The sequence below is a fragment of the Watersipora subatra genome, chromosome 2, assembly GCF_963576615.1.
Source record: "Watersipora subatra chromosome 2, tzWatSuba1.1, whole genome shotgun sequence".
Lineage (NCBI taxonomy): Eukaryota > Metazoa > Bryozoa > Gymnolaemata > Cheilostomatida > Watersiporidae > Watersipora > Watersipora subatra.
Window position 1 is genome coordinate 49,202,170 of NC_088709.1, and position 72,089 is coordinate 49,274,258.

Genomic DNA, 72,089 nt, shown 5'->3' on the forward strand with positions numbered 1-72,089 from the left:
AAAGGAAATAGAACAGATCCATCTAATTACCGGCCCATTTCCATTCTTCCTGCTTTATCAAAAATTTTAGAGAAATGTTTGTCTTTGCAAATACGTGATTTTTTAGAAACCAATAACATCTTGTCGCCTAAACAATTTGGTTTTAGAAAAGGTAAAAGCACCACTACAGCAATAAACAGTCTAATGGAATTTTTATATACTAATTTAGATCAAAGTAATATAACTCAGGGCGTATTTTTAGATTTTTCAAAGGCATTCGATACGATTAATCACAAAATTTTAATTGACAAACTTTTTTACTACAATTTTAGTGTAAAGTCTTCCTCTCTTATTCAAAGTTATCTCCAAAATAGATTTCAATTTACCAAAACAGATACTGATTGTTCGCAAATGAGGGCAATTACGATTGGTGTTCCACAAGGATCAATTTTAGGACCCCTCTTATTTTTAATTTTTATAAATGACTTAGTAAATGCTGCACCTGCTTTGGATTGTATTTTATTCGCAGATGACACCAATATATTTTCAACAGATAATTCTAAACTCCAAGAGGAATTAAATATTATTAATGAATGGTGCCTATCAAACAGACTCATTTTAAACAACAGTAAAACATTTCAAGTAGTTTTCAAAAATCCGTCTAAAAACACTCAAAATTATAATCTAAGCCTTTCTTTAAACAATTCTCAACTACAAATCAAAGATTCGACTCAATTTTTAGGTATCACGTTAGACAACAACTTGACTTTTAAAAAACACATCCAAAGTCTCATCAAAAAACTTAATTACATATTACTAATATTACGTTTCATTCGCCCCTACCTAGACAAATCAACCATGATCAATTTGTACTACAGTTTTTTCTATTCTCTTTTAATTTATGGAATCGAGTTTTGGGGCCACGGCAACAAAACTGATTTAAACAAACTTTTGATCTTGCAAAAAAAGGCAATCAGAATAATACTCAATTTTAAACCAAATCAAACAGTTTCTAAAAATTTTAAAATTTTAAAAATAATGCCAATTGAAATTTTATTCCAGTATCGCCTGCTAATGTTTTTAACAAATTCTTTCCCCATGGAAGAGTTGCAAGATTTTATGATAGATCATTGTCAAGATACCCGTTTAAAGAGTAAAAATCAATTAAAGTTGAAAAAGTGTTTGTCTTCTAAGGGACAGAGATCGATATTTTTTAGTGCAATGAAATTATATAATAAATTTTTGAGTGATTGTGCGGGCTCTGCTCCGGGTCAGCTGAAGGCGAAGTTGGTAGAGCGCCTGTGGGCGTCCTGGGACTGTCCTTCCTGACTCTGGTGCTCCGGAGTGTGCGTTTATCGCTGATTCTGTTTCTTTTCCTACTGCTTGCTGGGGCTGCCTTGACTCTAGCCTCTGGCTATCTGGCATGTCCTATTGCTACTCTGTGTATTTTTTTACTCATACTGTCATGTTATTATTACGCAATAAAAATCAAATCAAAATCAAAATCAAATCAAATACAGGCTTTGTACTATTAGCAATCCTTTATTGCTTTTGGTTTTGTTCAACCTCAAAAGTTTCAAAATATAGCAAGTTTCAGTATCAGTATCAGACACGTTGCCCTATATATAAACAAAGCTCTTATTTCTTACCTATCTGGGAGCTGTTCGATCTGGTTGTATGACAAGTCAAGTTCTTCTAATGAAGTCAGTTTGGTCACTACCTCAGGAACTGATCGAAGTGAACACGGCCAATAAGAAGAACCTCTGATCTTCAGAATCTTCAGTCTTTCTAGTTTGTCAAGCCTAGTGTAAAATATGATGATATGAAAAAGATCCATATAATGTCTGCCATGTGACAATTAAACTTTCCAAATGATCTAAAAATATAATTAAGTATTTCAAGTGACCATATTTAGGTTTTTGCTTTGTGATGAGAAAATTATTTTTATGGTAATTAAGATTTGATGCTGTTGTAAGACCAATATAATTTTTCTGTCAAAGGTTATTTGGTCACCGACTCAGAAAGAGATCCTAAAGAGCGGAGAAGAATACAAACGAGAATAATTGAATAATTTGTGTAAAATGTATTCTCTGAATGAGAATCAATTTATAATTTCGACTACGCGTGATTTTTATAAACAATTAGAAATTTTAGTGAACTCTTATTTCTACATAAATATTAAGTTTTAATATTAGTGTTTTAAAGTTTGAAAAGTGGTTCAAACTTATCAACTTGCATGTAAGCGGAAAACTTTCTTCCACATAGTTGGGTTAATAGACAATAATAAAAAATGTTTCCTATCTTAGTCCCTCAGACTAAAAACCAGGAATAAAAGTGTTAATGGCTAAATGGTAATGGTGGTAATTCAGGAAACGAGCCGAAAAGCAATAAAAACGCAAGTGATTGCTATTGTGCATGATAATCAGAACTAGAGAGGCACTTGCTTGGTTGCTGTCTATACAAGAACTGTATTATGTACCTATATCCAAGGCATACAATGTGCCATAAAACTTGATGAGACAATAATGCAACCAAGGTAAATAGGCTGACTAAACATAATGACCAACATAATGGTTTTCTCGGCATGCTAATGAAAACATACAATATGTGGGAACTAAGACACTGCAATCCTTTCCTTCTTTGGAAAATAAACACAGTAAATGTAATAGCATTTAATTTCACTCAACTGGCTAATTTAAACTTTGATATACAGCATTGAAAAACCATTCACCATAAATGTCAAGTAAGCATCAGCTAAATCTAATTGCGGCACACCTAAGCTAAAATATGAAAATATAAATGTATAACTGTGTTTATAAACACTACTACTACATGAGCCTCAGTGTGATACAGGATTGCGAAACCTAAGAGGTGGAGCCCTTGACCTTTGAACCAGTGGTTGAGTTTGAGTGCATTTCCCAGCAAACCCACCCCCATAGGATTCAGACTGGCCAGACTGGGCGCAGTTGTGATCGTTAGATTCTACACATCGCTTCGCAAAAGACACATTTTGTCTCACTACACTACCACTTTCAGCATTCTCACATACAATTTCTGACCCTACCCCTCCTGTGACGTAGAACTTTTCATTACCAAAGTTTGCATCTAGTTTGCTTTGTTTTGGTTGTTTTAGATAGACACTGTCACCTACTGTGATTAGGTTTTCGACTGCCCCATTTTTTCCTTCCACATTAAGCTTAGATGACAACTTTTTCAATGCATCATTATCTGCTGCTTTATCATGTAATGTCCTGTCAATGTCAGCACTAGTAGTCTGCACGGAAGGCAGCTTTGTTTTCATGTCTCTACCAAACAGCAGTGTATACGGTGCAACACCTGTAGACGAGTGGGGTGTTGAGCGGTATGCCATGAGAAACTTTTGCAGCTCAACTGACATGTCAAGGTTGTTCAATTTTGCAATTTTTAAAGTTTTCAGTAGTGTTCTATTGGTCCTTTCTATTTCACCGTTGGCCTGGGGCCACAGAGGTGTTGTAGACACCCACCGAATTCCACAGTCATGCATATACTTCCACAAGACATCTGACACAAACTGTGGGCCATTGTCTGTTCTAAGGCTGTCAGGGAACCCGAACCTTGAAAATACTGTATCTAAGAACTCAATAACTTTGTCCGCAGTAGTGGATCTAAGGAATGCGCACTCAAAGTATTTGCTGTAGTAATCAATAACAGCAATCACTGACCTTCCATCAGGTAATGGGCCTAAGAGGTCACAGCTTAGCTGCTGCCATGGCTTGCTAGGAAACTTGCTCATTGACATAGGTTCTGGAGGATCTGGGGCGGACACTTTTACACAGTCAATGCATTTTCTGCAGAACTTTTCTGCCTCATAATCCATTTTAGGCCACCACAGTTTGGATCTCAGTCTTTGTTTTGACTTCACTATGCCTTGGTGGCCCTCATGAGCTAGTTCAACACACCTAGGTCTAAGGCTTAGCGGCACAACAATCTTGTTATTACGTAGTAGCACACCATCACACACACTCAGCTATTCTTTGATACTCTGATAGGAGAGCGCACAACTCTTAAAATCACTCTGCTCAACAGCTTTAATAACTGACTGTATCTCTAGACAGTCCTTAGTCGCTGAGGCAATTTCACTCCATGTTAGAGCAAATGGTACAGACTCCCTAGCAATTATGTTTATGTATTGTTCGGCTACAACTGAGGCTATGCTTTGCTTCCCTATGTACTCTGCATTGGTTGAGATGCTCAGTCTAGACAGGGGGTCGGCAAGATTACATTTTCCTGGTTTGTGGACTACCTTATACCTAAATGACTGCAGCCTTAGTGCCCACCGCTCAATTCTAGGGGTTGGTTTACTCGATGCACTATTAAAAATAAAGTCAAGGGGCTTATGGTCAGTCACTAGCTCAAACTCAGTGCCTAATAAATACAGCATAAAATGTTCACATGCCGACACCAATGCTAAGGCCTCTTTCTCCGTTTGACTATATTTCCTTTCTACTGCAGAGAGGTTTCTATGACCGTAACTAACTATCCTCTCAGAGGCACCTTGTGTCTGAATAAGGATAGCACCGAGACCATAGGGACTTGCATCTGCTACAACTCGAGTAGCAGCTTGGGGGTCAAAGTGTGCTAATGTTTGTGCTTGTGACATTGCATTTTTGATGAGCTCAAATGCCTTTTGCTGTTCATTGGTCCATTTGAAGGCCTGGTCTTTGTGTGTTATGCGTCGTAGTGGTTCAGAAATTGTAGCAAGATTTGGCAAAAATCTGCCCACAAAATTTACCAAGCCAAGAAAACTCCTACAGTCTGTCACATTATCTGGTCGCCTAAAGTTGACTATAGACTCAACTTTACTAGGGTCTGCAGAGATACCTGCAGCTGAAACAATAAACCCTAGAAATCTAATAGAAGACATTCGAAAAGCACATTTCTTTCCATTCAGTGTCAGTCCTACTTGTTCTAACCTACAAAGCAGGCTGTGCAGTCGTCTATCATGCTCTTCAGCACTAGACCCATATAGAATGATATCATCTGCTAAGTTTTGCACCCCTTCCAAACCTACCAGTGTCTGTCTTATTACATGCTGAAATATCTCAGGGCTAGCATTTGCACCTTGTATTAGACGTTTATATCTAAAAAGACCAAATGGAGTAATGAATGTTGTTATGTCACGTGAGTTAGGGTCAAGCTCAACTTGGTGGAAACCTTGATTGAGATCTAGCTTAGAAAACACTTTCACACCCTCTAACCCAGCAAGCATTTCCTTAACAGTAGGGACAGGGTGTCTTTCACGAAGGATGGCCTTATTTGCCAGACGCATGTCAATGGTTTGCCTGATCTCACCAGAGTCTTTCATCACACATACAAGTGGGCTCACCCAAGAAGTACCCACTCCCTCCACTGGTTCAATGATGTCATTGGCTAACAAATTGTCTAAATTCTGTTTAACCTTTTCTCTATATCCAAAAGGTAACCTACGTACAGGCTGTGCTACAGGAGGCACACTATGGTCTACATGAAACTGTACAGAAACATCCTTTAATTTCCCTACACACTCAAAAACCTTGGGAAATCTATCTACTATATCTTTGTGACAACCACTAACAGCATATACAACATTGTCATTGATAGACAAAATGCCTAAATCTCTAGCAGTTTCATAGCTCAATAAACACATGGTAGCATTGCTAAATACATATAGTTTTGTACTCACTACTCTACCATTAGCAGCACATGCAACATTAGTGTTTATTTCTCCCTTGAGGTCTAGCCTAGTGTTACTTCCATAAGCAAACAGCTCACGGCTAGTAGGAATCAGTGTTGCATCCTTGTGTATCCGATCGTATGTCTTAATGTCTATGATGTTGGCGCAAGCTCCTGAATCGATCAAAAATGTCACAGTCTTTCCGGCTACAGATAGTTGTACTTTTGGCATGCCACTTGAAACTCCAGCTATTTGTTGGCTACACTTTGTCGACGTTGATGCCGCACCAATTGTAAATAGTTGATTCTCCTGAAATTGAGTGTTGCTACATTCGGTTGGAGTTGTCTCCTCACTACCAACTGTACATACTTTCTGTGTTGATGAGCTGTTTGTACAGTATTTCGAGCCTGAGAAATGCCCTCGTCTTTTACAAGTGTTACAAGTTCTACCTCGAGCCTGACAGGATGGGTCACTTCCAATATGGCCTCTGCGGTTGCACCGGAAGCAGATGACATCTTTGTCTTTACCCTGTCGAGGCTGACGATTGGTTGTGTTACCAATCCTGTGTATACCATCAGATAGGATTTCAGTTTTGTCTTTACTCGCTGTGCCACTGCTACCATCAGCATACAACTCTGCCTCTACAGCCATCTTAAGCACTGTGTCTAAGTCAAACTGTTTATCATTAGGTATTCTAACAAGACATGAAGCAATGTGAGAATGGTTGATGCCTCTTCGAAACTGTTCGACAAGGTTTTTGCTGAGATTTGTTTTAAAGTCACACCCTCTCGCTGCTTTTCTTAGCCTTACTACGTATTCATTTACCTTCTCATCTGGCCTCCTCTCCACTTGCCTAAACTTCTGGCGCTCTAATATAGGATTTGTAGAGCCTCCGTAATGATCTTTGAGAAGTTTTGTCAGTTCATCGAAAGCCATCTCACTAGGCATTCTTGGACTGCACAAGTCCCTCAATACACCATACGTGCCTGCAGGTAGACCCGCGACCAACACATGCACTTTGTGTTCATCTTTAGTCTTGCTGACAATGAAATAACTGTTTAGCCTTTCTACATAACCATCCACCTCTCCCTCTGAAAATGCTGGAAGCCCTGCCATAGCCATGGTCAGTAAACAGTCTCTATCGCAGATCAGCGGTATGTAATCCGATGGTTTAATCAAAGAGTTAGTTTAATCCTCGTCGCCAATATTGTGCATGATAATCAGAACTAGAGAGGCACTTGCTTGGTTGCTGTCTATACAAGAACTGTATTATGTACCTATATCCAAGGCATACAATGTGCCATAAAACTTGATGAGACAATAATGCAACCAAGGTAAATAGGCTGACTAAACATAATGACCAACATAATGGTTTTCTCGGCATGCTAATGAAAGTATACAATATGTGGGAACTAAGACACTACAATTGCTTTCTAAATGTGTGTAGAAAAAAACTTGTTACTGTTGAAGTCTGTAATATAAATTTTGCAAAAATGGAACATTTTTAAATTTCAACAGGCCTTGGACATGCTGTGTGCAATCTGTAGATGGTTGAAACAAAGCGAATTGAACTGGCTTTAAAGTTGGATATCGAAATAAAAATGAATAGGTTTACATGAGGCAAAAAGTAAAAAAAACTTTAATTTACTTTCAACCAAGTTTTATTAACTTGAAATTTTACATAAAAATTTTTGTTGTAGTTTAACAATGCTTCCTTTTATTGAAATTGATTTTTGAGTCATATAACAGTGTGTACCTATTTTATTTTGAGATAAAATGTTACATTTTTCTAAATATATTGTGCAGTCTTTGTTTACACAGTGATTTCATACTGAAATAGTGTAGAACAGTCTATTACTGGAATTATTTTAAAAATAGCATTTTAATAATTTTATTGCAGATTTACCAATAAATGCTGTCACCAGAAATCGTTGCTATATTCAAAAACAATTTATTAACCTTTTATCTATCAAGTAGAAAAAGTGAAATAAAGTTTTTAAACATTTTATAGTTCTATTTCAGCAGCACAATATAGTTATAGGTCAGTTAAAAATAGTTAAAGATGACGTGATTGAATTTGTTTAAACAAAAGAAACAAAAACATTTTTTATTTGAATCATCATTAAACTTTGACAATTTTGGTAGTTTTTAAAACTGCCAAATATCTTAGCCAACGTTTAACAGTTTTTGCTAATAAACAGAAGGTTTTGCAGCAATCTGCTGTTTTGCAAAATCAACAAAACTTTGTGACCAAATGATTGCTACATTTACCTTATGTTACTCTATTGCTGTACTAGAATGAGTATTCTAGTACAGCAATTCTAGTTTAGAACATAGTTTCTGGGCTCTCGTCGCTACTGCCACCAATATACAGGCTTTGTACTATTAGCAATCCTTTATTGCTTTTGGCTTTGTTCAACCTCAAAAGTTTCAAAATATAGCAAGTTTCAGTATCAGTATCAGACACGTTGCCCTATATATAAACAAAGCTCTTATTTCTTACCTATCTGGGAGCTGTTCGATCTGGTTGTATGACAAGTCAAGTTCTTCTAATGAAGTCAGTTTGGTCACTACCTCAGGAACTGATCGAAGTGAACACGGCCAATAAGAAGAACCTCTGATCTTCAGAATTTTCAGTCTTTGTAGTTTGTCAAGCCTAGTGTAAAATATGATGATATGAAAAAGATCCATATTATGTCTGCCATGTGACAATTAAACTTTCCAAATGATGTAAAAATATAATTAAGTATTTCAAGTGACCATATGTAGGTTTTTGCTTTTTGATGAGAAAGTTATTTTTATGGTAATTAAGATTTGATGCTGTTGTAAGACCAATATAATTTTTCTGTCAAAGGTTATTTGGTCACCGACTCAGGAAGAGATCGTAAAGAGCGGAGAAGAATACAAACGAGAATAATTGAATATTTTGTATAAAATGTATTCTCTGAATGAGAATCAATTTATAATTTCGACTACACATGACTTTTATAAACAATTAGAAATTTTAGTGAACTCTTATTTCTACATAAGTATTAAGTTTTAATATTAGTGTTTTAAAGTTTGAAAAGTGGTTCAAACTTGTCAACTTGCATGTAAGCGGAAAACTTTCTTCCACATAGTTGGGTTAATAGACAATAATAAAAAATGTTTCCTATCTTAGTCCCTTAGACTAAAAACCAAGAATAAAAGTGTTAATGGCTAAATGGTAATGGTGGTAATTCAGGAAACGAGCCGAAAAGCAATAAAAACGCAAGTGATTGCTTTCTAAATGTGTGTAGAAAAAAACTTGTTACTGTTGAAGTCTGTAATATAAATTCTGCAAAACAGGAATATTTTTAAATTTCAACAGGCCTTGGACATGCTGTGTGCAATCTGTAGATGGTTGAAACAAAGCGAATTGAATTGGCATTAAAGTTGGATATCGAAATAAAAATGAAAAGGTTTACGTGAGGCAAAAAGTAAAAAAAACTTTAATTTACTTTCAACCAAGTTTTATTAACTTGAAATTTTACATAAAATTTTTTGTTGTAGTTTAACAATGCTTCCTTTTATTGAAATTGATTTTTGAGTCATATAACAGTGTGTACCCATTTTATTTTGATATAGAATGTTACATATTTCTAAATATATTGCACAGTCTTTGTTAACACAGTGATTTCATACTGAAATAGTGTAGAACAGTCTATTACTGGAATTATTTTAAAAACAGCATTTTAATAATTTTATTGCAGATTTACCAATAAATGCTGTCACCAGCAATCGTTGCTAAATTCAAATACAATTTATTAACCTTTTATCTATCAAGTAGAAAAAGTGAAAGAAAGTTTTTAAACATTTTATACATGTAGTTCTATTTCAGCAGCACAATATAGTTATAGGTCAGTTAAAAATAGTTAAAGATGACGTGATTGAAATTGTTTAAACAAAAGAAACAAAAACATTTTTTATTTGAATCATCATTAAACTTTGACAATTTTGGTAGTTATTAAAACTGCCAAATATCTTAGCCAACGTTTAACAGTTTTTGCTAATAAACAGAAGGTTTTGCAGCGATCTGCTGCTTTACAAAATCAACAAAACTCTGTGACCAAATGATTACTACATTTACCTTATGTTACTCTATTGCTGTACTAGAATGAGTAATCTAGTACAGCAATCCTAGTTTAGAACGTAGTTTCTGGGCTCTCGTTGCTACTGCCACCAATATACAGGCTTTGTACTATTAGCAATCCTTTATTGCTTTTGGTTTTGTTCAACCTCAAAAGTTTCAAAATATAGCAAGTTTCAGTATCAGTATCAGACACGTTGCCCTATATATAAACAAAGCTCTTATTTCTTACCTATCTGGGAGCTGTTCGATCTGGTTGTATGACAAGTCAAGTTCTTCTAATGAAGTCAGTTTGGTCACTACCTCAGGAACTGATCGAAGTGAACACGGCCAATAAGAAGAACCTCTGATCTTCAGAATCTTCAGTCTTTCTAGTTTGTCAAGCCTAGTGTAAAATATGATGATATGAAAAAGATCCATATAATGTCTGCCATGTGACAATTAAACTTTCCAAATGATCTAAAAATATAATTAAGTATTTCAAGTGACCATATTTAGGTTTTTGCTTTGTGATGAGAAAATTATTTTTATGGTAATTAAGATTTGATGCTGTTGTAAGACCAATATAATTTTTCTGTCAAAGGTTATTTGGTCACCGACTCAGAAAGAGATCCTAAAGAGCGGAGAAGAATACAAACGAGAATAATTGAATAATTTGTGTAAAATGTATTCTCTGAATGAGAATCAATTTATAATTTCGACTACGCGTGATTTTTATAAACAATTAGAAATTTTAGTGAACTCTTATTTCTACATAAATATTAAGTTTTAATATTAGTGTTTTAAAGTTTGAAAAGTGGTTCAAACTTATCAACTTGCATGTAAGCGGAAAACTTTCTTCCACATAGTTGGGTTAATAGACAATAATAAAAAATGTTTCCTATCTTAGTCCCTCAGACTAAAAACCAGGAATAAAAGTGTTAATGGCTAAATGGTAATGGTGGTAATTCAGGAAACGAGCCGAAAAGCAATAAAAACGCAAGTGATTGCTATTGTGCATGATAATCAGAACTAGAGAGGCACTTGCTTGGTTGCTGTCTATACAAGAACTGTATTATGTACCTATATCCAAGGCATACAATGTGCCATAAAACTTGATGAGACAATAATGCAACCAAGGTAAATAGGCTGACTAAACATAATGACCAACATAATGGTTTTCTCGGCATGCTAATGAAAACATACAATATGTGGGAACTAAGACACTGCAATCCTTTCCTTCTTTGGAAAATAAACACAGTAAATGTAATAGCATTTAATTTCACTCAACTGGCTAATTTAAACTTTGATATACAGCATTGAAAAACCATTCACCATAAATGTCAAGTAAGCATCAGCTAAATCTAATTGCGGCACACCTAAGCTAAAATATGAAAATATAAATGTATAACTGTGTTTATAAACACTACTACTACATGAGCCTCAGTGTGATACAGGATTGCGAAACCTAAGAGGTGGAGCCCTTGACCTTTGAACCAGTGGTTGAGTTTGAGTGCATTTCCCAGCAAACCCATCCCCATAGGATTCAGACTGGCCAGACTGGGCGCAGTTGTGATCGTTAGATTCTACACATCGCTTCGCAAAAGACACATTTTGTCTCACTACACTACCACTTTCAGCATTCTCACATACAATTTCTGACCCTACCCCTCCTGTGACGTAGAACTTTTCATTACCAAAGTTTGCATCTAGTTTGCTTTGTTTTGGTTGTTTTAGATAGACACTGTCACCTACTGTGATTAGGTTTTCGACTGCCCCATTTTTTCCTTCCACATTAAGCTTAGATGACAACTTTTTCAATGCATCATTATCTGCTGCTTTATCATGTAATGTCCTGTCAATGTCAGCACTAGTAGTCTGCACGGAAGGCAGCTTTGTTTTCATGTCTCTACCAAACAGCAGTGTATACGGTGCAACACCTGTAGACGAGTGGGGTGTTGAGCGGTATGCCATGAGAAACTTTTGCAGCTCAACTGACATGTCAAGGTTGTTCAATTTTGCAATTTTTAAAGTTTTCAGTAGTGTTCTATTGGTCCTTTCTATTTCACCGTTGGCCTGGGGCCACAGAGGTGTTGTAGACACCCACCAAATTCCACAGTCATGCATATACTTCCACAAGACATCTGACACAAACTGTGGGCCATTGTCTGTTCTAAGGCTGTCAGGGAACCCGAACCTTGAAAATACTGTATCTAAGAACTCAATAACTTTGTCCGCAGTAGTGGATCTAAGGAATGCGCACTCAAAGTATTTGCTGTAGTAATCAATAACAGCAATCACTGACCTTCCATCAGGTAATGGGCCTAAGAGGTCACAGCTTAGCTGCTGCCATGGCTTGCTAGGAAACTTGCTCATTGACATAGGTTCTGGAGGATCTGGGGCGGACACTTTTACACAGTCAATGCATTTTCTGCAGAACTTTTCTGCCTCATAATCCATTTTAGGCCACCACAGTTTGGATCTCAGTCTTTGTTTTGACTTCACTATGCCTTGGTGGCCCTCATGAGCTAGTTCAACACACCTAGGTCTAAGGCTTAGCGGCACAACAATCTTGTTATTACGTAGTAGCACACCATCACACACACTCAGCTATTCTTTGATACTCTGATAGGAGAGCGCACAACTCTTAAAATCACTCTGATCAACAGCTTTAATAACTGACTGTATCTCTAGACAGTCCTTAGTCGCTGAGGCAATTTCACTCCATGTTAGAGCAAATGGTACAGACTCCCTAGCAATTATGTTTATGTATTGTTCGGCTACAACTGAGGCTATGCTTTGCTTCCCTATGTACTCTGCATTGGTTGAGATGCTCAGTCTAGACAGGGGGTCGGCAAGATTACATTTTCCTGGTTTGTGGACTACCTTATACCTAAATGACTGCAGCCTTAGTGCCCACCGCTCAATTCTAGGGGTTGGTTTACTCGATGCACTATTAAAAATAAAGTCAAGGGGCTTATGGTCAGTCACTAGCTCAAACTCAGTGCCTAATAAATACAGCATAAAATGTTCACATGCCGACACCAATGCTAAGGCCTCTTTCTCCGTTTGACTATATTTCCTTTCTACTGCAGAGAGGTTTCTATGACCGTAACTAACTATCCTCTCAGAGGCACCTTGTGTCTGAATAAGGATAGCACCGAGACCATAGGGACTTGCATCTGCTACAACTCGAGTAGCAGCTTGGGGGTCAAAGTGTGCTAATGTTTGTGCTTGTGACATTGCATTTTTGATGAGCTCAAATGCCTTTTGCTGTTCATTGGTCCATTTGAAGGCCTGGTCTTTGTGTGTTATGCGTCGTAGTGGTTCAGAAATTGTAGCAAGATTTGGCAAAAATCTGCCCACAAAATTTACCAAGCCAAGAAAACTCCTACAGTCTGTCACATTATCTGGTCGCCTAAAGTTGACTATAGACTCAACTTTACTAGGGTCTGCAGAGATACCTGCAGCTGAAACAATAAACCCTAGAAATCTAATAGAAGACATTCGAAAAGCACATTTCTTTCCATTCAGTGTCAGTCCTACTTGTTCTAACCTACAAAGCAGGCTGTGCAGTCGTCTATCATGCTCTTCAGCACTAGACCCATATAGAATGATATCATCTGCTAAGTTTTGCACCCCTTCCAAACCTACCAGTGTCTGTCTTATTACATGCTGAAATATCTCAGGGCTAGCATTTGCACCTTGTATTAGACGTTTATATCTAAAAAGACCAAATGGAGTAATGAATGTTGTTATGTCACGTGAGTTAGGGTCAAGCTCAACTTGGTGGAAACCTTGATTGAGATCTAGCTTAGAAAACACTTTCACACCCTCTAACCCAGCAAGCATTTCCTTAACAGTAGGGACAGGGTGTCTTTCACGAAGGATGGCCTTATTTGCCAGACGCATGTCAATGGTTTGCCTGATCTCACCAGAGTCTTTCATCACACATACAAGTGGGCTCACCCAAGAAGTACCCACTCCCTCCACTGGTTCAATGATGTCATTGGCTAACAAATTGTCTAAATTCTGTTTAACCTTTTCTCTATATCCAAAAGGTAACCTACGTACAGGCTGTGCTACAGGAGGCACACTATGGTCTACATGAAACTGTACAGAAACATCCTTTAATTTCCCTACACACTCAAAAACCTTGGGAAATCTATCTACTATATCTTTGTGACAACCACTAACAGCATATACAACATTGTCATTGATAGACAAAATGCCTAAATCTCTAGCAGTTTCATAGCTCAATAAACACATGGTAGCATTGCTAAATACATATAGTTTTGTACTCACTACTCTACCATTAGCAGCACATGCAACATTAGTGTTTATTTCTCCCTTGAGGTCTAGCCTAGTGTTACTTCCATAAGCAAACAGCTCACGGCTAGTAGGAATCAGTGTTGCATCCTTGTGTATCCGATCGTATGTCTTAATGTCTATGATGTTGGCGCAAGCTCCTGAATCGATCAAAAATGTCACAGTCTTTCCGGCTACAGATAGTTGTACTTTTGGCATGCCACTTGAAACTCCAGCTATTTGTTGGCTACACTTTGTCGACGTTGATGCCGCACCAATTGTAAATAGTTGATTCTCCTGAAATTGAGTGTTGCTACATTCGGTTGGAGTTGTCTCCTCACTACCAACTGTACATACTTTCTGTGTTGATGAGCTGTTTGTACAGTATTTCGAGCCTGAGAAATGCCCTCGTCTTTTACAAGTGTTACAAGTTCTACCTCGAGCCTGACAGGATGGGTCACTTCCAATATGGCCTCTGCGGTTGCACCGGAAGCAGATGACATCTTTGTCTTTACCCTGTCGAGGCTGACGATTGGTTGTGTTACCAATCCTGTGTATACCATCAGATAGGATTTCAGTTTTGTCTTTACTCGCTGTGCCACTGCTACCATCAGCATACAACTCTGCCTCTACAGCCATCTTAAGCACTGTGTCTAAGTCAAACTGTTTATCATTAGGTATTCTAACAAGACATGAAGCAATGTGAGAATGGTTGATGCCTCTTCGAAACTGTTCGACAAGGTTTTTGCTGAGATTTGTTTTAAAGTCACACCCTCTCGCTGCTTTTCTTAGCCTTACTACGTATTCATTTACCTTCTCATCTGGCCTCCTCTCCACTTGCCTAAACTTCTGGCGCTCTAATATAGGATTTGTAGAGCCTCCGTAATGATCTTTGAGAAGTTTTGTCAGTTCATCGAAAGCCATCTCACTAGGCATTCTTGGACTGCACAAGTCCCTCAATACACCATACGTGCCTGCAGGTAGACCCGCGACCAACACATGCACTTTGTGTTCATCTTTAGTCTTGCTGACAATGAAATAACTGTTTAGCCTTTCTACATAACCATCCACCTCTCCCTCTGAAAATGCTGGAAGCCCTGCCATAGCCATGGTCAGTAAACAGTCTCTATCGCAGATCAGCGGTATGTAATCCGATGGTTTAATCAAAGAGTTAGTTTAATCCTCGTCGCCAATATTGTGCATGATAATCAGAACTAGAGAGGCACTTGCTTGGTTGCTGTCTATACAAGAACTGTATTATGTACCTATATCCAAGGCATACAATGTGCCATAAAACTTGATGAGACAATAATGCAACCAAGGTAAATAGGCTGACTAAACATAATGACCAACATAATGGTTTTCTCGGCATGCTAATGAAAGTATACAATATGTGGGAACTAAGACACTACAATTGCTTTCTAAATGTGTGTAGAAAAAAACTTGTTACTGTTGAAGTCTGTAATATAAATTTTGCAAAAATGGAACATTTTTAAATTTCAACAGGCCTTGGACATGCTGTGTGCAATCTGTAGATGGTTGAAACAAAGCGAATTGAACTGGCTTTAAAGTTGGATATCGAAATAAAAATGAATAGGTTTACATGAGGCAAAAAGTAAAAAAAACTTTAATTTACTTTCAACCAAGTTTTATTAACTTGAAATTTTACATAAAAATTTTTGTTGTAGTTTAACAATGCTTCCTTTTATTGAAATTGATTTTTGAGTCATATAACAGTGTGTACCTATTTTATTTTGAGATAAAATGTTACATTTTTCTAAATATATTGTGCAGTCTTTGTTTACACAGTGATTTCATACTGAAATAGTGTAGAACAGTCTATTACTGGAATTATTTTAAAAATAGCATTTTAATAATTTTATTGCAGATTTACCAATAAATGCTGTCACCAGAAATCGTTGCTATATTCAAAAACAATTTATTAACCTTTTATCTATCAAGTAGAAAAAGTGAAATAAAGTTTTTAAACATTTTATAGTTCTATTTCAGCAGCACAATATAGTTATAGGTCAGTTAAAAATAGTTAAAGATGACGTGATTGAATTTGTTTAAACAAAAGAAACAAAAACATTTTTTATTTGAATCATCATTAAACTTTGACAATTTTGGTAGTTTTTAAAACTGCCAAATATCTTAGCCAACGTTTAACAGTTTTTGCTAATAAACAGAAGGTTTTGCAGCAATCTGCTGTTTTGCAAAATCAACAAAACTTTGTGACCAAATGATTGCTACATTTACCTTATGTTACTCTATTGCTGTACTAGAATGAGTATTCTAGTACAGCAATTCTAGTTTAGAACATAGTTTCTGGGCTCTCGTCGCTACTGCCACCAATATACAGGCTTTGTACTATTAGCAATCCTTTATTGCTTTTGGCTTTGTTCAACCTCAAAAGTTTCAAAATATAGCAAGTTTCAGTATCAGTATCAGACACGTTGCCCTATATATAAACAAAGCTCTTATTTCTTACCTATCTGGGAGCTGTTCGATCTGGTTGTATGACAAGTCAAGTTCTTCTAATGAAGTCAGTTTGGTCACTACCTCAGGAACTGATCGAAGTGAACACGGCCAATAAGAAGAACCTCTGATCTTCAGAATTTTCAGTCTTTGTAGTTTGTCAAGCCTAGTGTAAAATATGATGATATGAAAAAGATCCATATTATGTCTGCCATGTGACAATTAAACTTTCCAAATGATGTAAAAATATAATTAAGTATTTCAAGTGACCATATTTAGGTTTTTGCTTTTTGATGAGAAAGTTATTTTTATGGTAATTAAGATTTGATGCTGTTGTAAGACCAATATAATTTTTCTGTCAAAGGTTATTTGGTCACCGACTCAGGAAGAGATCGTAAAGAACGGAGAAGAATACAAACGAGAATAATTGAATAATTTGTGTAAAATGTATTCTCTGAATGAGAATCAATTTATAATTTCGACTACGCGTGATTTTTATAAACAATTAGAAATTTTAGTGAACTCCTATTTCTGCATCAACATTAAGTTTTAATATTAGTGTTTTAAAGTTTGAAAAGTGGTTCAAACTTATCAACTTGCATGTAAGCGGAAAACTTTCTTCCACATAGTTGGGTTAATAGACAATAATAAAAATGTTTCATATCTTCATTCCTTAGACTAAAAACCAAGATTAAAAGTGTTAATGGCTAAATGGTAATGGTGGACCTTTAGGGAACGAGCCGAAAAGCAATAAAAACGCAAGCGATTACTTTCCATATGTTTGTAGAAAAAAAACTTGTTACTGTTGAAGTCTGTAACATAAAATTTGCAAAACAGGAATATTTTTAAATTTCAACAGGCCTTGGACACGCTGTGTGCAATCTGTAGATGGTTGACACAAAGCGAAGTGAACTGGTTTTAAAGTTGGATATCGAAATAAAAATGAATAGTTTTACGTGAGGCAAAAAGTAAAAAAAACTTTAATTTACTTTCAACCAAATTTTATTAACTTCAAATTTCACATAAATTCTTTGGTTGTAGTATAACAATGCTTCCTTTTATTGAAATTGATTTTTGAATCATATAACAGTGTGTACCCATTTTATTTTGATATAAAATGTTACATATTTCTAAATATATTGCGCAGTCTTTGTTAACACAGTGATTTCATACTGAAATAGTGTAGAACAATCTATTACTGGAATTATTTTAAAAACAGCATTTTAATCATTTTATTGCAGATTTACCAATAAATGCTGTCACCAGCAATCGTTGCTAAAATCAAATACAATTTATAAACCTTTTTATCTATCAAGTAGAAAAAGTGAAAGAAAGTTCTTAAACATTTTATACATGTAGTTCTATTTCAGCAGCACTATATAGTTATAGGTCAGTTAAAAATAGTTAAAGATGACGTGATTGAATTTGTTTAAACAAAAGAAACAAAAACATTTTTTATTTGAATCATCATTAAACTTTGACAATTTTGGTAGTTTTTAAAACTGCCAAATATCTTAGCCAACGTTTAACAGTTTTTGCTAATAAACAGAAGGTTTTGCAGCAATCTGCTGTTTTGCAAAATCAACAAAACTTTGTGACCAAATGATTGCTACATTTACCTTATGTTACTCTATTGCTGTACTAGAATGAGTATTCTAGTACAGCAATTCTAGTTTAGAACATAGTTTCTGGGCTCTCATTGCTACTGCCACCAATATACAGGCTTTGTACTATTAGCAATCGTTTATTGCTTTTGGCTTTGTTCAACCTCAAAAGTTTCAAAATATAGCAAGTTTCAGTATCAGTATCAGACACGTTGCCCTATATATAAACAAAGCTCTTATTTCTTACCTATCTGGGAGCTGTTCGATCTGGTTGTATGACAAGTCAAGTTCTTCTAATGAAGTCAGTTTGGTCACTACCTCAGGAACTGATCGAAGTGAACACGGCCAATAAGAAGAACCTCTGATCTTCAGAATTTTCAGTCTTTGTAGTTTGTCAAGCCTAGTGTAAAATATGATGATATGAAAAAGATCCATATTATGTCTGCCATGTGACAATTAAACTTTCCAAATGATGTAAAAATATAATTAAGTATTTCAAGTGACCATATTTAGGTTTTTGCTTTTTGATGAGAAAGTTATTTTTATGGTAATTAAGATTTGATGCTGTTGTAAGACCAATATAATTTTTCTGTCAAAGGTTATTTGGTCACCGACTCATGAAGAGATCCTAAAGAGCGGAGAAGAATACAAACGAGAATAATTGAATAATTTGTGTAAAATGTATTCTCTGAATGAGAATCAATTCATAATTTCGACTACGCGTGATTTTTATAAACAATTAGAAATTTTAGTGAACTCCTATTTCTGCATCAACATTAAGTTTTAATATTAGTGTTTTAAAGTTTGAAAAGTGGTTCAAACTTATCAACTTGCATGTAAGCGGAAAACTTTCTTCCACATAGTTGGGTTAATAGACAATAATAAAAATGTTTCATATCTTCATTCCTTAGACTAAAAACCAAGATTAAAAGTGTTAATGGCTAAATGGTAATGGTGGACCTTTAGGGAACGAGCCGAAAAGCAATAAAAATGCAAGCGATTACTTTCCATATGTTTGTAGAAAAAAAACTTGTTACTGTTGAAGTCTGTAACATAAAATTTGCAAAACAGGAATATTTTTAAATTTCAACAGGCCTTGGACACGCTGTGTGCAATCTGTAGATGGTTGACACAAAGCGAAGTGAACTGGTTTTAAAGTTGGATATCGAAATAAAAATGAATAGTTTTACGTGAGGCAAAAAGTAAAAAAAACTTTAATTTACTTTCAACCAAATTTTATTAACTTCAAATTTCACATAAATTCTTTGGTTGTAGTATAACAATGCTTCCTTTTATTGAAATTGATTTTTGAATCATATAACAGTGTGTACCCATTTTATTTTGATATAAAATGTTACATATTTCTAAATATATTGCGCAGTCTTTGTTAACACAGTGATTTCATACTGAAATAGTGTAGAACAATCTATTACTGGAATTATTTTAAAAACAGCATTTTAATAATTTTATTGCAGATTTACCAATAAATGCTGTCACCAGCAATCGTTGCTAAAATCAAATACAATTTATAAACCTTTTTATCTATCAAGTAGAAAAAGTGAAAGAAAGTTCTTAAACATTTTATACATGTAGTTCTATTTCAGCAGCACTATATAGTTATAGGTCAGTTAAAAATAGTTAAAGATGACGTGATTGAATTTGTTTAAACAAAAGAAACAAAAACATTTTTTATTTGAATCATCATTAAACTTTGACAATTTTGGTAGTTTTTAAAACTGCCAAATATCTTAGCCAACGTTTAACAGTTTTTGCTAATAAACAGAAGGTTTTGCAGCAATCTGCTGTTTTGCAAAATCAACAAAACTTTGTGACCAAATGATTGCTACATTTACCTTATGTTACTCTATTGCTGTACTAGAATGAGTATTCTAGTACAGCAATTCTAGTTTAGAACATAGTTTCTGGGCTCTCATTGCTACTGCCACCAATATACAGGCTTTGTACTATTAGCAATCCTTTATTGCTTTTGGCTTTGTTCAACCTCAAAAGTTTCAAAATATAGCAAGTTTCAGTATCAGTATCAGACACGTTGCCCTATATATAAACAAAGCTCTTATTTCTTACCTATCTGGGAGCTGTTCGATCTGGTTGTATGACAAGTCAAGTTCTTCTAATGAAGTCAGTTTGGTCACTACCTCAGGAACTGATCGAAGTGAACACGGCCAATAAGAAGAACCTCTGATCTTCAGAATTTTCAGTCTTTGTAGTTTGTCAAGCCTAGTGTAAAATATGATGATATGAAAAAGATCCATATTATGTCTGCCATGTGACAATTAAACTTTCCAAATGATGTAAAAATATAATTAAGTATTTCAAGTGACCATATTTAGGTTTTTGCTTTTTGATGAGAAAGTTATTTTTATGGTAATTAAGATTTGATGCTGTTGTAAGACCAATATAATTTTTCTGTCAAAGGTTATTTGGTCACCGACTCATGAAGAGATCCTAAAGAGCGGAGAAGAATACAAACGAGAATAATTGAATAATTTGTGTAAAATGTATTCTCTGAATGAGAATCAATTTATAATTTCGACTACGCGTGATTTTTAAAAACAATTAGAAATTTTAGTGAACTCCTATTTCTGCATCAACATTAAGTTTTAATATTAGTGTTTTAAAGTTTGAAAAGTGGTTCAAACTTATCAACTTGCATGTAAGCGGAAAACTTTCTTCCACATAGTTGGGTTAATAGACAATAATAAAAATGTTTCATATCTTCATCCCTTAGACTAAAAACCAAGATTAAAAGTGTTAATGGCTAAATGGTAATGGTGGACCTTTAGGGAACGAGCCGAAAAGCAATAAAAACGCAAGCGATTACTTTCCATATGTTTGTAGAAAAAAAACTTGTTACTGTTGAAGTCTGTAACATAAATTTTGAAAAACAGGAATTATTTTAAATTTGAACAGGCCTTGAACATGCTGTGTGCAATCTGTAGATGGTTGACACAAAGCGAAGTGAATTGGCATTAAAGTTGGATATCGAAATAAAAATGAATAGTTTTACGTGAGGCAAAAAGTAAAACAAACTTTAAATTACTTTCAACCAAGTTTTATTAACTTGAAATTTTACATAAAATTTTTTGTTGTAGTTTAACAATGCTTCCTTTTATTGAAATTTATTTTTGAATCATATAACAGTGTGTACCCATTTTATTTTGATATAAAATGTTACATATTTCTAAATATATTGCACAGTCTTTGTTAACACAGTGATTTCATACTGAAATAGTGTAGAACAGTCTATTACTGGAATTATTTTAAAAACAGCATTTTAATAATTTTATTGCAGATTTACCAATAAATGCTGTCACCAGCAATCGTTGCTAAATTCAAAAACAATTTATTAACCTTTTATCTATCAAGTAGAAAAAGTGAAAGAAAGTTTTTAAACATTTTATACATGTAGTTCTATTTCAGCAGCACTATATAGTTATAGGTCAGTTAAAAATAGTTAAAGATGACGTGATTGAATTTGTTTAAACAAAAGAAACAAAAACATTTTTTATTTGAATCATCATTAAACTTTGACAATTTTGGTAGTTATTAAAACTGCCAAATATCTTAGCCAACGTTTAACAGTTTTTGCTAATAAACAGAAGGTTTTGCAGCGATCTGCTGCTTTGCAAAATCAACAAAACTCTGTGACCAAATGATTGCTACATTTACCTTATGTTACTCTATTGCTGTACTAGAATGAGTAATCTAGTACAGTAATCCTAGTTTAGAACATAGTTTCTGGGCTCTCGTCGCTACTGCCACCAATATACAGGCTTTGTACTATTAGCAATCCTTTATTGCTTTTGGCTTTGTTCAACCTCAAAAGTTTCAAAATATAGCAAGTTTCAGTATCAGTATCAGACACGTTGCCCTATATATAAACAAAGCTCTTATTTCTTACCTATCTGGGAGCTGTTCGATCTGGTTGTATGACAAGTCAAGTTCTTCTAATGAAGTCAGTTTGGTCACTACCTCAGGAACTGATCGAAGTGAACACGGCCAATAAGAAGAACCTCTGATCTTCAGAATTTTCAGTCTTTGTAGTTTGTCAAGCCTAGTGTAAAATATGATGATATGAAAAAGATCCATATTATGTCTGCCATGTGACAATTAAACTTTCCAAATGATGTAAAGATATAATTAAGTATTTCAAGTGACCATATTTAGGTTTTTGCTCTTTTGATGAGAAAGTTATTTTTATGGTAATTAAGATTTGATGCTGTTGTAAGACCAATATAATTTTTCTGTCAAAGGTTATTTGGTCACCGACTCAGGAAGAGATCGTAAAGAGCGGAGAAGAATACAAACGAGAATAATTGAATAATTTGTATAAAATGTATTCTCTGAATGAGAATCAATTCATAATTTCGACTACGCGTGATTTTTAAAAACAATTAGAAATTTTAGTGAACTCCTATTTCTGCATCAACATTAAGTTTTAATATTAGTGTTTTAAAGTTTGAAAAGTGGTTCAAACTTATCAACTTGCATGTAAGCGGAAAACTTTCTTCCACATAGTTGGGTTAATAGACAATAATAAAAAAAGTTTCATATCTTCATCCCTTAGACTAAAAACCAAGAATAAAAGTGTTAATGGCTAAATGGTAATGGTGGACCTTCAGGGAACGAGCCGAAAAGCAATAAAACCGCAAGTGATTGCTTTCCAAATGTTTGTAGAAAAAAAACTTGTTACTGTTGAAGTCTGTAACATAAATTTTGAAAAACAGGAATTATTTTAAATTTGAACAGGCCTTGGACATGCTGTGTGCAATCTGTAGATGGTTGACACAAAGCGAAGTGAATTGGCATTAAAGTTGGATATCGAAATAAAAATGAATAGTTTTACGTGAGGCAAAAAGTAAAACAAACTTTAAATTACTTTCAACCAAGTTTTATTAACTTGAAATTTTACATAACATTTTTTGTTGTAGTTTAACAATGCTTCCTTTTATTGAAATTGATTTTTGAATCATATAACAGTGTGTACCCATTTTATTTTGATATAAAATGTTACATATTTCTAAATATATTGCACAGTCTTTGTTAACACAGTGATTTCATACTGAAATAGTGTAGAACAGTCTATTACTGGAATTATTTTAAAAACAGCATTTTAATAATTTTATTGCAGATTTACCAATAAATGCTGTCACCAGCAATCGTTGCTAAATTCAAAAACAATTTATTAACCTTTTATCTATCAAGTAGAAAAAGTGAAAGAAAGTTTTTAAACATTTTATACATGTAGTTCTATTTCAGCAGCACAATATAGTTATAGGTCAGTTAAAAATAGTTAAAGATGACGTGATTGAATTTGTTTAAACAAAAGAAACAAAAACAATTTTTATTTGAATCATCATTAAACTTTGACAATTTTGGTAGTTTTTAAAACTGCCAAATATCTTAGCCAACGTTTAACAGTTTTTGCTAATAAACAGAAGGTTTTGCAGCGATCTGCTGCTTTGCAAAATCAACAAAATTCTGTGACCAAATGATTACTACATTTACCTTATGTTACTCTATTGCTGTACTAGAATGAGTAATCTAGTACAGCAATCCTAGTTAAGAACGTAGTTTCTGGGCCCTCGTCGCTACTGCCACCAATATACAGGCTTTGTACTATTAGCAATCCTTTATTGCTTTTGGCTTTGTTCAACCTCAAAAGTTTCAAAATATAGCAAGTTTCAGTATCAGTATCAGACACGTTGCCCTATATATAAACAAAGCTCTTATTTCTTACCTATCTGGGAGCTGTTCGATCTGGTTGTATGACAAGTCAAGTTCTTCTAATGAAGTCAGTTTGGTCACTACCTCAGAAACTGATCGAAGTGAACACGGCCAATAAGAAGAACCTCTGATCTTCAGAATCTTCAGTCTTTGTAGTTTGTCAAGCCTAGTGTAAAATATGATGATATGAAAAAGATCCAGATTATGTCTGCCATGTGACAATTAAACTTTCCAAATGATGTAAAGATATAATTAAGTATTTCAAGTGACCATATTTAGGTTTTTGCTCTTTTGATGAGAAAGTTATTTTTATGGTAATTAAGATTTGATGCTGTTGTAAGACCAATATAATTTTTCTGTCAAAGGTTATTTGGTCACCGACTCAGGAAGAGATCGTAAAGAGCGGAGAAGAATACAAACGAGAATAATTGAATAATTTGTATAAAATGTATTCTCTGAATGAGAATCAATTTATAATTTCATCTACGCGTGATTTTTATAAACAATTAGAAATTTTAGTGAACTCTTATTTCTACATAAATATTAAGTTTTAATATTAGTGTTTTAAAGTTTGAAAAGTGGTTCAAACTTATCAACTTGCATGTAAGCGGAAAACTTTCTTCCACATAGTTGGGTTAATAGACAATAATAAAAAAAGTTTCATATCTTCATCCCTTAGACTAAAAACCAAGAATAAAAGTGTTAATGGCTAAATGGTAATGGTGGACCTTCAGGGAACGAGCCGAAAAGCAATAAAACCGCAAGTGATTGCTTTCCAAATGTTTGTAGAAGAAAAACTTGTTACTGTTGAAGTCTGTAACATAAAATTTGCAAAACAGGAATATTTTTAAATTTCAACAGGCCTTGGACACGCTGTGTGCAATCTGTAGATGGTTGACACAAAGCGAAGTGAACTGGTTTTAAAGTTGGATATCGAAATAAAAATGAATAGTTTTACGTGAGGCAAAAAGTAAAAAAAACTTTAATTTACTTTCAACCAAATTTTATTAACTTCAAATTTCACAAAAATTCTTTGGTTGTAGTATAACAATGCTTCCTTTTATTGAAATTGATTTTTGAATCATATAACAGTGTGTACCCATTTTATTTTGATATAAAATGTTACATATTTCTAAATATATTGCGCAGTCTTTGTTAACACAGTGATTTCATACTGATATAGTGTAGAACAATCTATTACTGGAATTATTTTAAAAACAGCATTTTAATAATTTTATTGCAGATTTACCAATAAATGCTGTCACCAGCAATCGTTGCTAAAATCAAATACAATTTATAAACCTTTTTATCTATCAAGTAGAAAAAGTGAAAGAAAGTTTTTAAACATTTTGTAGTTCTATTTCAGCAGCACTATATAGTTATAGGTCAGTTAAAAATAGTTAAAGATGACGTGATTGAATTTGTTTAAACAAAAGAAACAAAAACATTTTTTATTTGAATCATCATTAAACTTTGACAATTTTGGTAGTTTTTAAAACTGCCAAATATCTTAGCCAACGTTTAACAGTTTTTGCTAATAAACAGAAGGTTTTGCAGCAATCTGCTGTTTTGCAAAATCAACAAAACTTTGTGACCAAATGATTGCTACATTTACCTTATGTTACTCTATTGCTGTACTAGAATGAGTATTCTAGTACAGCAATTCTTGTTTAGAACATAGTTTCTGGGCTCTCATTGCTACTGCCACCAATATACAGGCTTTGTACTATTAGCAATCCTTTATTGCTTTTGGCTTTGTTCAACCTCAAAAGTTTCAAAATATAGCAAGTTTCAGTATCAGTATCAGACACGTTGCCCTATATATAAACAAAGCTCTTATTTCTTACCTATCTGGGAGCTGTTCGATCTGGTTGTATGACAAGTCAAGTTCTTCTAATGAAGTCAGTTTGGTCACTACCTCAGAAACTGATCGAAGTGAACACGGCCAATAAGAAGAACCTCTGATCTTCAGAATCTTCAGTCTTTGTAGTTTGTCAAGCCTAGTGTAAAATATGATGATATGAAAAAGATCCAGATTATGTCTGCCATGTGACAATTAAACTTTCCAAATGATGTAAAGATATAATTAAGTATTTCAAGTGACCATATTTAGGTTTTTGCTCTTTTGATGAGAAAGTTATTTTTATGGTAATAAAGATTTGATGCTGTTGTAAGACCAATATAATTTTTCTGTCAAAGGTTATTTGGTCACCGACTCAGGAAGAGATCGTAAAGAGCGGAGAAGAATACAAACGAGAATAATTTAATAATTTGTATAAAATGTATTCTCTGAATGAGAATCAATTTATAATTTCATCTACGCGTGATTTTTATAAACAATTAGAAATTTTAGTGAACTCTTATTTCTACATAAATATTAAGTTTTAATATTAGTGTTTTAAAGTTTGAAAAGTGGTTCAAACTTATCAACTTGCATGTAAGCGGAAAACTTTCTTCCACATAGTTGGGTTAATAGACAATAATAAAAAAAGTTTCATATCTTCATCCCTTAGACTAAAAACCAAGAATAAAAGTGTTAATGGCTAAATGGTAATGGTGGACCTTCAGGGAACGAGCCGAAAAGCAATAAAACCGCAAGTGATTGCTTTCCAAATGTTTGTAGAAGAAAAACTTGTTGCTGTTGAAGTCTGTAACATAAAATTTGCAAAACAGGAATATTTTTAAATTTCAACAGGCCTTGGACACGCTGTGTGCAATCTGTAGATGGTTGACACAAAGCGAAGTGAACTGGTTTTAAAGTTGGATATCGAAATAAAAATGAATAGTTTTACGTGAGGCAAAAAGTAAAAAAAACTTTAATTTACTTTCAACCAAATTTTATTAACTTCAAATTTCACAAAAATTCTTTGGTTGTAGTATAACATTGCTTCCTTTTATTGAAATTGATTTTTGAATCATATAACAGTGTGTACCCATTTTATTTTGATATAAAATGTTACATATTTCTAAATATATTGCGCAGTCTTTGTTAACACAGTGATTTCATACTGAAATAGTGTAGAACAATCTATTACTGGAATTATTTTAAAAACAGCATTTTAATAATTTTATTGCAGATTTACCAATAAATGCTGTCACCAGCAATCGTTGCTAAAATCAAATACAATTTATAAACCTTTTTATCTATAAAGTAGAAAAAGTGAAAGAAAGTTTTTAAACATTTTATACATGTAGTTCTATTTCAGCAGCACTATATAGTTATAGGTCAGTTAAAAATAGTTAAAGATGACGTGATTGAATTTGTTTAAACAAAAGAAACAAAAACATTTTTTATTTGAATCATCATTAAACTTTGACAATTTTGGTAGTTTTTAAAACTGCCAAATATCTTAGCCAACGTTTAACAGTTTTTGCTAATAAACAGAAGGTTTTGCAGCAATCTGCTGTTTTGCAAAATCAACAAAACTTTGTGACCAAATGATTGCTACATTTACCTTATGTTACTCTATTGCTGTACTAGAATGAGTATTCTAGTACAGCAATTCTTGTTTAGAACATAGTTTCTGGGCTCTCATTGCTACTGCCACCAATATACAGGCTTTGTACTATTAGCAATCCTTTATTGCTTTTGGCTTTGTTCAACCTCAAAAGTTTCAAAATATAGCAAGTTTCAGTATCAGTATCAGACACGTTGCCCTATATATAAACAAAGCTCTTATTTCTTACCTATCTGGGAGCTGATCGATCTGGTTGTATGACAAGTCAAGTTCTTCTAATGAAGTCAGTTTGGTCACTACCTCAGGAACTGATCGAAGTGAACACGGCCAATAAGAAGAACCTCTGATCTTCAGAATTTTCAGTCTTTGTAGTTTGTCAAGCCTAGTGTAAAATATGATGATATGAAAAAGATCCATATTATGTCTGCCATGTGACAATTAAACTTTCCAAATGATGTAAAAATATAATTAAGTATTTCAAGTGACCATATTTAGGTTTTTGTTTTTTGATGAGAAAGTTATTTTTATGGTAATTAAGATTTGATGCTGTTGTAAGACCAATATAATTTTTCTGTCAAAGGTTATTTGGTCACCGACTCATGAAGAGATCCTAAAGAGCGGAGAAGAATACAAACGAGAATAATTGAATAATTTGTGTAAAATGTATTCTCTGAATGAGAATCAATTTATAATTTCGACTACGCGTGATTTTTAAAAACAATTAGAAATTTTAGTGAACTCCTATTTCTGCATCAACATTAAGTTTTAATATTAGTGTTTTAAAGTTTGAAAAGTGGTTCAAACTTATCAACTTGCATGTAAGCGGAAAACTTTCTTCCACATAGTTGGGTTAATAGACAATAATAAAAATGTTTCATATCTTCATCCCTTAGACTAAAAACCAAGATTAAAAGTGTTAATGGCTAAATGGTAATGGTGGACCTTTAGGGAACGAGCCGAAAAGCATTAAAAACGCAAGCGATTACTTTCCATATGTTTGTAGAAAAAAAACTTGTTACTGTTGAAGTCTGTAACATAAAATTTGAAAAACAGGAATTATTTTAAATTTGAACAGGCGTTGGACATGCTGTGTGCAATCTGTAGATGGTTGACACAAAGCGAAGTGAATTGGCATTAAAGTTGGATATCGAAATAAAAATGAATAGCTTTACGTGAGGCAAAAAGTAAAAAAAACTTTAATTTACTTTCTACTAAGTTTTATTAACTTCAAATTTCACATAAAATCTTTTGTTGTAGTTTAACAATGCTTCCTTTTATTGAAATTGATTTTTGAATCATATAACAGTGTGTACCCATTTTATTTTGATATAAAATGTTACATTTTTCTAAATATATTGCACAGTCTTTGTTTACACAGTGATGTCATACTGAAATAGTGTAGAACTGTTTATTACTGGAATTATTTTAAAAACATTATTTTAATAATTTTATTGCAGATTTACCAATAAATGCTGTCACCAGCAATCGTTGCTAAGTTCAAATACAATTTATTAACCTTTTTATCTATCAAGAAGAAAAAGTGAAAGAAAGTTTTTAAACATTTTATAGTTCTAATTCAGCAGCACAAGATAGTTATAGGTCAGTTAAAAATAGTTAAATATGAAATGATTAAAGTTATTTACACGAAAGAAACAAAAAAATTTATTATTTGAATCATCGTTAAACTTTGAAAATCTTGTTAGTTTTTAAAACTGCCAAATATCTTAGCCAACGTTTAACAGTTTTTGCTAATAAACAGAAGGTTTTGCAGCAATCTGCTGTTTTGCAAAATCAACAAAACTTTGTGACCAAAAGATTGCTACATTTACCTTATGTTACTCTATTGCTGTACTAGAATGAGTATTCTAGTACAGCAATTCTAGTTTAGAACATAGTTTCTGGGCTCTCATTGCTTTTGCCACCAATATAGAGGCTTTGTACTATTAGCAATCCTTTATTGCATTTGGCTTTGTTCAACCTCAAAAGTTTCAAAATATAGCAAGTTTCAGTATCAGTATCAGACACGTTGCCCTATATATAAACAAAGCTCTTATTTCTTACCTATCTGGGAGCTGTTCGATCTGGTTGTATGACAAGTCAAGTTCTTCTAATGAAGTCAGTTTGGTCACTACCTCAGGAACTGATCGAAGTGAACACGGCCAATAAGAAGAACCTCTGATCTTCAGAATCTTCAGTCTTTGTAGTTTGTCAAGCCTAGTGTAGAATATGATGATATGAAAAAGATCCATATTATGTTTGCCATGTGACAATTAAACTTTCCAAATGATGTAAAAATATAATTAATTATTCCAAGTGACCATATTTAGGTTTTTGCTTTTTGATGAGAAAGTTATTTTTATGGTAATCAAGAATTTATGTTGTTGTAAGACCAATATAATTTTTCTGTCAAAGGTTATTTGGTCACCGACTCAGGAAGAGATCGTAAAGAGCGGAGAAGAATACAAATGAGAATAATTGAATAATTTGTGTAAAATGTATTCTCTGAAAGAGAATCAATTTATAAGTTCGAATACGCGTTATTTTTATAAACAATTAGAAATTTTAGTGAACTCTTATTTCTACATAAATATTAAGTTTTAATATTAGTGTTTTAAAGTTTGAAAAGTGGTTCAAACTTATCAACTTGCATGTAAGCGGAAAACTTTCTTCCACATAGTTGGGTTATTAGACAATAATAAAAAATGTTTCCTATCTTAGTCCCTTAGACTAAAAACCAAGAATAAAAGTGTTATTGGCTAAATGGTAATGGTGGAAATTCAGGAAACGAGCCGAAAAGCAATAAAAACGCAAGTGATTGCTTTCCAAATGTTTGTAGAAAAAAAACTTGTTACTGTTGAAGTCTGTAATATAATTTTTGCAAAACAGGAATATTTTAAAATTTCAACAGGCCTTGGACATGCTGTGTGCAATCTGTAGATGGTTGAAACAAAGCGAATTGAACTGGCTTTAAAATTGAATATCGAAATAAAGATGAATAGGTTTACATGAGGCAAAAAGTAAAAAAAACTTCAACTTACTTTCAACCAAGTTTTATTAACTTGAAAGTTTACATAAAATCTTTTGTTGTAGTTTAACAATGCTTCCTTTTATTGAAATTGATTTTTGAATCATATAACAGTGTGTACCCATTTTATTTTGATATAAAATGTTACATTTTTCTAAATATATTGCACAGTCTTTGTTTACACAGTGATTTCATACTGAAATAGTGTAGAACAGTCTATTACTGGAATTATTTTAAAAACAGCATTTTAATAATTTTATTGCAGATTTACCAATAAATGCTGTCACCAGCAATCGTTGCTAAATTCAAATACAATTCATTAACCTTTTTATCTATCAAGTAGAAAAAGTGAAAGAAAGTTTTTAAACATTTTATACATGTAGTTCTATTTCAGCAGCACAATATAGTTATAGGTCAGATAAAAATGGTTAAAAGATGACGTGATTGAATTTATTCAAACAAAAGAAACAAAAACATTTTTTATTTGACTCATCATTAAACTTTGACAATTGTGTTAGTTTTTAAAACTGCCAAATATCTTATCCAACGTTTACCACTTTTTGCAAATAAACCGAAGGTTTTGTGGAAACTTGCTGCTTTCCAAAATCAAAAAAACCTTTTGACAAAATCAGTGTTACAATTACCATATGTTTCTCTATTTCTGTACTAGAATGGGTATCCTAGTTCAAAATATAATTTTTGTGTTACAAATACAGCTTGCACAGCTTTCAGTTTTGTTAAATTTAATTGGATGTTAATTGCTCAGAACTGCAGCTAAATAAGTTTTAAATAATGTGAGATCTTTCATCTTTATTATTCATTGACTAAACGAAGTGCTTGTGGTTACCCCTTCTAAGATCCAGGCTTCATACTATTAAAAATCTTTTTTTGATATTAGCTCTATTTAACTTCAAAAGTTTTAAAATGTAGCAAGTATCAGTATCAGTTGTATTGCCCTTTAGATGTGAAGCTCTTATTTCTTACCCATCTGGGAGCTGATTGATCTGGTTGGATGACAAGTCTAGTTCTTCTAATGAAGTCAGTTTGGTCACTACTTCAGGAACTAATTGAAGAGGACCACGTTCCAAAGTAGAATCGGTGATCTTCAGGAGCCTGAGTTTTTGTAGTTTGTCAAACCTCAAATATGATGACACGAAATAGATTCATATCATGTCTGGTATGTGACAATTAAACTTTGCTAATGATGTAAACAATGTGATAAAGTATTTCAAAAGGCAATAATAAATAAATAATTTGTTATTATTATCGCCATTGTCATTACCTCAACAATAAGACAAACATTTCGATTCAAATAATATTATACCTTACATTAGGAATGTAAATGTTTCATGTAGAAATGTTTAAACTTTTTGATCTGGTTTTAGTTTAAATTACAAATGATGCTGTCATCAATGTTTACTGTCAAAAACTTGTCGAAAAAAATATTTAGACTTTTGCTCTTGTGATGAGAAAGTTATTGTTATGGTTATTAAAATTTGATACTGCTGTAAGATAAATAAAATTCTTCCATCAAAGGTTATTTGGTCCCTGCCTCAGGAACAGATTTTAGAAAGCATAATGTTGGTTGAGAAACTTCCTATGATCTTCAAAACCTTTAACTTTTAGATTTGGTCCAACTTAAAATATATTGATATAATTTAGAAATAAATGAAACATTTTTGAAAATAATAATAATTTTTACTATAAGCGTAACCGTATATATTCAAATGTATAAAGCTAAAGTTGACAGCAAAGAAAAAGGATTACATCGGGTGGGACTCAAACTCACAACCTTCACCATGATAGACCGGCACACAAACAACTGAACAAATTGACGACTCACTGGCATATCAGAATAATTGCATGTATCTTGTATAGCACTGTCCGAGTAATAAATTAATAGTTTTGAAAACTACTAACAAAGGTTAAATCTCTTTTGTACGTCCAACAAGTTGATATTTGCTTTTATGATCTAAGACTAAATATTACTTATTTTCCTCATAGAAGTGAAATAAAAAATACTCTTCAAAAGAATATGGCAGTAATTCGGTACTTTGAAGTTTGAAAATAATAGGTCAATCATATTTTTAGAGACAATTTCCAACAGGTTATAAGATTTTTAGTAATTTGTAATAGTAATAGTGATTTTATAATTCGTCTAAAATGCGTCTTTATACAAATTTTAGATAGAATGGCTGTTTGGCTTATGACCACATCTAAATGCATTTTAAAGTAAATATGATTATGGGTTAATGTTTATCTTGACATAAAGAATACATTTTGACATGAGACAATTGTAAAAATTCTCAATTTGTATCTATTCTCATGTGTACAAAAAGCTTTCTCTCACTTAGTCTGGTCATCGAATACTATTATATAATGCGCTGCATTTTCAATTTTAAAATTTAAAATGATGTATACCAACTATAACAAAAATTTTATATGTTTTGATGCATAACACTTATAAATAGCTGATAGGAAGTAAAATGAGTTGACTTTATATGTATGAAACAAACTTACAATGTTCATGTAAACAAAGCAACATTTTGTTTTTTATGACAGTTAATTATTTCACAATGCATTTTAGAAAATGTATTAGAATTCTGCACTGCAGTTTAGAATTCCATAGAAAGTCTTTGATTTGCAAACGGCACAAAATACAATCTGTTAAAGTTGTTTTTTACTCAAATGTGAGATTGATTAGTATTTCAAGTGAAAACTAATGCAAATTTTACCAACATTCAACTTTAAAAGAAAGTATTTATTATATTTTAGCATATACTATTCATTTAAATTGCATTTGATTGTTTAACCATACAACACTTTATATCTTATAACACTTATGTTCCTTTAATTTGGTCTGTTAGGAGTTTTTGTAACAGTTTGCATAGTACTTGAAGAATCCAACGTGAAAACCATCTTTGTCAATTTTGAAAATTTGGAGTTATGTGTCCTACTATATACATCAACACATAGTTTAACGTAAAATTAATTTTACAGTAGAAAAAGCAGTGTAGTCATAGAAAACTGCATTTTAAATTGTTGGATACAATGAAAAACTCAGTGTTGCCCGCAAAGGAAAATGAAATAACAGGTGTTTTCAACAATTAACCAATCAAAGCACAGTAAATGATACGGCTTGGTAGTACTACACAATTGCTGTTATGGTTTAAAATTTGGATGAATATCCAATTGTAACAGATAAACATGGAAAGAGAAAATTTAATGGTTAGTTGAGAGAAAATCTCAAAAAGCAGCACGAGGCAAACTATCAGACAAGAAGAACTATCAGTGTAACTTTGACCAAGTTATGTTCAGTTGAATGTTTTTTACATTTAGATAAGCACTTTAACATGGTTACTAGATATGATTATTAGCTGTATTGTAATGGCAAACTTGTCTTTAGCATTAGGTCTTATGGTACTAGAATCCATATACAAAAGACTTTTTATAATGTTTCTGAAGCTTAAAAAACTTTGTTTGTCAAACTATATGTATGTATAAACTACACTATCAACTGTATGTTAATTTCAAATAAACATAGTTTTAGGGGTTTAATTGCTTAAATATTAAATGTTTATGTTTGGACTCTCTATCACTTTAAGATACTGTACAACCTGTACCGGTACACCCCTATCCAATTGAACACCCCTTCATTTGACCGCCCATTTTGACATTATTTTATCTTTTCGAGCCCATAATATGAACTGATCAACAAAAAAGTGTCCACAAAATCAAAATAATATTGAATCGTTTATATCAATAACAATTAATTATCTTGTTGTCCAATTTCAAAGCTGTCAATTTTTTGTTAAAAATTTGAAAGCGACACCGTAGCAATTATCAATACCGGTCTCAGGCTAGTAGTAGCTCTCTGTATAACTTACTTTTTACTCCGAAGTAGCCTACATATATAAAAAGCGGTTTAAATTTACGATGGTGGATGAACTTTCAAAGCAACGCTATAGAAATAATTACTGTCTCAGGCTAGTAGTGGTTCTTTGTTTAACGTGGTCCAAATACTTTGAAGGACCTGCATATAAAAACTGGTTTGCAATGTTTAGACCAAAGGTTATGTTAGCGAGCAAAATTTTAGCACTGTGTTACTGTTAAATGCAACTACTTGTAGATGTTCACTCCATCAAAAGCAACAATCAGAACGCGGCTATCCGAGCAAACGATGGAAATATTTTTGTTTTAAAAACCTTAATTTTTGTTTCTGCATGTAATATAAGTTGGTTTGTTTATGTCACTTATTCTTGAATATATATTTGTATCAATTAATAAAGTATTTTTGTATAACTTATAAACCTGTAGAATCATAGCAAGTTATTTAATATCATCCTTGCGGCTATCTTAACACGGCTTACAATAGAACGATGCTCAAATCTGCTTCTTTTGCACATAAAAAGCTAGTTTTGGCAGCAAACTGTAGCAAAAAAATCAGTGGGTGTAATGAGCTTTTATTTAAAAATATTAAATTTAGATGTAAAATATAAATGTGTCTTGAAATTTAGAATGCAAAAAAATTGAAAGTTGCAACAAATTGCAAAGGACACAGGCTATAATATCATTGCAGGTCGGATGCAAGCAATGGATATCAACTAATACAGATATTTCTCGATATCTCGAATCACATTTATTAAGATATATTTGACCAATGGGAGGTTAGTTAGCAGATTTATTGAATTCAAAAAGTTTAATATCGCTCAACAAAAAAAAGAGGGCAATATATAGGCGACATTCGCTTCTCTCGTATACATATAATAGGGCTAAATATATTTTCCGAAAATTCAAAGTATATTTTATATCAAATTCCGTGTATTCAGGTTGGTACACAGAAGTTGATTATTGATGCTGTTAAAAGTTTAAGCCTCCTTAAACTTTCAACAGTATCAGTAGTCAAATTTTATGTACCAACCTGAGTACACAGCGTATAATATCATGTAAAGGAGAAAATATTTTCATTATAAATGCTATCAAAGCAGTTTATCATTTGCATAAATCAAAGCAGATAAATCAAATATTGTATTTTTATGTTTTGCATTTATACAATTATACAATTTATACAAGTATTTTAAGTTATTAAGTTTTTAATAAAACTCACCATAAGCTCAGTCAAAAAAGACTCAGACCAATGATATTGATTTTGCCCCAATCATTCAAAAACTTTAGATTAGTTAGTTATTTGATAAGCGTATAGTAATTAACCCTTTCGGCGTTAAGTTCACATTTTTGCAAATCTACAACAGCTCAGAATTGATGAAACTTACAGACTGGTGAATGAGCATAATGTAATAGCAGAAAACCGAGATCAGGGCCGGCTGCCCAGTCAACTTTACGATCGACCCCATAACCAGACTGAGTCTCATTACAGTTGTAGATGAGCCTGCCGGGTACACCCAGATATTTAACAGAGGATCGGTCAGCTGTGACCGCATAAAAGGGCGGAGCCTGCCGCACCAGCTAGTTATATTAGGAGCCTGATAAGACGAACAAGGCAGATATAATAAGGCAGATATAACAGCAGTCTCCATGCATGTTGTTATTTGTATATGCACACAATAACTTCATGTACTTGTACACATAGCGCAAATATATAAATTCATATTGTTGATACACTCCCTGTATTTAATCTTGAGGAGACAACCGGCAGTTTCTTTTACAACAGTATGATTACAACATATTTGCAAGCCTGGTATATTCAAAATAAAAATATATTTAGATGGCCAAAGAAACAGTTTTAGACAGTTAGAATGCGTATTTAATTAATAGTGGTATAAAAAAATGGATAACAGCAAAATTGCACCAGTTATATTTCGATGTTGCAAACGCTTTTTCAAAATTCAACAACATTTTTAAAACTTAGTAAATGCTTTCTTAACCAGAGTTCCAACACAGTATCAATCTTTAAATATTTATGAAATATTAAAAGAAAATGCCATTCTGCTTGGTAATTGTTTCCTCACAAATGGAAAAAAGAGTTGTTTTACAAAATCGATAATCCGAAACCATGTGTTTCTATAAGAAGACAAGTTTGGTACAGTGATTATGTCTAACAGTGTTACAGTCTCTTTTAGTTTAAATTCAAAACTTTCTTTATCAGAGCATTCTGTCTTTAATTTTACAAAGTTTCTGCTGTAGATAATCATTATTTGATTTATACAAGTTTATTTGGTAAATTATTTTATGTTCAATAAATATTACGTTATATATAATATAAATATGCATCAATTTAGTCTAGCTGGTCCAAACTGTTTTCAAGTTATCTAAACACTTCTAGCAGCAAAATAAAATGGCTAGCATTTATGAAATACAAACTAGAGCTCTAACAGTTGTATTTCTACTTAAAAACAGGCTTTGTTGTATTCGGTATCATCTTTTTTGTTATGAGGGCACCTAAGACAAATACTAATAATTTTGTTCTGTTGTTGAAAAGCTTTTAACGATGAATTGCTGATTTTGGCTAAATAAACCGTGTTGTGGAAGAGCAAGAGCCTAAACAATATGCAAAGTTTTTGAGCAAAAAAATGCTAAATGATAAGTATAAGATTTCTTCTTTAGCCAATCATCAGCACGAAAGTTTTATATAGGTCATAATGTATGTTATCAATCGTAAAACGGGTTGTCTGTGATCTCAAAGTTAGGGATTTTACTCTATTATTAGATCACATCGACATTGATATTTACTAAATTAAGTAACATCGTTAATTTACTGACTTCCTTCACCAACACGTTTTATTGACGAACAACATAATTGTAACAATGCTTCCAGTTCCTGTAAAAGTGACTCAGATTTTTCTGAGCAACAGGTGGTTAAAGTTTGGGACAGACAGCTTATGGTTAGAGCTGACAGGCATCAGCAGCGTTATGCTGCAGAGGACGATAATATAATGGAGGTAAATTTATCTTTTACTTTGAGTCCCCTATAGATATACCGTTGTGTTTACATTCACATTATATTTCCCTGTTTGAGACTATAATGTAACTTCCTGTGCACGCATGCAAAATACGGATGCACAGTGAGTTCTTGACGGCTTCTTTTTAATTTATAGCATCCAGCAATACAAAAGCTTAGTGTAGATTGATGAACAAGTGTTAAATATACTAAAGCTAATAATTTTAGTTCTGATGACTACATTTACTAATTAATAAAATTATAGCTTTTTGCTACCACCAATCATCATTTCATGTTTTTATCGTTTTACCTAGCTATAATATTTGCTTCAAGTTTTTTTTGGTAGTTTTAGCTAGTGAATTACATTTACGATTAGAATTTATATTCACTTCTCAATTGTAAAATGTGAGGAAAATCGATGGATCAATGCTCATCTTTAACTCTCAAAAACAAAGCTTCCAGTGGTTGGCTTGGCCTACTTATGCTTTTGTTGAACATTTATCCATTTTAAAAATTTACACTCACAGTTTATCTAACTCCCAATTTGAAAGCTTTCAGTAGATACGCGTTAGAACGACATATATATAATAAATAACATATATTTACTATATTTGTTCTATTGATGACAGGATGTTTATGTGGTGCCACCAGCAATGGGCCACAGCAATGTAGCTGTTAGTTTGGAAGCTGCCATAAATGGGAAAAAGAGACATGAACGTGTGCTGCAAAAACCATGATATGTTTTGTCTGAGTTTGCTGCAGTAGATTAATTTGTCCTAATATATAAGCTGAAACTATGTGAGTGAGCATGACTTGGGTGGATGTTTTGAATAAAAGCTTTATGTCAATATAACGAGTTTTCCGCTTGCGAAAATTATATAATAAAATAATATTGTTGAAGATAATGCAGAACATGATTAGCAGAACATTGAATACATCATAGCCACGTTGCCACCTGTGCTCTAATCTTGCCTGGTAGATGGATTTATGAAGTGCAATCAGAGCTGTATTGACAGGTACTTTTACATAGCTCGACTCAATTCCTAGAGACCAAATAAAAAGAGCCCAAAAGATTTTATGCTCCACAGTGCTAAGAAAAAACAGGGGAGTTGACAAACTGCCAACCAGGTAAAAGAATGGCTTTATTAACTCCATAATCGGTGGGTTATTGATTTCTAATAAACTGATGCTTTGCATTCACTATTTTGGTCAACTTATTAAACCATTTGTTTAGTACTTGAATCAACTACATATAATCAAATGTGATCAGTGAATTTTTTCCTACAAATTGATAATAAAAAGTTATTAGCATTGTATATCTGAAAGCTAAACAGCTACTGATTTACTACATAAGTGAGACAGTAGAGTAAAAGGATTATTACACAAGAATTACATAACATATAAGTAAGTCAATATGAACAGAGAGTCTGACAGCGTCTATATACAAATATGAGCAAATGACTGCGGTAAATGTCCACAACTAGTAAATGTTCAACGATAATGACTTGATAACGTTGACTGGACATGAATTTTTAAGGATCAGTTGTTTTAATTACCAGCATAGTTTTACTTAGTAACTAGTTTCCAGTGTGGGTAGCCACATAACTGCTCCGATACAAAGACCTTATTCTACTTAGATTGCTTGACCCAATTACCGCAGACCGGTAGAATTGGTAGTGGGTCCTCAGATGTTTACACAGCTTTAAGAGGAAGATAATAGGACACGTTTTTAATTTCTTTCATTCGAGGCATTTGATAAATTTACAAAAATGTATCCATAGCTGGATTTAAAATTTTATTTCAGCCAACATGAGCAAATACAAAATAAAATATATGCTAATAGAGCCGAGTAGGACTAAACTTTTATCGCAATAGCTGATGTGAATACGAGAGATAGAGACAGATCGTATCAGTAGTTGCATCATTTTGGGTAAACCTGGGCATGTCTTTTTGTCCTGAGCATTTTTACCATGTTCTATTTTTGGTCCATTTTAATCTTCAAATATTTTGACAATGATATTGTCTTACACAACAAACAAGCTGATAGAAAAAAAGAATTATTTCATTTAAAATCAACTAAAATTAGACACAATCACGTCTCTAAGCAAGCACAACCTGACAAGCACCTTGTATAAGCAGAAAACTTTACACTTGCCTACATTCCTGCTACACTGTTTAGGAGCAATCAAAGTTTTGTCAGGAGAGTAAGATATGAAAAAAAGGCGCCAGGTGTAATGCCTTACTTTCAAAAAAGGATCGACTAGATATTTATTGCAACAATGGAGAATATCAGCTATACAATCCCTCTCTGACATCACTTGACTTGTTTTAACTCATCTTACTCAAGGTGGCAATAATGATTCTGAAAGTTATTGTTGAGTTGGCAAAAGTATAACTGATGTCTTTAAATGAAATCATTGTTTGAGGCTAAAACCCTTTAACCACCTAGATTGAACTCAAATTTTAATGTTAAAGCCAAGTTTACCAATTGATTAGATCTTTTTTTCTAATACAAGGTGAGCAATGACAGTTCCATCAAACCTATTTGATGAGTGACCAGCCGGCATAGGTAAAATGTAGGCATGATATTGTTGAAGGATTGTGATTAAACATAATCCATGAGCTTTAGGATCAGTGTTCAAAATAGGGGGATACGCAGGGATACGGCATATCCCTAAGAAGAAATTATGGGGGTACTCTCTGGAAAGCGTATCCCCTAACATTAGTTTGCTCATATACTCTTAAAATGCGATAAAATGCTACCTAAAATGCTAATCAACTATGCTACCTTGTGAAAAGCATGAATTTCTTCAACTTTTCTTCAAGCAACACAATCAACAGGCGTCCTTGTCACCTGTCCAAAGACATCATCAAATAGCTTGAGATTATTTCATGAGCAGGCATTTTTTTGGTATTTTGCTAATCGAAGTAAACTTTCTTAGAAAACTTATCTAATTTAAGTTCTAAAGCAAATTGTTTCTTCATTATCATTCTTATTTGATTAATGATGAATCATCATCGACCAATTGATAGTTACTTTAAAGGTGAGTGAGAGTATGTGATGATTGATTTACCTTACCAACATTAGAAATGATTGGATCATACCTTTTGCACTAGAAACTTATAAATTCCTTACTTATCATGTCCTGAACTAGAAATGATAGCTGATCACAGCCATGCCACTAAAAATGATGGAATTATGGCAAAGAAATGGTAGGATCATTTACCTTCATTGCGATGCCAACTTGAACCTCTCAGTTTATTTAAAGGTGTACCCCAAATAGCTTTCAAGTGGAAGGGGTAGCATTTTCACATCAGGTGCACGGGCTATTATGAAACGTCAATTAATCACAAAGCTTTTTCCAGAATATCTGATGAGGAGTGTATGTGTATCACACAGCTCCAAATATTTAATATCATGCAAAGCAATGCTTGTAAATTAATGTATTATTTATAACTGACCGACTCATCACCTAAACTATGCTAATGCTACATGTATAACTGACCAACTCATTACCTAAACTATGCTAATACTACATGTATAACTGACCGACTCATTACCTAAACTATGCTAATACTACATGTATAACTGACCAACTCATTACCTAAACTATGCTAATACTACATGTATAACTAAGTCTAAGCTTTATCTTAGATTATTGAAAATGATAAAAGTCTGAGGCCATTAAATTTAAATTTTAGCTATTTGGGGCACACCTTTAATGGGTGATATTATTGAGATTTAAGATGATCTCGGTTTGCTAGGTTTCCTTTTGTGTATGTTAAAAGATGAGACTGTATGTGATAGCTTAAAAATTAAACCATTCTCATTTTTCTTGAGTAGTTGATTTTCTAGGGAAAACTTGAAATTTTTCTTCTTATTTTTTTGTTGCACTGATTGTTTCTTCCAAACTCATTTCATTTCCATTTTAATGAATATATTGTTGTACAGGAAGTAATTCAATAAACATTGTCCTCATCTATGAGTCAGTTAATGTCCAATGAATTACTTTTTGTACAACAATGCAACATTTTTGCTCTCACTGAAATGCTGTGGAAATTAGGTACATGTATAAGACAGACTATCTTACACAAAATTTTCGCGGGGGAATTTCCCCGCACCCCCTCTACCGAGATGGCGCTTCGGTGCCCCTCTCGGACTCTTCCCGCGCCGCTACGTGGCTTAGGAAGACTGCTGGCCCCAGAGTCATCTCGCCTACTTGTCACCATAGAGTACCCCCATGACAACCCTTACACTTCAAACACCGTTTAGGATGTTCTCTGCCAGCACAACAAATATATGTGAAACTGTAGGCTCAGCTGAAAAACTTTTCAAGTAGTATGTTACTTTGTTGAGTACCTGCCAGGTTTCCCACTTTTTTCAGCTGTGGTAAAGGTTTAAAAAACATGTGGTTAAAAAATTTGTCATAACTGCTTCAGGATCAAAAACTGGAGTTGACAGACACAACTTTTATTCATAATGAGGAGCAACTGCTTGAAGTCACAAACAACACTCTCCTAATGTCTGGATACTTTAGTGTAGTGTCTGGAGGCCTGCTAAGCAGCATCAGAGATGTACTCAAAATAGTATTTGACTGTGAACAGCCATATTGCAACCAATGAGCCGCTGCTGTTTAAAGAGCAAAGAACAAGAAATTACTTAGTTTTTAAGAACATTGAAGATTTCAGGGCATGCGACTATTACTGGCCAACTATTACTGACATTACAGCTACCTTACCTCCTGTTGGTCACACAAAAAATAAGAGCCTTTTGATTTATTCAAACCTGAGAATCATGTGTGCAGTATCGGTAAGAAAAGTGTATTAAAAAGAAAATTTTTATTCCGTAGGAGTGCATAATGCCATACAAGCTAGCATTTGAGGCTGTGAATCTTCCACTAAAGGAGACTGTTCAAAACAATTGACTTGGAGTGGGGTCTTTCTCTAACTTTCTGGAGATTTTTGCCAAACATTGCTAGTTTTGAAAAGAAGCACACCCTTTTATAACACCGACGCCTGCATAAATCATCATTTTGTGGTCATCTGTTGTGCAGCTGCTTTTGGTAAGAAAAATGCGCACCGCTACACATGGTGATAAAACTATTCAAATTTTTTATGCTGAACTGCTTTGTATTGGTGAAAGGTGTCATTTGAACACCGCAGAAATTCTAAGCATTCAACTGTGAAAAGATTTTAATAAGGTTGATTAAAACTTACAATGAAAGAGAGGCAAACATTGCCGAGCCCGAAATGAATAATAAATTACTAAAACAAGTTTAAATAATATTTTAAGTTTATTAAAATATTAAAATTTAGCTTTAATTTGGTGTTTAGTGAGCTAAATTCAAGTCAAATTCAAAGTTTACTTAAGGTTTTATGTTTTAGTCTAGGGTAGCGGACGTGTCGCTGACCTGTCTCTCTCCCACCACTGTTAGCCCCTAAGTGAGTCTTAAATGGAAGAACTAATTACAGTACTGTACATAATAATGTTACCATTTATTGGAGATCATAGCCACTAAATAAGTATTTATTACATTGTAATTGTAGGTACTGAATGATAAAAATTAAAAACACTGTTTTCCACCATAATATCCTGTTTTATCCTGTATATATGTGTAAATATTCATTTATAAACTGTAAAACCTCTAGCTAAATGCCATGGCACTCTATTTTTCAACTTTTCCTCCATAGTGGCGGTCAATGGGAGGCGGCGCTCAAATAGAGGCTGGCGGTGTTTTTTTCAAATGGCTCATCAGATTTGTTGGAAGATAAATTCATCTCTGTTACGGGCAAAGCGAATGCGGCCTAAAGTTTGCTCTCTTTTTTGGTGGAGCAATATTAAACCTTTTGGATGCATTAAATCTGCTAACTTACCTCCAACTTGTCAAATATCTCTTATTAGATGTGCATTGAGAAACCAAGAAATCTCTTCACCAGTTGATATATATTGCTTGCATTTATCTGATATCTTTATTCACTTCACAGAAAACACAGAGCATATACATATACAGGGTGGAGGTAAAATGAACAACCACAAGGCACCCGAGTGTATTTTTAAAATTTAGTAATCAGCAATGCAGCACTACCGGCTTATTTGTAGCCCATGAAAGTTAGTGGAGTGAGCTTCACTTTGGAGATCTTATGTCTAGTAAAAGAAAAGTAACCCTAGAAGATCATGACTTGCATGTGCATTGCTAACAAACACAGCCTTTCGGGTTTCATTGCATAAGGCTTTGAAGTTTATTTCTGCACTCCATGAGCTTAAGAGATATTATATTAATACTGCAATATTTTAAAACCCATCAAACTCTACTATCACTATCAAACTTATATGTGAAACTACGATGCTGTATAGACAAGAGATCTCTATTATTATAGACATGAGCTGATCTAAAACAAAAGTAAAACATATATTTATACTTTTACAATAAATTTGCAGAGCTAGCAGTAAAAAATATGTAGACAGTAAAGTGTTGGCACTGTGTGTAAAAGTTGGTCAAATTGAGACCTCAATAGTCTTATTTTGTTTATACTATTATACTTTAATATTCTTTATTAATTTTACATATTAACTTTTATATTAATGAAATTGTGAAGTAACTATCAAATGGCAGCAGAATGTGACTATACACTTTATACAGTGTTCATAATGGACTGCAATAAAACTTTGCTCAGAGTTTTCATGAGTAAATCTAGTTGAAGTTAAACTCATCCCTCTTACTTGTCTGGGAGCTGACTGATATCATCGAGTGACAAGTCTAGTTCTTCTAATGAAGGCAATTTGGTCACTTCCTCAAGTACAGATTGCAGATTACCAGAAGTACCATAAAATTTACCCATCTTCAGAACCCTCAGCTGCTTTAGTTTGTCCACCCTAAAATATGATGATATGCAAATTATGAAAAAGGTCATATTACGTCTTACTACGCATGTTACAGTTAAATTATAAATAATGATTAGAAAGAGATTATGTCATTCAAATGACAATAAAAATATATATCGGTGTTCTTCATTGTTAGTGGCATTACATCAGTAACTGAAACAAATATTTTAATTCAAAGAGTTAATAAAATACCTTGAAGTGGCAATGTTGAAAATAACTTTTCAACTGTCTGGTTTTATTATATTAATTATTTATTAATATAATATAATAATTATTAATAATTTTTGAAATAAATAAATGAATAAAATAAATAATTTCAATAATTATTTATTCTTTCATAAATGTATATGGGCAAAAATAAAAATGAAAATATTTCAGGTTTTTATTTTGTGATTAGACAGTTGGAAAGCTATAAACATGCAATTTCTGTTATTTGTGTTTTATACATAAAAATACTTCAGCCCTGCAAAAAAATTTAATGGCTCTAATAACCATTAGCAAAGCAACATTTTTGTCGATGATGTAATTTTTAATATCACTTTTAATATTATCATGGAAATCAAAAAACAACCATTTCTGAATAAGATACATATGTTACACTTTTACTTCATTTATATCTGAGAAAAGTGTTTTGTGCAGTTTGAATAAATTAAGAGAAAAAATTAAACAACTGTAAAGGTTTTCAAACTTTGCCAAACAACTGTAACTCTCAAACTTCATATCATGAGGAAAAATGGTTTGTGCAGGTCAAATAAATTAAGAAACAAAATAAAACAGCTATAAAAGTGTTTAAATGTAAATGTGAAGTGTTTCACAAATAATAGCTAAGTTAAGTATTTTTGCTACGATTACAATGAAAGATTATTTAGTAATGATACAATTAATACAGACTGAGAGAACAAAATAAAATTTCTGAATATATCGAATTAATAATAACAATACGTGCATAGAAGTGTGTGTGTGGGTGCATGTGTGCGTGTTTGTGCGCGTGTGCGTGTGCGCGTGTGTGTGTGAGTGTGTGTGCGTGCGTGTGTGCGTGTGTGCGTGCGTGTGTGCATGTGTGTGTGAGTGTGCGTGGGCGTGTGTGTAAAAAAGGTTACTGTTCTAGAAGAAGCTATTCATCAAAACTTTAAATACGACAATACTGGTACCTCTCGATACTGGTAAAAATGTAAGAATGAGATATCATACTGTCTTTGTCTGACCAATCGGAGAGGGAATGTAGAGACTATTCCTAATCGATATAAGACCGTTTTCCATGTGAAAAGTATTAGCCTTGACCGCGAGTTAGCAATTGAACTTTGAGAAAAACTGAAAATAGAAGTTCACGAAAACACAAAAAAGCATTGTTTCATAGAGTTAATATAGTTTCAATTAATACGTCATTTAAAGTGTGAAATTGGTAAAAGGGTGTATAGAGTAAGAGCCGCAAACCATAAGAGCCGTCGCAGACTTGTGGTTAGACAATTGGATTACAAACCTGCGGATGCAATCTTCGAGAGTTCTAATCCAGCAGGATGCAAAATTTTAATTCTCAAATTTTTAATAGCTATATAGCCGGACATACCGAAGAGCGAAAGAAAACAGATGACAGACTTATATTGTAGTATTGTTAGGAGTATTTTACTTTGTGATACTTATACACTGTCAGTCCTGTGTACAGTAGGATATCATCATGTCTAATCATTATGTACACTATTATACACTGTCAGTCCTGTGTACAGTAAGATATCATCATGTCTAATCATCATGTACACTATTATACACTGTCAGTCCTGTGTACAGTGGGATATCATCATGTCTAATCATTATGTACACTATTATATACTGTCAGTCCTGTGAACAGTAGGAGATCATCATGTCTAATCATTATGTACTCTATTATATACTGTCAGTCCTGTGTACAGTAGGATATCATCATGTATAATCATTATGTACACTATTATACTCAGATGTGGAAATGTGAGTGAGTGAGCATATGGTAGCGCAGCTGGCTAGGAATTCAAATATCCAGGTTCAACACATGTGTAGTGATGTGGTTGTTGTATCACTCTGGGTGACACTATCGCTCAATATTTGATGATAGTGTGGGTTCAGACAGTTGGACAGACAGATGAGCATGGCTCTTATTATAGTAAATATTAATCAGCAAGTCTTTACCACACAATTATATGTCCAAGATTTGATGGTAGTGCAGATTCAGACTGACGGATGAACAGATGAGCATGGCTCTTATTATAGTAAATATTAATCAGCAAGTCTCTACTACACAATTATATGTCCAAGATTTGATGGTAGTGCAGATTCAGACTGACAGATGAACAGATGAGCATGGCTCTTATTATAGTAAATATTAATCAGCAAGTCTCTATAACACAATTATATGTCCAAGATTTGATGGTAGTGCAGATTCAGACAGACTGATGAACAGATGAGCATGGCTCTTATTATAGTAAATATTAATCAGCAAGTCTCTACCACACAATTATATATCCAATATTTGATGGTAGTGCAGATTCAGACTGATGGATGAACAGATGAACATGGCTCTTATTATAGTAAATATTAATCAGCAAGTCTCTACCACACAATTATATGTCCAAGATTTGATGGTAGTGCAGATTCAGACAGACTGATGAACAGATGAGCATGGCTCTTATTATAGTAAATATTAATCAGCAAGTCTCTACCACACAATTATATATCCAAGATTTGATGGTAGTGCAGATTCAGACTGATGGATGAACAGATGAACATGGCTCTTATTATAGTAAATATTATTCAGCAAGTCTCTACTACACAATTATATGTCCAAGATTTGATGGTAGTGCAGATTCAGACAGACTGATGAACAGATGAGCATGGCTCTTATTATAGTAAATATTAATCAGCAAGTCTCTACCACACAATTATATATCCAAGATTTGATGGTAGTGCAGATTCAGACTGACGGATGAACAGATGAACATGGCTCTTATTATAGTAAATATTATTCAGCAAGTCTCTACAACACAATTATATGTCCAAGATTTGATGGTAGTGCAGATTCAGACAGACTGATGAACAGATGAGCATGGCTCTTATTATAGTAAATATTAATCAGCAAGTCTCTACCACACAATTATATATCCAAGATTTGATGGTAGTGCAGATTCAGACTGACGGATGAACAGATGAACATGGCTCTTATTATAGTAAATATTATTCAGCAAGTCTCTACTACACAATTATATGTTCAAGATTTGATGGTAGTGCAGATTCAGACTGACTGATGAACAGATGAGCATGGCTCTTATTATAGTAAATATTAATCAGCAAGTCTCTACCAGACAATTATATGTCCAAGATTTGATGGTAGTACAGATTCAGACTGATGAACAGATGATCATGGCTCTTATTATAGTAAATATTAATCAGCAAGTCTCTACTACACAATTATATGTCCAAGATTTGATGATAGTGCAGATTCAGACTGACGGATGAACAGATGAGCATGGCTCTTATTATAGTAAATATTAATCAGCAAGTCTCTACTACACAATTATATGTCCAAAATTTGATGGTAGTGCAGATTCAGACTGATGGATGAATAGATGAACATGGCTCTTATTATAGTAAATATTATTCAGCAAGTCTCTACTACACAATTATATGTCCAAGATTTGATGGTAGTGCAGATTCAGACTGACGGATGAACAGATGAGCATGGCTCTTATTATAGTAAATATTATTCAGCAAGTCTCTACTACACAATTATATGTCCAAGATTTGATGGTAGTGCAGATTCAGACTGATGGATGAACAGATGAACATGGCTCTTATTATAGTAAATATTAATCAGCAAGTCTCTACCACACAACTATATGTCCAAGATTTGATAGTAGTGCAGATTCAGACTGACGGATGAACAGATGAGCATGGCTCTTATTATAGTAAATATTAATCAGCAAGTCTCTACCACACAATTATATGTCCAATATTTGATGGTAGTGCAGATTCAGACTGACGGATGAACAGATGATCATGGCTCTTATTATAGTAAATATTAATCAGCAAGCCTCTACTACACAATTATATGTCCAAGATTTGATGGTAGTGCAGATTCAGACTGACGGATGAACAGATGAACATGGCTCTTATTATAGTAAATATTAATCAGCAAGTCTCTACCAGACAATTATATATCCAATATTTGATGGTAGTGCAGATTCAGACTGACGGATGAACAGATGATCATGGCTCTTATTATAGTAAATATTAATCAGCAAGCCTCTACTACACAATTATATGTCCAAGATTTGATGGTAGTGCAGATTCAGACTGACGGATGAACAGATGAACATGGCTCTTATTATAGTAAATATTAATCAGCAAGTCTCTACCAGACAATTATATATCCAATATTTGATGGTAGTGCAGATTCAGACTGACGGATGAACAGATGATCATGGCTCTTATTATAGTAAATATTAATCAGCAAGCCTCTACTACACAATTATATGTCCAAGATTTGATGATAGTGCAGATTCAGACTGACTGATGAACAGATGAACATGGCTCTTATTATAGTAAATATTAATCAGCAAGTCTCTACTACACAATTATATGTCCAAGATTTGATGGTAGTGCAGATTCTGACTGACGGATGAACAGATGAACATGGCTCTTATTATAGTAAATATTAATCAGCAAGTCTCTACTACACAATTATATGTCCAAGATTTGATGGTAGTGCAGATTCTGACTGACGGATGAACAGATGAACATGGCTCTTATTATAGTAAATATTAATCAGCAAGTCTCTACCACACAATTATATGTCCAAGATTTGATGGTAGTGCAGATTCAGACTGACTGATGAACAGTTGAACATGGCTCTTATTATAGTAAATATTAATCAGCAAGTCTCTACCACACAATTATATGTCCAAGATTTGATGGTAGTGCAGATTCAGACTGACTGATGAACAGATGAGCATGGCTCTTATTATAGTAAATATTAATCAGCAAGTCTCTACTACACAATTATATGTCCAAGATTTGATGGTAGTGCAGATTCAGACTGACGGATGAACAGATGAACATGGCTCTTATTATAGTAAATATTAATCAGCAAGTCTCTACCAGACAATTATATATCCAATATTTGATGGTAGTGCAGATTCAGACTGACGGATGAACAGATGATCATGGCTCTTATTATAGTAAATATTAATCAGCAAGCCTCTACTACACAATTATATGTCCAAGATTTGATGATAGTGCAGATTCAGACTGACTGATGAACAGATGAACATGGCTCTTATTATAGTAAATATTAATCAGCAAGTCTCTACTACACAATTATATGTCCAAGATTTGATGGTAGTGCAGATTCTGACTGACGGATGAACAGATGAACATGGCTCTTATTATAGTAAATATTAATCAGCAAGTCTCTACTACACAATTATATGTCCAAGATTTGATGGTAGTGCAGATTCAGACTGACAGATGAACAGATGAACATGGCCCTTATTATACTAAATATTAATCAGCAAGTCTCTACCACACAATTATATGTCCAAGATTTGATGGTAGTGCAGATTCAGACAGACGGATGAACAGATGAACATGGCTCTTATTATAGTAAATATTAATCAGCAAGCCTCTACTACACAATTATATGTCCAAGATTTGATGGTAGTGCAGATTCAGACAGACTGATGAACAGATGATCATGGCTCTTATTATAGTAAATATTAATCAGCAAGTCTTTACCTCACAATTATATGTCCAAGATTTGATGGTAGTGCAGATTCAGACTGACGGATAGACAGATGAACATGGCTCTTATTATAGTAAATATTAATCAGCAAGTCTCTACTACACAATTATATGTCCAAGATTTGATGATAGTGCAGATTCAGACTGACAGATGAACAGATGATCATGGCTCTTATTATAGTAAATATTAATCAGCAAGTCTCTACTACACAATTATATGTCCAAGATTTGATGGTAGTGCAGATTCAGACTGACGGATGAACAGATGATCATGGCTCTTATTACAGTAAATATTAATCAGCAAGTCTCTACCACACAATTATATGTCCAATATTTGATGGTAGTGCAGATTCAGACAGACGGATGAACAGATGAACATGGCTCTTATTATAGTAAATATTATTCAGCAAGACTTTACCTCACAATTATATGTCCAAGATTTGATGGTAGTGCAGATTCAGACAGACGGATGAACAGATGAGCATGGCTCTTATTACAGTAAATATTAATCAGCAAGTCTCAACCACACAATTATATGTCCAATATATGATGGTAGTGCAGATTCAGACAGACGGATGAACAGATGAACATGGCTCTTATTATAGTAAATATTATTCAGCAAGTCTCTACTACACAATTATATGTTCAAGGTTTGATGGTAGTGCAGATTCAGACTGACGGATGAACAGATGAACATGGCTCTTATTATAGTAAATATTAATCAGCAAGTCTCTACTACACAATTATATGTCCAAGATTTGATGGTAGTGCAGATTCAGACTGACGGATAGACAGATGAACATGGCTCTTATTATAGTAAATATTAATCAGCAAGTCTCTACTACACAATTATATGTCCAAGATTTGATGGTAGTGCAGATTCAGACAGACTGATGAACAGATGAACATGGCTCTTATTATAGTAAATATTAATCAGCAAGTCTCTACTACACAATTATATGTCCAATATTTGATGGTAGTGCAGATTCAGACAGACGGATGAACAGATGAACATGGCTCTTATTATAGTAAATATTAATCAGCAAGTCTCTACTACACAATTATATTTCCAAGATTTGATGGTAGTGCAGATTCAGACTGACGGATGAACAGATGAACATGGCTCTTATTATAGTAAATATTAATCAGCAAGTCTCTACCACACAATTATATGTCCAAGATTTGATGGTAGTGCAGATTCAGACAGACTGATGAACAGATGATCATGGCTCTTATTATAGTAAACATTAATCAGCAAGTCTCTACTACACAATTATATGTCCAAGATTTGATGGTAGTGCAGATTCAGACAGACGGATGAACAGATGAACATGGCTCTTATTATAGTAAATATTAATCAGCAAGTCTCTACCACACAATTATATGTCCAAGATTTGATGGTAGTGCAGATTCAGACTGGCGGATGAACAGATGATCATGGCTCTTATTATAGTAAATATTAATCAGCAAGTCTCTACTACACAATTATATGTCCAAGATTTGATGGTAGTGCAGATTCAGACTGACGGATAGACAGATGAGCATGGCTCTTATTATAGTAAATATTAATCAGCAAGTCTCTACTACACAATTATATGTCCAAGATTTGATGATAGTGCAGATTCAGACTGACAGATGAACAGATGAACATGGCTCTTATTATAGTAAATATTAATCAGCAAGTCTCTACCACACAATTATATGTCCAAGATTTGATGGTAGTGCAGATTCAGACTGACGGATGAACAGATGAACATGGCTCTTATTATAGTAAATATTAATCAGCAAGTCTCTACCACACAATTATATGTCCAATATTTGATGGTAGTGCAGATTCAGACTGACAGATGAACAGATGATCATGGCTCTTATTACAGTAAATATTAATCAGCAAGTCTCTACCACACAATTATATGTCCAATATTTGATGGTAGTGCAGATTCAGACAGACGGATGAACAGATGAACATGGCTCTTATTATAGTAAATATTATTCAGCAAGACTTTACCTCACAATTATATGTCCAAGATTTGATGGTAGTGCAGATTCAGACTGATGGATGAACAGATGAGCATGGCTCTTAATATAGTAAATATTAATCAGCAAGTGTCTACCACACAATTATATGTCCAAGATTTGATGGTAGTGCAGATTCAGACTGACGGATGAACAGATGAACATGGCTCTTATTATAGTAAATATTAATCAGCAAGTCTCTACTACACAATTATATGTTCAAGATTTGATGGTAGTGCAGATTTAGACTGACGGATGAACAGATGAGCATGGCTCTTATTATAGTAAATATTAATCAGCAAGTCTCTACTACACAATTATATTTCCAAGATTTGATGGTAGTGCAGATTCAGACAGACTGATGAACAGATGAACATGGCTCTTATTATAGTAAATATTAATCAGCAAGTCTCTACTACACAATTATATGTCCAAGATTTGATGGTAGTGCAGATTCAGACTGATGGATGAACAGATGAGCATGGCTCTTATTATAGTAAATATTAATCAGCAAGTCTCTACTACACATTTATATGTCCAAGATTTGATGGTAGTGCAGATTCAGACTGATGGATGAACAGATGAGCATGGCTCTCATTATAGTAAATATTAATCAGCAAGTCTCTACCACACAATTATATGTCCAAGATTTGATGGTAGTGCAGATTCAGACTGACGGATGAACAGATGATCATGGCTCTTATTATAGTAAATATTAATCAGCAAGTCTCTACCACACAATTATATGTCCAAGATTTGATGGTAGTGCAGATTCAGACAGACTGATGAACAGATGATCATGGCTCTTATTATAGTAAATATTAATCAGCAAGTCTCTACTACACAATTATATGTCCAAGATTTGATGGTAGTGCAGATTCAGACTGACAGATGAACAGATGAACATGGCCCTTATTATAGTAAATATTAATCAGCAAGTCTCTACCACACAATTATATGTCCAAGATTTGATGGTAGTGCAGGTTCAGACAGACGGATGAACAGATGAGCATGGCTCTTATTATAGTAAATATTAATCAGCAAGCCTCTACTACACAATTATATGTCCAAGATTTGATGGTGGTGCAGATTCAGACTGACAGATGAACAGATGAACATGGCCCTTATTATACTAAATATTAATCAGCAAGTCTCTACCACACAATTATATGTCCAAGATTTGATGGTAGTGCAGATTCAGACAGACGGATGAACAGATGAGCATGGCTCTTATTATAGTAAATATTAATCAGCAAGTCTCTACTACACAATTATATGTCCAAGATTTGATGATAGTGCAGATTCAGACTGACAGATGAACAGATGATCATGGCTCTTATTATAGTAAATATTAATCAGCAAGTCTCTACCACACAATTATATGTCCAAGATTTGATGGTAGTGCAGATTCAGACAGACTGATGAACAGATGAACATGGCTCTTATTATAGTAAATATTAATCAGCAAGTCTCTACCACACAATTATATGTCCAAGATTTGATGATAGTGCAGATTCAGACAGACTGATGAACAGATGAACATGGCTCTTATTACAGTAAATATTAATCAGCAAGTCTCTACCACACAATTATATGTCCAAGATTTGATGGTAGTGCAGATTCAGACAGACGGATGAACAGATGAACATGGCTCTTATTATAGTAAATACTAATCAGCAAGCCTCTACTACACAATTATATGTCCAAGATTTGATGGTAGTGCAGATTCAGACTGACTGATGAACAGATGAGCATGGCTCTTATTATAGTAAATATTAATCAGCAAGTCTCTACCAGACAATTATATATCCAAGATTTGATGGTAGTGCAGATTCAGACAGACGGATGAACAGATGAGCATGGCTCTTATTATAGTAAATATTAATCAGCAAGCCTCTACTACACAATTATATGTCCAAGATTTGATGATAGTGCAGATTCAGACTGACTGATGAACAGATGAACATGGCTCTTATTATAGTAAATATTAATCAGCAAGTCTCTACTACACAATTATATGTCCAAGATTTGATGGTAGTGCAGATTCAGACTGACGGATGAACAGATGAACATGGCTCTTATTATAGTAAATATTAATCAGCAAGTCTCTACTACACAATTATATGTTCAAGATTTGATGGTAGTGCAGATTCAGACTGACGGATGAACAGATGAACATGGCTCTTATTATAGTAAATATTAATCAGCAAGTCTCTACCAGACAATTATATATCCAATATTTGATGGTAGTGCAGATTCAGACTGACGGATGAACAGATGATCATGGCTCTTATTATAGTAAATATTAATCAGCAAGCCTCTACTACACAATTATATGTCCAAGATTTGATGGTAGTGCAGATTCAGACTGACGGATGAACAGATGAACATGGCTCTTATTATAGTAAATATTAATCAGCAAGTCTCTACCACACAATTATATATCCAATATTTGATGGTAGTGCAGATTCAGACTGACGGATGAACAGATGATCATGGCTCTTATTATAGTAAATATTAATCAGCAAGCCTCTACTACACAATTATATGTCCAAGATTTGATGATAGTGCAGATTCAGACTGACTGATGAACAGATGAACATGGCTCTTATTATAGTAAATATTAATCAGCAAGTCTCTACTACACAATTATATGTCCAAGATTTGATGGTAGTGCAGATTCAGACTGACGGATGAACAGATGAACATGGCTCTTATTATAGTAAATATTAATCAGCAAGTCTCTACTACACAATTATATGTCCAAGATTTGATGGTAGTGCAGATTCAGACTGACGGATGAACAGATGAGCATGGCTCTTATTATAGTAAATATTAATCAGCAAGTCTCTACTACACAATTATATGTCCAAGATTTGATGATAGTGCAGATTCAGACTGACGGATGAACAGATGATCATGGCTCTTATTATAGTAAATATTAATCAGCAAGTCTCTACCACACAATTATATGTCCAAGATTTGATGGTAGTGCAGATTCAGACAGACGGATGAACAGATGAACATGGCTCTTATTATAGTAAATATTAATCAGCAAGTCTCTACTACACAATTATATGTCCAAGATTTGATGGTAGTGCAGATTCAGACAGACGGATGAACAGATGAACATGGCTCTTATTATAGTAAATATTAATCAGCAAGTCTCTACTACACAATTATATGTCCAAGATTTGATGATAGTGCAGATTCAGACTGACGGATGAACAGATGATCATGGCTCTTATTATAGTAAATATTAATCAGCAAGTCTCTACTACACAATTATATGTTCAAGATTTGATGATAGTGCAGATTCAGACTGACGGATGAACAGATGATCATGGCTCTTATTATAGTAAATATTAATCAGCAAGTCTCTACTACACAATTATATGTCCAAGATTTGATGGTAGTGCAGATTCAGACTGACGGATGAACAGATGAACATGGCTCTTATTATAGTAAATATTAATCAGCAAGTCTCTACTACACAATTATATGTCCAAGATTTGATGGTAGTGCAGATTCAGACTGACGGATGAACAGATGAACATGGCTCTTATTATAGTAAATATTAATCAGCAAGTCTCTACTACACAATTATATGTCCAAGATTTGATGGTAGTGCAGATTCAGACTGACAGATGAACAGATGATCATGGCTCTTATTATAGTAAATATTAATCAGCAAGTCTCTACTACACAATTATATGTCCAAGATTTGATGGTAGTGCAGATTCAGACTGACGGATGAACAGATGAACATGGCTCTTATTATAGTAAATATTAATCAGCAAGTCTCTACTACACAATTATATGTTCAAGATTTGATGGTAGTGCAGATTCAGACAGACTGATGAACAGTTGAACATGGCTCTTATTATAGTAAATATTAATCAGCAAGTCTCTACTACACAATTATATGTCCAAGATTTGATGGTAGTGCAGATTCAGACTGACGGATGAACAGATGAACATGGCTCTTATTATAGTAAATATTAATCAGCAAGTCTCTACTACACAATTATATGTCCAATATTTGATGGTAGTGCAGATTCAGACTGACGGATGAACAGATGAGCATGGCTCTTATTATAGTAAATATTAATCAGCAAGTCTCTACTACACAATTATATGTCCAAGATTTGATGGTAGTGCAGATTCAGACTGACGGATGAACAGATGATCATGGCTCTTATTATAGTAAATATTAATCAGCAAGTCTCTACCAGACAATTATATATCCAATATTTGATGGTAGTGCAGATTCAGACTGACGGATGAACAGATGATCATGGCTCTTATTATAGTAAATATTAATCAGCAAGTCTCTACCACACAATTATATGTCCAAGATTTGATGGTAGTGCAGATTCAGACTGACGGATGAACAGATGAACATGGCTCTTATTATAGTAAATATTAATCAGCAAGTCTCTACTACACAATTATATGTCCAAGATTTGATGGTAGTGCAGATTCAGACTGACGGATGAACAGATGAACATGGCTCTTATTATAGTAAATATTAATCAGCAAGTCTCTACTACACAATTATATGTCCAATATTTGATGGTAGTGCAGATTCAGACTGACGGATGAACAGATGAGCATGGCTCTTATTATAGTAAATATTAATCAGCAAGTCTCTACTACACAATTATATATCCAATATTTGATGGTAGTGCAGATTCAGACTGACGGATGAACAGATGAGCATGGCTCTTATTATAGTAAATATTAATCAGCAAGTCTCTACTACACAATTATATGTCCAATATATGATGGTAGTGCAGATTCAGACTGACGGATGAACAGATGAACATGGCTCTTATTATAGTAAATATTAATCAGCAAGTCTCTACTACACAATTATATGTCCAAGATTTGATGGTAGTGCAGATTCAGACTGACGGATGAACAGATGAACATGGCTCTTATTATAGTAAATATTAATCAGCAAGTCTCTACTACACAATTATATGTCCAATATTTGATGGTAGTGCAGATTCAGACTGACGGATGAACAGATGAACATGGCTCTTATTATAGTAAATATTAATCAGCAAGTCTCTACTACACAATTATATGTCCAAGATTTGATGGTAGTGCAGATTCAGACTGACGGATGAACAGATGATCATGGCTCTTATTATAGTAAATATTAATCAGCAAGTCTCTACCAGACAATTATATATCCAATATTTGATGGTAGTGCAGATTCAGACTGACGGATGAACAGATGAGCATGGCTCTTATTATAGTAAATATTAATCAGCAAGTCTCTACCAGACAATTATATATCCAATATTTGATGGTAGTGCAGATTCAGACTGACGGATGAACAGATGAGCATGGCTCTTATTATAGTAAATATTAATCAGCAAGTCTCTACCACACAATTATATGTCCAAGATTTGATGGTAGTGCAGATTCAGACTGACGGATGAACAGATGAACATGGCTCTTATTATAGTAAATATTAATCAGCAAGTCTCTACTACACAATTATATGTCCAAGATTTGATGGTAGTGCAGATTCAGACTGACGGATGAACAGATGAACATGGCTCTTATTATAGTAAATATTAATCAGCAAGTCTCTACTACACAATTATATGTCCAATATTTGATGGTAGTGCAGATTCAGACTGACGGATGAACAGATGAACATGGCTCTTATTATAGTAAATATTAATCAGCAAGTCTCTACTACACAATTATATATCCAAGATTTGATGGTAGTGCAGATTCAGACTGACGGATGAACAGATGAACATGGCTCTTATTATAGTAAATATTAATCAGCAAGTCTCTACCACACAATTATATGTCCAAGATTTGATGGTAGTGCAGATTCAGACTGACAGATGAACAGATGAGCATGGCTCTTATTACAGTAAATATTAATCAGCAAGTCTCTACTACACAATTATATGTCCAAGATTTGATGGTAGTGCAGATTCAGACAGACGGATGAACAGATGATCATGGCTCTTATTATAGTAAATATTAATCAGCAAGTCTCTACTACACAATTATATGTCCAAGATTTGATGATAGTGCAGATTCAGACTGACGGATGAACAGATGAACATGGCTCTTATTATAGTAAATATTAATCAGCAAGTCTCTACTACACATTTATATGTCCAATATATGATGGTAGTGCAGATTCAGACAGACGGATGAACAGATGATCATGGCTCTTATTATAGTAAATATTAATCAGCAAGTCTCTACTACACAATTATATGTCCAAGATTTGATGATAGTGCAGATTCAGACTGACGGATGAACAGATGAACATGGCTCTTATTATAGTAAATATTAATCAGCAAGTCTCTACCACACACTTATATGTCCAATATATGATGGTAGTGCAGATTCAGACTGACGGATGAACAGATGATCATGGCTCTTATTATAGTAAATATTAATCAGCAAGTCTCTACCACACAATTATATGTCCAAGATTTGATGGTGGTGCAGATTCAGACTGACGGATGAACAGATGAACATGGCTCTTATTATAGTAAATATTAATCAGCAAGTCTCTACTACACAATTATATGTCCAATATATGATGGTAGTGCAGATTCAGACTGACAGATGAACAGATGAACATGGCTCTTATTATAGTAAATATTAATCAGCAAGTCTCTACCACACAATTATATGTTCAAGATTTGATGATAGTGCAGATTCAGACTGACGGATGAACAGATGATCATGGCTCTTATTATAGTAAATATTAATCAGCAAGTCTCTACTACACAATTATATGTCCAAGATTTGATGATAGTGCAGATTCAGACTGACAGATGAACAGATGAACATGGCTCTTATTATAGTAAATATTAATCAGCAAGTCTCTACCAGACAATTATATATCCAATATTTGATGGTAGTGCAGATTCAGACTGACGGATGAACAGATGAGCATGGCTCTTATTATAGTAAATATTAATCAGCAAGTCTCTACCACACAATTATATGTCCAAGATTTGATGGTGGTGCAGATTCAGACTGACGGATGAACAGATGAACATGGCTCTTATTATAGTAAATATTAATCAGCAAGTCTCTACTACACAATTATATGTCCAAGATTTGATGGTAGTGCAGATTCAGACAGACTGATGAACAGATGAACATGGCTCTTATTATAGTAAATATTAATCAGCAAGTCTCTACCAGACAATTATATATCCAATATTTGATGGTAGTGCAGATTCAGACAGACGGATGAACAGATGAACATGGCTCTTATTATAGTAAATATTAATCAGCAAGTCTCTACCACACAATTATATGTTCAAGATTTGATGATAGTGCAGATTCAGACTGACGGATGAACAGATGAACATGGCTCTTATTATAGTAAATATTAATCAGCAAGTCTCTACCACACAATTATATGTCCAAGATTTGATGGTAGTGCAGATTCAGACTGACGGATGAACAGATGATCATGGCTCTTATTATAGTAAATATTAATCAGCAAGTCTCTACTACACAATTATATGTTCAAGATTTGATGGTAGTGCAGATTCACACTGACGGATGAACAGATGAACATGGCTCTTATTATAGTAAATATTAATCAGCAAGTCTCTACTACACAATTATATGTCCAAGATTTGATGGTAGTGCAGATTCAGACTGACGGATGAACAGATGAACATGGCTCTTATTATAGTAAATATTAATCAGCAAGTCTCTACTACACAATTATATGTCCAAGATTTGATGGTAGTGCAGATTCTGACTGACGGATGAACAGATGAACATGGCTCTTATTATAGTAAATATTAATCAGCAAGTCTCTACCACACAATTATATGTCCAAGATTTGATGGTAGTGCAGATTCAGACTGACTGATGAACAGTTGAACATGGCTCTTATTATAGTAAATATTAATCAGCAAGTCTCTACCACACAATTATATGTCCAAGATTTGATGGTAGTGCAGATTCAGACTGACTGATGAACAGATGAGCATGGCTCTTATTATAGTAAATATTAATCAGCAAGTCTCTACTACACAATTATATGTCCAAGATTTGATGGTAGTGCAGATTCAGACTGACGGATGAACAGATGAACATGGCTCTTATTATAGTAAATATTAATCAGCAAGTCTCTACCAGACAATTATATATCCAATATTTGATGGTAGTGCAGATTCAGACTGACGGATGAACAGATGATCATGGCTCTTATTATAGTAAATATTAATCAGCAAGCCTCTACTACACAATTATATGTCCAAGATTTGATGATAGTGCAGATTCAGACTGACTGATGAACAGATGAACATGGCTCTTATTATAGTAAATATTAATCAGCAAGTCTCTACTTCACAATTATATGTCCAAGATTTGATGGTAGTGCAGATTCTGACTGACGGATGAACAGATGAACATGGCTCTTATTATAGTAAATATTAATCAGCAAGTCTCTACTACACAATTATATGTCCAAGATTTGATGGTAGTGCAGATTCAGACTGACCGATGAACAGATGAACATGGCCCTTATTATACTAAATACTAATCAGCAAGTCTCTACCACACAATTATATGTCCAAGATTTGATGGTAGTGCAGATTCAGACAGACGGATGAACAGATGAGCATGGCTCTTATTATAGTAAATATTAATCAGCAAGCCTCTACTACACAATTATATGTCCAAGATTTGATGGTAGTGCAGATTCAGACAGACTGATGAACAGATGAACATGGCTCTTATTATAGTAAATATTAATCAGCAAGTCTTTACCTCACAATTATATGTCCAAGATTTGATGGTAGTGCAGATTCAGACTGACGGATAGACAGATGAACATGGCTCTTATTATAGTAAATATTAATCAGCAAGTCTCTACTACACAATTATATGTCCAAGATTTGATGATAGTGCAGATTCAGACTGACAGATGAACAGATGATCATGGCTCTTATTATAGTAAATATTAATCAGCAAGTCTCTACTACACAATTATATGTCCAAGATTTGATGGTAGTGCAGATTCAGACTGACGGATGAACAGATGATCATGGCTCTTATTACAGTAAATATTAATCAGCAAGTCTCTACCACACAATTATATGTCCAATATTTGATGGTAGTGCAGATTCAGACAGACGGATGAACAGATGAACATGGCTCTTATTATAGTAAATATTATTCAGCAAGACTTTACCTCACAATTATATGTCCAAGATTTGATGGTAGTGCAGATTCAGACAGACGGATGAACAGATGAGCATGGCTCTTATTACAGTAAATATTAATCAGCAAGTCTCTACCACACAATTATATGTCCAATATATGATGGTAGTGCAGATTCAGACAGACGGATGAACAGATGAACATGGCTCTTATTATAGTAAATATTATTCAGCAAGTCTCTACTACACAATTATATGTTCAAGATTTGATGGTAGTGCAGATTCAGACTGACGGATGAACAGATGAACATGGCTCTTATTATAGTAAATATTAATCAGCAAGTCTCTACTACACAATTATATGTCCAAGATTTGATGGTAGTGCAGATTCAGACTGACGGATAGACAGATGAACATGGCTCTTATTATAGTAAATATTAATCAGCAAGTCTCTACTACACAATTATATGTCCAAGATTTGATGGTAGTGCAGATTCAGACAGACTGATGAACAGATGAACATGGCTCTTATTATAGTAAATATTAATCAGCAAGTCTCTACTACACAATTATATGTCCAATATTTGATGGTAGTGCAGATTCAGACAGACGGATGAACAGATGAACATGGCTCTTATTATAGTAAATATTAATCAGCAAGTCTCTACTACACAATTATATTTCCAAGATTTGATGGTAGTGCAGATTCAGACTGACGGATGAACAGATGAACATGGCTCTTATTATAGTAAATATTAATCAGCAAGTCTCTACTACACAATTATATGTCCAAGATTTGATGATAGTGCAGATTCAGACTGACGGATGAACAGATGAACATGGCTCTTATTATAGTAAATATTAATCAGCAAGTCTCTACCACACAATTATATGTCCAAGATTTGATGGTAGTGCAGATTCAGACTGACGGATGAACAGATGATCATGGCTCTTATTATAGTAAATATTAATCAGCAAGTCTCTACTACACAATTATATGTTCAAGATTTGATGGTAGTGCAGATTCAGACTGACGGATGAACAGATGAACATGGCTCTTATTATAGTAAATATTAATCAGCAAGTCTCTACTACACAATTATATGTCCAAGATTTGATGGTAGTGCAGATTCAGACTGACGGATGAACAGATGAACATGGCTCTTATTATAGTAAATATTAATCAGCAAGTCTCTACTACACAATTATATGTCCAAGATTTGATGGTAGTGCAGATTCAGACTGACGGATGAACAGATGAACATGGCTCTTATTATAGTAAATATTAATCAGCAAGTCTCTACCACACAATTATATGTCCAAGATTTGATGGTAGTGCAGATTCAGACTGACGGATGAACAGATGAGCATGGCTCTTATTATAGTAAATATTAATCAGCAAGTCTCTACTACACAATTATATGTCCAATATTTGATGGTAGTGCAGATTCAGACTGACGGATGAACAGATGATCATGGCTCTTATTATAGTAAATATTAATCAGCAAGCCTCTACTACACAATTATATGTCCAAGATTTGATGATAGTGCAGATTCAGACTGACTGATGAACAGATGAACATGGCTCTTATTATAGTAAATATTAATCAGCAAGTCTCTACTACACAATTATATGTCCAAGATTTGATGGTAGTGCAGATTCTGACTGACGGATGAACAGATGAACATGGCTCTTATTATAGTAAATATTAATCAGCAAGTCTCTACTACACAATTATATGTCCAAGATTTGATGGTAGTGCAGATTCTGACTGACGGATGAACAGATGAACATGGCTCTTATTATAGTAAATATTAATCAGCAAGTCTCTACCACACAATTATATGTCCAAGATTTGATGGTAGTGCAGATTCAGACTGACTGATGAACAGTTGAACATGGCTCTTATTATAGTAAATATTAATCAGCAAGTCTCTACCACACAATTATATGTCCAAGATTTGATGGTAGTGCAGATTCAGACTGACTGATGAACAGATGAGCATGGCTCTTATTATAGTAAATATTAATCAGCAAGTCTCTACTACACAATTATATGTCCAAGATTTGATGGTAGTGCAGATTCAGACTGACGGATGAACAGATGAACATGGCTCTTATTATAGTAAATATTAATCAGCAAGTCTCTACCAGACAATTATATATCCAATATTTGATGGTAGTGCAGATTCAGACTGACGGATGAACAGATGATCATGGCTCTTATTATAGTAAATATTAATCAGCAAGCCTCTACTACACAATTATATGTCCAAGATTTGATGATAGTGCAGATTCAGACTGACTGATGAACAGATGAACATGGCTCTTATTATAGTAAATATTAATCAGCAAGTCTCTACTTCACAATTATATGTCCAAGATTTGATGGTAGTGCAGATTCTGACTGACGGATGAACAGATGAACATGGCTCTTATTATAGTAAATATTAATCAGCAAGTCTCTACTACACAATTATATGTCCAAGATTTGATGGTAGTGCAGATTCAGACTGACCGATGAACAGATGAACATGGCCCTTATTATACTAAATACTAATCAGCAAGTCTCTACCACACAATTATATGTCCAAGATTTGATGGTAGTGCAGATTCAGACAGACGGATGAACAGATGAGCATGGCTCTTATTATAGTAAATATTAATCAGCAAGCCTCTACTACACAATTATATGTCCAAGATTTGATGGTAGTGCAGATTCAGACAGACTGATGAACAGATGAACATGGCTCTTATTATAGTAAATATTAATCAGCAAGTCTTTACCTCACAATTATATGTCCAAGATTTGATGGTAGTGCAGATTCAGACTGACGGATAGACAGATGAACATGGCTCTTATTATAGTAAATATTAATCAGCAAGTCTCTACTACACAATTATATGTCCAAGATTTGATGATAGTGCAGATTCAGACTGACAGATGAACAGATGATCATGGCTCTTATTATAGTAAATATTAATCAGCAAGTCTCTACTACACAATTATATGTCCAAGATTTGATGGTAGTGCAGATTCAGACTGACGGATGAACAGATGATCATGGCTCTTATTACAGTAAATATTAATCAGCAAGTCTCTACCACACAATTATATGTCCAATATTTGATGGTAGTGCAGATTCAGACAGACGGATGAACAGATGAACATGGCTCTTATTATAGTAAATATTATTCAGCAAGACTTTACCTCACAATTATATGTCCAAGATTTGATGGTAGTGCAGATTCAGACAGACGGATGAACAGATGAGCATGGCTCTTATTACAGTAAATATTAATCAGCAAGTCTCTACCACACAATTATATGTCCAATATATGATGGTAGTGCAGATTCAGACAGACGGATGAACAGATGAACATGGCTCTTATTATAGTAAATATTATTCAGCAAGTCTCTACTACACAATTATATGTTCAAGATTTGATGGTAGTGCAGATTCAGACTGACGGATGAACAGATGAACATGGCTCTTATTATAGTAAATATTAATCAGCAAGTCTCTACTACACAATTATATGTCCAAGATTTGATGGTAGTGCAGATTCAGACTGACGGATAGACAGATGAACATGGCTCTTATTATAGTAAATATTAATCAGCAAGTCTCTACTACACAATTATATGTCCAAGATTTGATGGTAGTGCAGATTCAGACAGACTGATGAACAGATGAACATGGCTCTTATTATAGTAAATATTAATCAGCAAGTCTCTACTACACAATTATATGTCCAATATTTGATGGTAGTGCAGATTCAGACAGACGGATGAACAGATGAACATGGCTCTTATTATAGTAAATATTAATCAGCAAGTCTCTACTACACAATTATATTTCCAAGATTTGATGGTAGTGCAGATTCAGACTGACGGATGAACAGATGAACATGGCTCTTATTATAGTAAATATTAATCAGCAAGTCTCTACTACACAATTATATGTCCAAGATTTGATGGTAGTGCAGATTCAGACTGACGGATGAACAGATGAGCATGGCTCTTATTATAGTAAATATCAATCAGCGAGTCTCTACTACACAATTATATGTCCAAGATTTGATGGTAGTGCAGATTCAGACTGACAGATGAACAGATGAACATGGCCCTTATTATAGTAAATATTAATCAGCAAGTCTCTACCACACAATTATATGTCCAAGATTTAATGGTAGTGCAGATTCAGACAGACGGATGAACAGATGAGCATGGCTCTTATTATAGTAAATATTAATCAGCAAGCCTCTACTACACAATTATATGTCCAAGATTTGATGGTGGTGCAGATTCAGACTGACAGATGAACAGATGAACATGGCCCTTATTATACTAAATATTAATCAGCAAGTCTCTACCACACAATTATATGTCCAAGATTTGATGGTAGTGCAGATTCAGACAGACGGATGAACAGATGAGCATGGCTCTTATTATAGTAAATATTAATCAGCAAGTCTCTACTACACAATTATATGTCCAAGATTTGATGGTAGTGCAGATTCAGACTGACGGATGAACAGATGAACATGGCTCTTATTATAGTAAATATTAATCAGCAAGTCTCTACCAGACAATTATATATCCAATATTTGATGGTAGTGCAGATTCAGACTGACGGATGAACAGATGATCATGGCTCTTATTATAGTAAATATTAATCAGCAAGCCTCTACTACACAATTATATGTCCAAGATTTGATGATAGTGCAGATTCAGACTGACTGATGAACAGATGAACATGGCTCTTATTATAGTAAATATTAATCAGCAAGTCTCTACTTCACAATTATATGTCCAAGATTTGATGGTAGTGCAGATTCTGACTGACGGATGAACAGATGAACATGGCTCTTATTATAGTAAATATTAATCAGCAAGTCTCTACTACACAATTATATGTCCAAGATTTGATGGTAGTGCAGATTCAGACTGACCGATGAACAGATGAACATGGCCCTTATTATACTAAATACTAATCAGCAAGTCTCTACCACACAATTATATGTCCAAGATTTGATGGTAGTGCAGATTCAGACAGACGGATGAACAGATGAGCATGGCTCTTATTATAGTAAATATTAATCAGCAAGCCTCTACTACACAATTATATGTCCAAGATTTGATGGTAGTGCAGATTCAGACAGACTGATGAACAGATGAACATGGCTCTTATTATAGTAAATATTAATCAGCAAGTCTTTACCTCACAATTATATGTCCAAGATTTGATGGTAGTGCAGATTCAGACTGACGGATAGACAGATGAACATGGCTCTTATTATAGTAAATATTAATCAGCAAGTCTCTACTACACAATTATATGTCCAAGATTTGATGATAGTGCAGATTCAGACTGACAGATGAACAGATGATCATGGCTCTTATTATAGTAAATATTAATCAGCAAGTCTCTACTACACAATTATATGTCCAAGATTTGATGGTAGTGCAGATTCAGACTGACGGATGAACAGATGATCATGGCTCTTATTACAGTAAATATTAATCAGCAAGTCTCTACCACACAATTATATGTCCAATATTTGATGGTAGTGCAGATTCAGACAGACGGATGAACAGATGAACATGGCTCTTATTATAGTAAATATTATTCAGCAAGACTTTACCTCACAATTATATGTCCAAGATTTGATGGTAGTGCAGATTCAGACAGACGGATGAACAGATGAGCATGGCTCTTATTACAGTAAATATTAATCAGCAAGTCTCTACCACACAATTATATGTCCAATATATGATGGTAGTGCAGATTCAGACAGACGGATGAACAGATGAACATGGCTCTTATTATAGTAAATATTATTCAGCAAGTCTCTACTACACAATTATATGTTCAAGATTTGATGGTAGTGCAGATTCAGACTGACGGATGAACAGATGAACATGGCTCTTATTATAGTAAATATTAATCAGCAAGTCTCTACTACACAATTATATGTCCAAGATTTGATGGTAGTGCAGATTCAGACTGACGGATAGACAGATGAACATGGCTCTTATTATAGTAAATATTAATCAGCAAGTCTCTACTACACAATTATATGTCCAAGATTTGATGGTAGTGCAGATTCAGACAGACTGATGAACAGATGAACATGGCTCTTATTATAGTAAATATTAATCAGCAAGTCTCTACTACACAATTATATGTCCAATATTTGATGGTAGTGCAGATTCAGACAGACGGATGAACAGATGAACATGGCTCTTATTATAGTAAATATTAATCAGCAAGTCTCTACTACACAATTATATTTCCAAGATTTGATGGTAGTGCAGATTCAGACTGACGGATGAACAGATGAACATGGCTCTTATTATAGTAAATATTAATCAGCAAGTCTCTACTACACAATTATATGTCCAAGATTTGATGGTAGTGCAGATTCAGACTGACGGATGAACAGATGAGCATGGCTCTTATTATAGTAAATATCAATCAGCGAGTCTCTACTACACAATTATATGTCCAAGATTTGATGGTAGTGCAGATTCAGACTGACAGATGAACAGATGAACATGGCCCTTATTATAGTAAATATTAATCAGCAAGTCTCTACCACACAATTATATGTCCAAGATTTAATGGTAGTGCAGATTCAGACAGACGGATGAACAGATGAGCTTGGCTCTTATTATAGTAAATATTAATCAGCAAGCCTCTACTACACAATTATATGTCCAAGATTTGATGGTGGTGCAGATTCAGACTGACAGATGAACAGATGAACATGGCCCTTATTATACTAAATATTAATCAGCAAGTCTCTACCACACAATTATATGTCCAAGATTTGATGGTAGTGCAGATTCAGACAGACGGATGAACAGATGAGCATGGCTCTTATTATAGTAAATATTAATCAGCAAGCCTCTACTACACAATTATATGTCCAAGATTTGATGGTGGTGCAGATTCAGACTGACAGATGAACAGATGAACATGGCCCTTATTATACTAAATATTAATCAGCAAGTCTCTACCACACAATTATATGTCCAAGATTTGATGGTAGTGCAGATTCAGACAGACGGATGAACAGATGAGCATGGCTCTTATTATAGTAAATATTAATCAGCAAGCCTCTACTACACAATTATATGTCCAAGATTTGATGGTAGTGCAGATTCAGACAGACTGATGAACAGATGAACATGGCTCTTATTATAGTAAATATTAATCAGCAAGTCTTTACCTCACAATTATATGTCCAAGATTTGATGGTAGTGCAGATTCAGACAGACGGATGAACAGATGAGCATGGCTCTTATTATAGTAAATATTAATCAGCAAGCCTCTACTACACAATTATATGTCCAAGATTTGATGGTAGTGCAGATTCAGACTGACGGATAGACAGATGAACATGGCTCTTATTATAGTAAATATTAATCAGCAAGTCTCTACTACACAATTATATGTCCAAGATTTGATGGTAGTGCAGATTCAGACAGACTGATGAACAGATGAACATGGCTCTTATTATAGTAAATATTAATCAGCAAGTCTTTACCTCACAATTATATGTCCAAGATTTGATGGTAGTGCAGATTCAGACTGACGGATAGACAGATGAACATGGCTCTTATTATAGTAAATATTAATCAGCAAGTCTCTACCACACAATTATATGTCCAAGATTTGATGGTAGTGCAGATTCAGACTGACAGATGAACAGATGAACATGGCCCTTATTATACTAAATATTAATCAGCAAGTCTCTACCACACAATTATATGTCCAAGATTTGATGGTAGTGCAGATTCAGACAGACGGATGAACAGATGAGCATGGCTCTTATTATAGTAAATATTAATCAGCAAGCCTCTACTACACAATTATATGTCCAAGATTTGATGGTAGTGCAGATTCAGACAGACTGATGAACAGATGAACATGGCTCTTATTATAGTAAATATTAATCAGCAAGTCTTTACCTCACAATTATATGTCCAAGATTTGATGGTAGTGCAGATTCAGACAGACGGATGAACAGATGAACATGGCTCTTATTATAGTAAATATTAATCAACAAGTCTCTACTACACAATTATATGTCCAAGATTTGATGGTAGTGCAGATTCAGACTGACTGATGAACAGATGAACATGGCTTTTATTATAGTAAATATTAATCAGCAAGTCTCTACTACACAATTATATGTCCAAGATTTGATGATAGTGCAGATTCAGACTGACAGATGAACAGATGATCATGGCCCTTATTATAGTAAATATTAATCAGCAAGTCTCTACCACACAATTATATGTCCAAGATTTGATGGTAGTGCAGATTCAGACTGACTGATGAACAGATGATCATGGCTCTTATTATAGTAAATATTAATCAGCAAGTCTCTACTACACAATTATATGTCCAAGATTTGATGATAGTGCAGATTCAGACTGACGGATGAACAGATGAACATGGCTCTTATTACAGTAAATATTAATCAGCAAGTCTCTACCACACAATTATATGTCCAATATTTGATGGTAGTGCAGATTCAGACAGACGGATGAACAGATGAACATGGCTCTTATTATAGTAAATATTATTCAGCAAGACTTTACCTCACAATTATATGTCCAAGATTTGATGGTAGTGCAGATTCAGACTGACGGATGAACAGATGAGCATGGCTCTTATTATAGTAAATATTAATCAGCAAGTCTCTACCACACAATTATATGTCCAAGATTTGATGGTAGTGCAGATTCAGACTGACGGATGAACAGATGAACATGGCTCTTATTATAGTAAATATTAATCAGCAAGTCTCTACTACACAATTATATGTCCAAGATTTGATGGTAGTGCAGATTCAGACTGACTGATGAACAGATGAACATGGCTTTTATTATAGTAAATATTAATCAGCAAGTCTTTACTACACAATTATATGTCCAAGATTTGATGGTGGTGCAGATTCAGACTGACAGATGAACAGATGAACATGGCCCTTATTATACTAAATATTAATCAGCAAGTCTCTACCACACAATTATATGTCCAAGATTTGATGGTAGTGCAGATTCAGACAGACGGATGAACAGATGAGCATGGCTCTTATTATAGTAAATATTAATCAGCAAGCCTCTACTACACAATTATATGTCCAAGATTTGATGGTAGTGCAGATTCAGACTGACGGATGAACAGATGAACATGGCTCTTATTATAGTAAATATTAATCAGCAAGTCTCTACCACACAATTATATGTCCAAGATTTGATGGTAGTGCAGATTCAGACTGACTGATGAACAGATGAGCATGGCTCTTATTATAGTAAATATTAATCAGCAAGCCTCTACTACACAATTATATGTCCAAGATTTGATGGTGGTGCAGATTCAGACTGACAGATGAACAGATGAACATGGCCCTTATTATACTAAATATTAATCAGCAAGTCTCTACCACACAATTATATGTCCAAGATTTGATGGTAGTGCAGATTCAGACAGACGGATGAACAGATGAGCATGGCTCTTATTATAGTAAATATTAATCAGCAAGCCTCTACTACACAATTATATGTCCAAGATTTGATGGTGGTGCAGATTCAGACTGACAGATGAACAGATGAACATGGCCCTTATTATACTAAATATTAATCAGCAAGTCTCTACCACACAATTATATGTCCAAGATTTGATGGTAGTGCAGATTCAGACAGACGGATGAACAGATGAGCATGGCTCTTATTATAGTAAATATTAATCAGCAAGCCTCTACTACACAATTATATGTCCAAGATTTGATGGTAGTGCAGATTCAGACAGACTGATGAACAGATGAACATGGCTCTTATTATAGTAAATATTAATCAGCAAGTCTTTACCTCACAATTATATGTCCAAGATTTGATGGTAGTGCAGATTCAGACTGACGGATAGACAGATGAACATGGCTCTTATTATAGTAAATATTAATCAGCAAGTCTCTACTACACAATTATATGTCCAAGATTTGATGATAGTGCAGATTCAGACTGACAGATGAACAGATGATCATGGCTCTTATTATAGTAAATATTAATCAGCAAGTCTCTACCACACAATTATATGTCCAATATTTGATGGTAGTGCAGATTCAGACAGACGGATGAACAGATGAACATGGCTCTTATTATAGTAAATATTATTCAGCAAGACTTTACCTCACAATTATATGTCCAAGATTTGATGGTAGTGCAGATTCAGACAGACGGATGAACAGATGAGCATGGCTCTTATTACAGTAAATATTAATCAGCAAGTCTCTACCACACAATTATATGTCCAATATTTGATGGTAGTGCAGATTCAGACAGACGGATGAACAGATGAACATGGCTCTTATTATAGTAAATATTATTCAGCAAGTCTCTACTACACAATTATATGTCCAAGGTTTGATGGTTGTGCAGATTCAGACTGATGGATGAACAGATGAGCATGGCTCTTATTATAGTAAATATTAATCAGCAAGTCTCTACTACACAATTATATGTCCAAGATTTGATGATAGTGCAGATTCAGACTGACGGATGAACAGATGATCATGGCTCTTATTATAGTAAATATTAATCAGCAAGTCTCTACCACACAATTATATGTCCAAGATTTGATGGTAGTACAGATTCAGACAGACGGATGAACAGATGATCATGGCTCTTATTATAGTAAATATTAATCAGCAAGTCTCTACCACACAATTATATGTCCAAGATTTGATGGTAGTGCAGATTCAGACTGGCGGATGAACAGATGAGCATGGCTCTTATTATAGTAAATATTAATCAGCAAGTCTCTACCACACAATTATATGTTCAAGATTTGATGGTAGTGCAGATTCAGACTGACGGATGAACAGATGAACATGGCTCTTATTATAGTAAATGTTAATCAGCAAGTCTCTACTACACAATTATATTT

General features: G+C 33.9%; 1 protein-coding gene across 1 annotated transcript; it reads right to left on the reverse strand.

Moving 5' to 3' along the window:
- Nucleotides 1-15,242: 15,242 nt before the first annotated feature.
- Nucleotides 15,243-41,507, reverse strand: LOC137388283 (leucine-rich repeat protein soc-2-like). The gene is made up of 13 exons (XM_068074774.1): nucleotides 41,409-41,507; nucleotides 35,653-35,845; nucleotides 34,358-34,412; nucleotides 31,364-31,516; nucleotides 29,416-29,568; nucleotides 27,584-27,736; nucleotides 25,744-25,896; nucleotides 23,910-24,062; nucleotides 22,071-22,223; nucleotides 20,234-20,386; nucleotides 18,396-18,548; nucleotides 16,558-16,710; nucleotides 15,243-15,318 (listed from the first exon to the last, which is right to left on the reverse strand). Exons 1-13 carry the CDS (start codon nucleotides 41,505-41,507, stop codon nucleotides 15,243-15,245), a joined length of 1,800 nt encoding a protein of 599 aa, XP_067930875.1.
- Nucleotides 41,508-72,089: the final 30,582 nt, after the last annotated feature.

Coding starts and splice junctions, on each gene's coding strand:
- LOC137388283 (XM_068074774.1), bottom strand. CDS start 41,507: ATGGTGACAAGTAGGCGAGATGACTCTGGGGCCAGCAGTCTTCCTAAG. Junction 27,737..29,415: donor ATCGAACAGCTCCCAGATAG/GTAAGAAATAAG, acceptor ATTTTACACTAG/GCTTGACAAACTACAAAGAC. Junction 25,897..27,583: donor ATCGATCAGCTCCCAGATAG/GTAAGAAATAAG, acceptor ATTTTACACTAG/GCTTGACAAACTACAAAGAC.